This window comes from Coffea arabica, chromosome 6c, assembly GCF_036785885.1.
Source record: "Coffea arabica cultivar ET-39 chromosome 6c, Coffea Arabica ET-39 HiFi, whole genome shotgun sequence".
Taxonomy (NCBI): domain Eukaryota; kingdom Viridiplantae; phylum Streptophyta; class Magnoliopsida; order Gentianales; family Rubiaceae; genus Coffea; species Coffea arabica.
The window spans coordinates 21,363,165-21,435,253 of NC_092320.1; the positions used below are offsets into that span (position 1 = coordinate 21,363,165).

General features: G+C 35.0%; 2 protein-coding genes and 1 long non-coding RNA gene across 5 annotated transcripts; 2 read left to right on the top strand and 1 right to left on the bottom strand.

Moving 5' to 3' along the window:
* The first annotated feature begins 18,139 nt into the window (after positions 1–18,139).
* LOC113693789 (DNA gyrase subunit B, chloroplastic/mitochondrial) lies at positions 18,140–32,636 on the top strand. The gene is made up of 21 exons (XM_027212479.2): positions 18,140–18,475; positions 18,851–18,980; positions 19,360–19,440; positions 19,536–19,649; positions 20,143–20,199; positions 21,082–21,183; positions 23,167–23,317; positions 23,437–23,513; positions 24,564–24,674; positions 26,581–26,651; positions 26,811–26,952; positions 27,577–27,672; positions 27,831–27,959; positions 28,099–28,213; positions 29,474–29,541; positions 30,451–30,564; positions 30,644–30,760; positions 30,927–30,980; positions 31,061–31,166; positions 31,700–31,830; positions 32,144–32,636. Exons 1-21 carry the CDS (start codon positions 18,282–18,284, stop codon positions 32,210–32,212), a joined length of 2,229 nt encoding a protein of 742 aa, XP_027068280.1. The 5' UTR covers positions 18,140–18,281; the 3' UTR covers positions 32,213–32,636.
* A 1,577-nt stretch (positions 32,637–34,213) lies between these two features.
* On the top strand, positions 34,214–38,370 carry LOC113691860 (uncharacterized). Of its 2 annotated transcripts, none has more exons than XR_011815984.1 (4): positions 34,214–34,494; positions 34,706–34,765; positions 34,887–35,036; positions 37,047–38,370. It is a non-coding gene; the product is annotated as an uncharacterized lncRNA (long non-coding RNA). The 2 variants fall into 2 exon arrangements; XR_003448802.2 differs by having other exon boundaries at positions 34,219–34,494; positions 34,865–35,036.
* Positions 35,261–39,739, bottom strand: LOC113691859 (uncharacterized). Of its 2 annotated transcripts, none has more exons than XM_027210186.2 (8): positions 38,586–39,739; positions 38,375–38,507; positions 37,770–37,985; positions 37,433–37,588; positions 37,037–37,289; positions 36,122–36,528; positions 35,897–36,013; positions 35,261–35,812 (listed from the first exon to the last, which is right to left on the bottom strand). In XM_027210186.2, the coding sequence occupies exons 1-8, from the start codon at positions 39,596–39,598 to the stop codon at positions 35,480–35,482; spliced, it is 2,628 nt and encodes an 875-aa protein (XP_027065987.2). In that variant the 5' UTR covers positions 39,599–39,739; the 3' UTR covers positions 35,261–35,479. The 2 variants fall into 2 exon arrangements, with proteins under 2 accessions (XP_027065987.2, XP_071909382.1); XM_072053281.1 differs by having other exon boundaries at positions 38,375–38,510.
* Positions 39,740–72,089: the final 32,350 nt, after the last annotated feature.

Genomic DNA, 72,089 nt, shown 5'->3' on the forward strand with positions numbered 1-72,089 from the left:
CATCTATGGCTATAGGATCAGTATAACTTCTCTTTGTGTGTTTTTGCTTCTTTTTGTTCCTTTTCATTTTTTTGTTCTTTCTTTTGCATTTCTATGATCGACGATAAAATAAAGGGCATCACAAGAAGGAAACAACTGAGATCCCATTCAGCAACAACTACTGAGAATGGTAAAGTTCAAGACATTCCTCCCTTCTGGGTTTTAGCTTTCTCCCACCTGCATATTTTATGTGACCACTTGTTGTATTGACTGAGTTCCTAATATTCTAATGGGTTAAAGAATATCCCAATTTTCTATAAAAGTAGTTAAAATACGTCAAAAATAAATAACAAAACACACTTAAAACATTCAAAATACACACTTATCATTGACCTCAAATATTCTTCTTAATTCTTGGTCTAATACTCAAAAAAATCGACATCAAAACTGAGGTTTCATTGCCTTATCTCATCCCCAAAAGTTAGAAAAACTTGTGTGTTTTTCAATTGCACAAGATGGTTAATCATATTAGTAATGGTTCTCCAATTTCCATATTCTCCGGTGAGCATTATGACTACTGGTACGTGAAAATGAGAATAGTTTTCAGATAGATCACAAGAGTTGTGAGAATATGTAGAGAATGGCTCCAGAGAACCAAAAGTGAAGAAGGTCTCACCAATCACTAACTAAAGGCACTCAAGAAGCATAGGAAGAAGGATGCAAAAACTACGCGATTTGTGCAATCAGTCAAATTTGGAATTTTTGAAATGATCAAGTAGTCAAAGGAAGCAAGATCAAATAGAATGTATTTGATTTTAAAGAATTAAAAATACACGATTTTTGAACATTTTCATGCATGTAGGAAATAAACATTACAATAAAGGCGAATTTTCTGCAGTATTCCTATCTTCCATGTATTTATACTAGTTCAACAAAATTTAATTTTGGAGAAATTACAATTGTTCCAAATTAAATTCAACCATAATATAATTCAACCCTAAACCCTAAACATGTACGAAATGGATTTTAGCTTTTAAAAGGGAAGCTCTTAGTCATTTAGAGAGAGCAATTAAAGAGAAAGAGTAGATTTTAAGTGAAAGAGCTGCTTGCCAATTGAACAAGGCAGAAGCTAAATTCAGATTGCTACTCTAACAAGAGAATTAGACAAAAAGAAGGCAATTAATACAGCTTTAACAAGTCAAATAAAAGTAGATGTGGCAGATTACAATCAGCTCAAGGATGAAGGATCCAAGAGGAAGGAAGATATCAGAAAGGAAACTATGGCTGAAGCCATAATGATTTATAAGAATTCCAAACAATATGAGAGGATCAACTTGTTTGAACTCAAGAAATCAACTCCTGGAAGCTGCACACATCAAAGCACTTGATTTCGCAAAGGCCAACCACATGCCAAATTTGAAGGCTATAAACATGAAAAATTACAATCTTGATGATGAAAAAACTTTTGAAAAAATGGCCACGGCTTTGCTTGCTAAATTTGTTAGAATTAGGCCTTTTCTTCGCACCCTGTTTTTTTATGTTTATTTTGTAGTTTTATTTTAATCACAAAAACCATCATTGACAAAATTGGTAAACAATTCTCATATTTTTAAATCTATGAATTAATAGATAAAAAGAATAACAAAAACATTCTTCATCATAAATTGATATTGATAAAGAAGAGATGGCACCCGCACCTCGCACGCCTATGTATATAATATACTAGTGGGGCATTTTCCACAGCCATGAAGCTAAATTACTAGCTCTTAGCATTTGGGCTATTAATTCTCTCATGTGGACATTACCCCTTGAATGGGATTAGTGGAAATAGGGTTGAAAAGTTGGTCGTGGAAGCTAGGCCGTGGAAAATTTTGAGGTCTAGGGAAATAGTTTCAACTGGTAGTGTGAAGTATGCTCAGGGAGAAGGAAATACAAGAGATCACGAAGGTGAGTTAAATGTAAGATCAATCGGAAATTGCAATCACAAAGGTGGAAGCTAACATATGCCTAAGCTCCAGGTGGAGAAAAGCAGTCACCAGAATGAAGGCGTAGTGGGACGTAACATAGAAAAATAGTGGCTGAGAAATCGAATCATTAGCATTCTTAAGGAGGTAGGATGGACCGTTTAGTATCCACTATAGGCGACAAACAAATTTATTTAGCTAAATTTATTTATACCCCATTCATGAATAGATGGGTGTCGCGCCCCATTTTTTGATGAATAAATAAATGGTTCTAAAAAATGTATTTTTTAATTCAATTTGTGATTGGAAAATGAATTGTGATTTAAAAGAAAAGTGGGTCTAAATGGGGATTTGAGAATGCGACGATTTGACCCAAAATTATAGTTTAAAAAGGGTTTTTTGAAATAAAAAAATTGGAGTCGCCACTTGGTAATGAGTTAAGGTGTACCAAGTCACCTAAAAATGAATTTTTAAAGAAAAAATTGGAAAAAGTAGTAAGAAACCCCTTTTAAACGACTCCTAGTCCACGTAAACCAGCGAAAAAGGTTCGGGAGTCACATTTGACGAAGGGGAAGGCAACGATACAAATCCAAGGCACCCCTTCGACCTAGCCAAGGCTAGTTGCGTGATTTAATCAAAGATTTTCTTGTTTTAACCAAAAAATTTATTACATTTGGATGTGCTACATGAATGCAAACCCTAGACCTAGGGGGAGATGAGAGAAATTTCTCTTCAAAGGTTGAGTGGTGCCAATCACATTAATTGTGAAGCCCAATAATGATCCTTTGGAGAGGTCACACGTGATCCTAATGACGTAAAAAATGAGTGAAATGAATGCATGCCATGTGAAAATGTGAGTTTGTGTGAAGTGAAAAAATGATAAAAACAAGAGTGTGTAAGTGGAAGTGTGCAAATGTATTTACAAGGTAAGGTGAGTAAAGAATGATGATGTGAAAATAACGTAAAGTGCATGTGTGCGAGTGATATGGTATAAAATGTAAGTGGTTGAGTGAAAACGTGCAAAAGTAGTGTGAAATGAGAATGTGGAAAAAGGGTTAGAATATAAAGTAGAAGTGTATGTGATAGCGAATGAGTAAAATGCATGAATCCTATAGGAATGCATCAAGACGGGAACGGGGAGTCCTAACTTTGTAACTTTAATTTTCCCTTTGATTAGAAAGAATAACTAGCGTGCTAAGGCTATTTTGTAGCCACACTCGCTCATTTTCCTTATCGAAAGGGGACACTCAGGCAAATGTACCCTATAACTAGCATGAGATGCAAAAATCCTAAAATGAGGGGAAAAGGGGTTCGAGGAGCATGCCAAATAATAAAAACTAAGAAAAATGCATGAAATGAAGTGAAACATGCAAGCATGGACTCACGAGAGAAATCCCCAAGGGTCTAGCGTTGGACTAGCCCATTCTATGAATTCCTACTAGCGTTGGACTAGTGGAAACGTATATTCATTCATCACATTCATTCATGGCTATGGAAAGCGAGTAGACATGTCAATCACCTATAAACACATAGCACATAACACTTAGCATGCTTGACTAGATGCAAGAACCTAATTAAAGCAAGTAACACATAACACATAGGCATGCAAATTACGCAAGGCAAATGAAGTAAAGGAACCCCTAACTATTACACTTGGGGAGGCCCTATTACAATTTAAAAGGGAAATGAATTAAATAATAAATACCTAACTATTACAAATTTGGCATTCAAGTGCCCATCAAATAATCAGTTCGAACTAAAATAAATGTACAAAGCCCATAAAGTAAATAAAAAAATGAAATGAATAAAAACATTCAAGACGCATAAAATCAAACATGTAAAGTCACATAAGGCACGTAGAGTCAAATATAGTAAGAAATAAGGGATTAGGGTGTACCTCCCTTGAATTAGAGCCCTAATGGAGTGAAGTCGCTTATTTATCCTCCAAAATAAAAGAAAAGGTCAAGGTACCAATTTATTTGGCAAATAATCACAAAGGATAAAAATAAATATGAATTTGAATCAATTAAATCATGTCAACAAACCACATTTAAGAAGTCAAAAGAATAAGAGACTTGATTGCAAACATTAACAAAGTTTTGGGGTCAAAATTAAAGAAAAATAAAGTTTAGGGACCCATTTGCAATTAAACCTGGGACTTAATTGAAAGCATCGAAAGTTTGTAGAGCCATGGTGAAATTAAAGAAAAGTACAGGGACTGATCTGCAAATACAATTCCTGGTTTCTTAATGGACCAAACCATTCGGCCATTTCCTTTATTTGTTTGGGCCAAAGCTTCCCAACCCAATGGAAATTCAGAACAAAAGGGAATGGGCCATTTTATTTGTTCGTCTGGGCCGAACCCTTCCTAACCCAACCGAAAACCCAAGCAAAGACAGATGGGCTAGTTTAACTATTTTGGCCCAAAATTAGCCAACCAAACAGATGGGTCATGATTCTCTGGCCCAAACCAAAAACCCAAAAATAAATTGAACCCTCTTACACAAACCCAGCCAAATATCATTAGCCAAACATAAGTTTAGGCCCAACAAGATAACAAATCAACTAAAATTATTTAAGCCACAATTATGACCTAAAAACAAGAATTAATCTACCCCAAAAGACTGCTTAAAAAGATTAAAGATGAGTAATATCTAAAAGGATGAAATAAATTCAACTCTTCCATTTTTGGGGTTCAAAAAAAACAATTCATACGAGGACTTATCTGAAGGATTGATAAAAGCTTTGAGGTCGAATTGTGAAGTTTTAAAACTTTGGGGTTAGATTACCAAGAAGCAGAATGGAAGGGCCACAATTACGATTGCAGACCAACGGTCTTCTTCTCAAACATCAATTCGCCATTTTTGTTCTTATAACCAGAGCAAATCCGAAAAGAAACAGTTTTAATTCTGGCCCTTTATAATCAACACGAAAGTCACATAATCAACACGAAAGTCACACAAATTCAATTCGAGTTCATTCAATCCCGAAACGTGAGAAATAGAGAAATGGAAGACAACAATTCAGCAAAGTTTCTTAAGCGTAAGGACGCGAATCGGCCAACTCAAACGGTTTCTCCACACGAAAATGTAAACAAGGCATCCTCCAATAAGAATTTTCAGCTCAGGCATTTCGTCGAACAGATTAGGGGTATTAGAAAATTCATTGATTCTTTGATGCATTTAAACTATAATTGACCCAGAAATTTGTCAAAGACTCAGAAATTCCAGTCCAATCAACATACAAAGCACGTGTATTCGAACAACCAACATGAAATTGAGACAACATGCTCACGGCATACCCCGGCAAACATACTCTAAAAACTTTCTGTCCGTTTGAATGAAGACTGAACTGAAAAGGAGAAAACCAACTTACAATGGCCTCTCAATGAGCTTCGCTGGCGGTGACGGTGGGTTCTGGTGGTGGTGGCTCCGGTTCTTGAGCAGGCGGCTGGTGGCGATGGCGGACAGCAGCGGCAGCAGACGCGAACTGGTGGGTTCCGTTCGGCAATCTCTTTTTCCAGATTTCTTTCTTCCTCGCTCAAACCCCTTTTCTTCCCCTCTGTTTTTCAGCCTTTCTTTGGTTCTGTTTTTCTTTTTGCTCTGTTCCTCGAGCCCCCAAACCCCTCTCGGCCTTTCTGTTTCAGCCGTAGCTCCTTCCCTATTTCTTCCGCTGCCTTGCCCTGTTTTTGCCCTCTGTTTTTTCTTTTTCTGTTTTGCTCCGCCCCCAAACCCAGACGTTGTAATCCTCTTCCCTCTGTTTCCTCTTTCACCCCTTTTTTTCCCTTCGCAGCCGTCCGCCTCTGTTTTTCTGGTTTTCCCCCTTTTGTTTCTATGTCCGATAGTCTCTCTTTAGCTCTCTTCTAGCCGCCGCTCCCTTCTATTGCTGTTTCTTGCTCTCATTCTCTGTTTTTCTCTCAGAATTTCCCCTCCAATTTCCAAGTTTTTCCCTCTGTTCTCAACTCTCTCGGCCCTCAACCGAAGACCATTCCTCCTCTTCTCAGGCTCCCTCTAAACCGTCACTTTCTCTCCTTTTTCTTCCAGCCCTAAAACCCCAGTCTTTTCCTTTTTGTTTTTGCCGTCCCTCTGTCTCTCTGTATGCTCCCTCTCTTTCAGTCTTTCTTTCACTCCTTCTCAACCTCTCCAACACCCTAGCCGTTTCTTTTCTGGTTCTTTTCTATCTCTTAGGCAGCCGCCAACCTTCCCTCTTTCGCTGTTTTTCATTTCCTCTCAAAACCAGCCGTCATCTATTCTTCCCCCCTTCCTGCGTTTCCTTCTTTTCTATTTATACCAAACACTACAACTTCAAACCCTCACAGCAAGGGTATCCGCTGAAGTTGCATTTTCTCCTCTTTTTTTAGAGCCGTTTGATGACTTTTGCTAGAATCTCATATTGCCGCTGCATGTGCGGCTCTTTTCTTTTTTTTTTTCTTTTTTTTTAACTTAATAATTTAACAAAAATGATAGTAAAATTAAATAATAAAAAAAACAATTTTAAGTATAATTACATCAAAATAAACAAACTAAAAACAACAAAGTTACCATTTTCAATCTTTTTCTTTCATTTTTCATTTTTCACTTTTTTTCTTTTTTTTCATTTTCAAGAAAGCATTGAATTTAAATTACAAACGACTAAATCATATTTTTTGAATGCTTTTTCTTTTTCTTTTTTCTCTTTTCAAGAAATTCTATGATAAAAACTTAAAAATAAAAATAAACTAGAAACTAGAAACTAAAAACGAATAAAACTAACACTACAAATAAAAAACTAAAAATAAAAAGTACATGAAATTACACCAAAAATTTGGTGTCTACAATGGGTATGAGTATTTTAAATTTTTGCATATGGATATAAATGAGTTACCCAATAATAAATAGGTATTATTGGGTAACCCATCAAACTCAATTAACCTATTTAAAATTGTCTTCCCCCAAGTCTCCTCTCTCCCTCCATCCATTTTTTTTTAGATTTTTCATTTTGTGATGATGTTAACTACTTTTATTTCATTATTATTATTATTATTATTATTTATTGTTTTATCTAATTATTTTATTTTCTTTTAGTTTGTTAACTTGCTCATTTTTCAGCATTATCAATTTATGACAAGTTTTATGCTTTTTTCCTATCTTTCTAAAATGAAATTTTAAATTTATATACGAAAAAATGCTAGGGGTTCAAAATTTTTGGATTAAATTTTTTTGTTAACTTTTATAGTACTTAGCTCAAATTTTTATATTCTTATTATTTAATTATTAAATAGTATGTAACTTTGCGACATAAAGTACAGATGAAAAAAATTGATAATTAGGCTTATTGAGTATTATAAGTAAATATTTAAAACTAATGATGGGTACAAAGGGTGATATAAATTGATAACTTAGTTTACAAAAATGAATTTAAATGAATTTATAAAAAGTTAAAATAAATGAGTTATAAATGGGTAATTGAGCTATCCATTTTTTTTTTACTTACCCATTTATACTCATCTAATTAAATAGGTATAAATGAGTTGACTCACTTATACCCATTATCCATTTTAACCAACTCAAATACGCCCAAATCACCCATTTTGACACCTCTAGATACAAGACACCAAGTTTCCTCCTAACTTTCTCAACTTTCACTCGGCTAGAATAAGGAAGTAAAGCTGTCTGCATTTTTCAGCTTTCATTTGTGAGGAAAAGGGAGGTAAAATTGCTATAAAACATCTCATTCTTCTAATGCTCTTGGTTACTCATGTTGCATGTTGGATCTTATTTAAGAAAAATTGCGTTTTGCTGAAGAAAAACCCTGTTTAAGGACTGATTACTTGCTAGAAATTCTGTCAGGCTGGCCGAGTAAGGAAGGTGGAATTTTTCCAGTTTTCCTCCATGAATTTTGACTGCAAAATTTCATATTGTGGTTCACTTTATAACACATTAATCTTAACATGCATGTTCGATTTGAGTGCAAAATGAAGAGTTTTATTGGAGAAAATTCATTCTTCAAACTGTTTACTTGCTAGCATTTTCCAGCTTTAGCCAAAAGGAAAAGGGAATTTGGTTTCCAAATTTTTCATCCAAAATTTTGAGGAGTTTAGTTAGGAAATTCCTGTTATATGTTCTATCTTTTGTTTTGTATGATATATAGTGTGCTATACATTTGATTCTAGTGAAAAGTTGGAGATTTTGGGTGAAAAACTTAAGGAATCTTGCTGGAAATTTCTGTTGAGACCCGAGGGGGGAAGGAGCTAGGAATTTTTCCAATTTTATCTCGACAATTTAGGTTGTGAATGAATATATCTTTGCTTCATATACCTCTTAATACTTAAACCTTAGCATGCATGTGGTAAATTACTTGGATTAAACAAGGAAAGATCAACTTTTGGAAGAAACATCAAAGCTGGAATTTTCTGGACAAAGTGTTGCATGAACCCGAGAGGATACAGCTGCAATTTTTGGTTCTTTTCTTCACTATTTTGCTGGATTTCGAAACTACATGGTCTTATTGCAATGTTTATATCAATGCATGTCAAATTTGGTTGGTGCTTGATGCACTGAATGAAATTTTGGTGAAGAAGTTTGGAAATCCCAGTTTTGAACTCGAGAATGTTGTTATGTTTTCTCAAACTTGGATTTCATCTTGTGACCCGAAATTTATCCATATATTGATCAAAAAACATCCCTACTCATCTATTTTACTCTGTATATTGTGGTTGTCTTGATTTGGGAGGAAATAATTGAATCTTCGAGAAAGAAATGGGAGCTGGTTGAGCAGGTAGAACTGTTTTGACAGATTTGAGTTGATTGGATGATTTCGATTGTATTGCTGAGTTTTTCTGGAGATTTTAGCTAAGTTTTAACAAAAAACGATCTATAACAGAATGATAGTAAAATGTACATTGAATTTGAGGAAGTTTAAGAAAGGAAATAGCAAACTAAAAGAAGAAACTTGACTACCCATTGCTGGAAAACTGCTTCGAACCATTCTAAAACAAGTGCATATATTTTGAGTTTAACTATGAATTCTAAAATGGAACTTGAACCAAAACTGACCAAAATCTCTTCAAACTATCTTATAACAGTTTTACTTGTGAAAATTCATCCAAAATATAAGATAACATTAAGGAAGTTCATAGGAATACTAAGCTGCCAATCTCTAGGAAATTTATTAATTTTGAACTTTGATTTTTAAAATAACCCTTAGGATCTAGATTCCAACCTTTATAAGAAAGTGTAGGTTGTAGCTACCACACCTTAACTTATTATATTTCGATAAAACATAGAATTTTAAGACTTAAGGGGATTAAGTTACCCAAATTTTGGAACTAGGAGTTGCTAGAATAAGATAAGTACTAGGATTACCTCAAAACTCTATGTATACATTTAAACATCTTGGATCATATATATAAGTATATATATATATACACACTTTTAGCCCATTGTATCATATTAAGTTGAGTTTAGTTAAAAGAATCAAGTAAGCCTAAAAAGTTAGAATAATCATTTAAACCCTTAATTTCACCAAGTATTACACTTAAACATCACTTTAGAAAATTTAACAACTAATCTAATAAATTTACAAATACCTCGAGGGTCGAGGGTGAATTGGAGGAGGAACCTAACACTGAGAAGTGAACTCCAACTACTTTGGGTGAGTGTTCTATATTTGTTTATAATGATTGAATACATGATAAATGATAAATGTTATGTGCTTAGTTGACTAATACTTGTTGGATTATTGATGTTTGAATTATTTAGGGTGAAATTTGACAATTGCTACTGTTTTACTGAAAGGCGAGTGCATACTTTATTGTGCTCGACATAAGTGAAGTTTGAAAATATCGTTAATGATTCATTGTAAAGTGTATCTCAATTGTCCCTCGCTTTCTAAGTTGGGGTTGTACTTTATCGCACTCGGTTTAATTGAGTTTGAAGATTGATAATTGACCAATTGATACTGTAACTGTGCATGACCATCATTGGGCCCAAACCCCATCGACGGTTGGCCTATTTGAGCCAGCAACGGATTCGGTCGAGTAGGTCGATAGTTCTTGTATACCGTTTATTGGTATACTCAAGTATTACTCCCTTGATGAGATGCCTATTGGAGTGATGAAGTGACTAATGATTGAAGGGAATTGTTTACTGTTTTGGAGGATATAAGAAGGAGATTGGTGGAGTGTGAAGTGATTGCAAGAAGTTGTGAAATGAACTACTAAACGGAGTTAAATGCTAAGTTTGAAAATGGATGGGAGCTACCTCTAGAATCTATATCAGCACCGTATCCTTTGATATTGATTGTGCTATTTGTTAAGAATTGTTTCACAAATTATCCTGTTATTAATTGGTTTGTTATTCCTGTTATATTACTGAAAGTGTAAAATTGTATGTTTAACATTACCTCTTTTCTTAGAATCTCATTGAGTATAAACTCACCCCTTTAGTTTATTTTTCTTAACAGGAGTTGGAAACTTGGAACCGAAGAATATTGAGTTTGAGAGTTGAAATCTTTGCTTTAAATAAATTGTCATCCTATTTGTACTTAGTGAATTGATTGAGCAACTTATATTTTGATCCATTTAGTTGTACATATAAGTATGGATGATTTGAAATATTCGATGATTTGTAATGTTTAATTGTGGGTTTCAATACTTACTTTGGAGTTAATGGTATTGATTGAAAGATTTTGAATGAGTCATAACAAGAGTTAGGCAAGACAATCTGCTAAATCTTAGGATACGCCCTAAGGAAATGTGGTCATCAGACTCTGTATGGATTAGGTGATTTTGGGCCTTTTTTTAAAAAAATTTTACTGTAATGATGTATATGAAACAATTGTTACTGTAGTTATGTATTGAGATGTTTTTAGAATTTCAAATATTATTAGGGTATTTTAAAAAAATTTTAAAAATTCCAAACCCATCACCACCCACAACGCCTCCCCTTCTTCTCTCTTCCTTCCTCCTTAGGTTAATAGTTTTAGAATTGTCACCGGAGATGTACAGCGTTGCAGGCAAATTTTGCACCAGTTTTGAGGTTAAATTCCATCTTTTTGCCCACTTTTAGGTTTCTCTTTTGTTTATGTGTTAGTTTCCTTGTTCTTAATGACCTCATTAGTTTTTTGCTTATTTATATCTTGCTGTATTAGCTACTATACAGTAGAAGATTTTTACAATTTTATCCAATAGAATTTCATTCTTGAGTACGCTCGAATTTTGTCAATATTGTGAAATTTTACTAGAAAAAATCTTTTGTATCCTTCTTTTAATTGCCTCGGCGTCACTATGGTTAATGTCAATGTTGATTCAATGGGAAACCCTATAATTGTCAAGGTAGCATGAAATATTCATAAAGTATAATACTATATTGCACAAGTCATTAAATACTATGCTAGTATGTTAACAAAACGAGGAAAATATGCTCAATGTTTAAATTGTGTGGCTTAGGATTTGGAAGGAATATCTTCTTCGTTTAAAATACTGCTGGCTAGTGATGCTTCTTCTTGCCAAAGTAAAGAATTACAGTTATGAGCCCCCAAAAAAGAGAAAATTACTGCAAGATCCTTCAAAATTTTGCTGAACTCATTTTTCACTGTTATAGAGCCTGATATTATCATACTAGTATCAAATGGTTAACCTGTTATTCTTTATTTTTTTTGTCGTAACGATAGAATTTCTATAACCTAATCTAGCCTAATCTAGGGGGAGGGGCAGGGTTGAGTGGTTGACCTATTATACAAGCACCAATAATATGATGGAAGTTTGAAGGATAAATAGTTGACCTACTAACTAGGTCATTTGATTGGTTAAAATTGGTCGCATTCTTATAATTAAAATGAGGTACAAGTGGATATCCCAAGTTTTATGTGTTTAATTGATTTCCTTCCTATGTGGCTTTAATCTATTGTTAAAAACAGACTTCACACGCTATAAATCCTTTTGTATGGTGTAATATGAAATTTGAGGCTTGCAGAAGAAAGAGAGATTTCTTTGCCTCCCAAAGGGCCCTTGGCCGCTGCTCCTATTACTTCTTTATTAAGTGTGAATCTCCCATTACTTTTTGCTCCTAGTTTATCATGTAGCGTTTTTCAGGATTTCAGGTATCAGATATTTGAATATGATTGTAATATAAATATATACCATTCTTCAAAAATGCGACGAGAGACTAAGAGATGCATGAAAATCTTAATCAGCACATTGTGATTCACGTGCCTAACATAGCTGACTCCCTCTTCCTTTCCAAATTCTATATGGTGGCCATCAATAGAGAAAGCCACCCTAGTAATACAATGCTAGTAGTATTATAGATGGGAGAGAGGGGTAGTTTTTTACCATTGTAGTGGAACCTCCCATTAAAATGATTCTAATCTCAATAATAGACACTACACCTTACATATCACACTAAATGGATAATTGAGGTAGACCTAATTAAGTCCACCTGCAGTAGATCATATTGTGGTGGATTTTACTAGTTTTCATTTAACCTATTTTGATAAAAATGAATCGGTGGAAGCCCCAATTAGAAAATAATCCTAACATTCTCTAATTTGGGCAACACTGATTACTTCAAACTTGAGTTTGAAAGCATTTGAAATGAAAAATTTTAGATTAATTTTAGAAAATGGCTCTCAAGTTAAAGATAACTTTAATGGCATTATAAGAAAGCATCTCAGTCCAAAATTCCGTCCAATGAGAACACTTGTATCCATTTTTTTTTTTTGTCAACACAGGGGTAATCCCTTGCGACCCGGAAGAGGAAGCCCCAGGCCACACCGAGCACGTTAACAACGGGACTCGAACCCTGGATAAACCAGAAAGGTCGCCATACCCTAAGGAGGGGGAGCGGACCGCTCAAGCTATTCCGTGGGAGCAGAAGACCGACCACGTAAGGTGACAAGTTTTTTTGTGGGAGGTAGGGGTTGAACCCCTGACCTCCAGAGTGATGACCACCGGACCAAATGGCCAGTGGCTTTGTATCCAACTATAGATGTTTTTACATCATTTATTGATCTAGAACCTCTACAATTACAAATACTAGTACTTCATTGGCATAAATTCCACGATGTGATAAAGTGTAGTGTGATCTGATTCACATAATCTAAGAGTAATATAATCAAGTCAAAATTATATTCAGCCCAGTATATAATTTTTAACTGACTCTGCATAGGACTTGGGTCCCCTTTTGTGCTTCTAAACTGAAGTCACTTCACAAAGCGAGCATGTGTGGGAATTTCATCCACTTAACTGCTTCTAAACCAAAGCCACTTCATGAATGAAACAATTTATATGAGCTTATATATGCAGTATAATCCTTGAATGTGGGTATTTAGGAGCAATTATATTCACAATGGCATAAATCAGGGAGTGAAACTTTATCAACTTAAACAATTGTAAATTGTACAAGTGAGAGTTATGAGTTATTTATAATTCCCACTGGCCAAATACAACCGGATCTAGCATATCACATATTTAACCAGTTGGGATCCTCTATGCCACTACTCGGTGCCAAATCCAGTGCCAATCCCACTTATCACGTGATGGTAGAAGAAATTTAAATAAACAACACATGATAAATTAAATAAACAGGACACTTAGCATAAATATAGAAGTGGCATTGAATTGTCACTGAAAAGGTGGCACTGAGGATCCCATGTGGTCGAGAACATAGTAGTGAAACATCAAACTTGACCTAGAGAGGTAATAAAACAAACTTAAACCAACAAACTTGCTCAATGTGAGCTCTTTGAGTATTATAGTTAAGACAAACACAACTTTCATTCTAGAGAATTTTAAATAATTTAGTCGCTCATAAGACTGGTATATGTAGTATCTGTTGAAACTACACTTAAGATTTCAGAATGCTAAAAAAAAAACAAGTGTTCTTTAGTTTCTTAAAAACTTTATTATTTCATTAGCAAACATCCAAAACATTGATCTATGTTTGCCAAATATTATTTGCCATGCAATTCCTACATAGGCAATATTAGATTTTATATAAGAAACCAATATAAAAAATTACTCATTACAAGCTGTATCAAATTTCATATGAAAATTTTAAAGTTCACTTTCACTGTATTATCTTTAACTCCAATTTATCTTCAACCATTTGAGATAAATTGACATGTAGTTTCACATTTAACTTTAAGGGTATGATCAATGTAAAACATGGTCCCAATCATTCTTTATTTTACTATGTCAAAAGTATATTAGCTCTATAAAATTTTTCACACCAAAGTTCTTGGAATATATATTAATCATTAACTACACAAAATTTCAATTTTAGCTAGCTAATTGAATAAAAAATGAGCAAAATAAATTTGCTCCCGCAAGCCATGAGAATGATCTCAAATGCTTTATTGAAAATAATACCGTTACACCGTAATCGCCCTTCAAAAGCTTAATTACAAAAACACAATAAATATGACACAAGGTCCATGTTTCTCTTGAAAATATGATCTTTCTGAACTGAAAATTTCTAAACATAACAAATTTGAATATGATTCTTTCCCAAATCTAAATCTCATTAGAAAATTTTGAAACAAAGGTATTGGACATTCTTAAGATAGATATGACTATATATATCATGTTCTACTTTAAAATGATTTAGACAAAAAACTATTCACCATGCACTTGACCATCTATTTAAGTGTATTCTTTAGATCACTTGAATACACTACTCATTTAGAATGTCAAGAATTTTCATTGAGCAATTACACTTAGAATAGTAAATTGATTATCAAGCAAAACGTTCCCTGTAGCAATATTGGTATATGCTCAAATTATCACTATAACCAACAACTTAAAACTTGTCCAATTGTCTTCCACTATTTAAATTCTAGTTGACCCTAAAGTTATTACAGAGGTGGCAACGTTTTCACTATGTAAGGTGAAGAGGTGATTTTTGGGCGGATCGGGTCTTACCTCACCAGCTGGAGTGTCCTCAGGGGGGGAAATGAAACTCCTCAAAAGTCACTTGCTCAAACTGCAAGAAATATGGGGCTAGATCCCCTGATTCACCTTCGACGATCTAATTAGTTCCCCCTCAGAGAGGTTCAAGTTACTGAGTTATATTAGGAGACTCTTACTCTTTTCTCAGGAGTCCTAGGAGTATTTATATGAGAGAGAGAGAGATTGAGAGGATCCTGTTCCCTAGGGACTGTCACGCCCAGACTGTCAGCTTTACTTGACAGATTGGCGGCGACAGTAGGTCCTATAAATCGTTCTGAACTCTAGCAGTTGTCAGACTGTACCTGGACCTGTCCATCCTATCACCTGACAAGGAGACATGATCAGGGACACATCTCTGACCCCGGCCTTTGGTGGAGGTCATGCCGAGGTGAGCTCATCCGAGGTCCAACACCTCGGGGAGTAGGTCCCCTCCGCGGTCTTCAACAGTAGTGGAATCGAAGTGTGCGTACTTATAAGGTGATCCGAAATGACCCTCCTCACTAAGCCCCCTAAGCCTCGGGAAAGGCTAGATGAGCTGTATTTTCCGAGGCTTCTGTATGGGTACAGGAGGCTGCCACCGTGTCAGGATGGGCTCAGCGTGAGATGTGAAATGGTGACGGGGGGGTGTCAGCTTTAAGTGACAAAACAAAAGGACGAGTGAGAGAAGGCCATAGGAGCTGGTAGTCAGTAATGAGGAGAGAGATTGTCGGCTTGGGAAACCTAACCGCCTCATCTTTTCATCTACCCCCTTGATCTGTATAAATAGGGGGTTCCTGTCAATATTTACATTTTACCGCAAGCATCTCCAGCATACCATAAAAAAGCATTAGAGTAGATATCCGAAGTGAGTGTGAGTTCTCCGGATCGATAGTCTGCGAATCTCATCGTTTCTTAACCAGTAAATTCACTTCGTCCTTCCCTTTATCAATATGGCTAGGGTAGCTAGAACACATAAAGAGACAGTGAGGCCGGACTTCAACGTAGCAGAGAGGCCCGACCCAGTCGGAGAAGAGAGCTCAACCTCTAGCCTCAACGAGGCAGCCGAGGAAATCGGCGGGGATGCGCCATCCCAGGATCCGAGCGAAGTGGACTCTGAGATGGTGCATGACGACGCCCTCGGGGTCGAGGTACCGAGAGACGAGGGGTGCTGGAGCTGGCTGCACCTCTGGACCTATCAACAATGGACTTCGGCCAACTTCCATAGTACCACAACGTGGTTACTCTCCAAGAGGCTAACGAGGTGATTCGCCGGTACCCCTTCCGCCCTCGCTACAGCATTTACCCACCTTGGGGGCACCAAACAGCTGAGCGGCTCCCAAAAGAGAGAGTTGCTGTTTATGTTGACCAGTTGGAAGCCAGGCTAAGGATGCCCACGACGAGGTTCTTCCGGGATAGCCTAAGGTACTGGGGTGTCCGGGTCACTCAGTTAACCCCTAACGCGGTTCGGATCCTTATTGGATTCGAACTACTCTGTCGAGACCAGGGAATAGCCCCTACAATGACTCTCTTCCGCCGCTGTTATACGATCAAGAACAGCGATAAAAAAGGTTGGTTTTACTTCGGCAACCGAAACAAGCACGTGCCGAAGCTAATAGTAGACACGCCTTCTTCCATAAAAGAATGGAAGCACAATTTTATTTTTGTTCCCGCCGATGATTTCCTAAGGGGATTTTAGTGGAGGCCCACACTGCGATAACCATAATTCTATTCAGTTATCTTCTCCGGCAAGCGCAGTTGCACATAGATAGCTTGACCTGTCACATGAGAACCTTCTCGAACCTTGAGGTTCGAATGATCTAGACATGATAGAATTGTCTAGCATATAACATCAATTCGATTCTAATATGTGCTCCATGACAGAGGGAATGAAGAAGGTGAACTACCTTCGAAGTACAATTCTTGCATCATATACACAAATAAGCTTGGAATCTGGAAGATCTTGGTATTTCCATTGAATATTGCCCTTAAATCTTGGTTTTGATCAAGATGAGATAATTTGGAAGTAATGGGTTTTGTGTTTTTTGGTGAGAAATAACGGATTCAGTCGAAAGGAAGACGATGATAAACAATCTTCCTTGCGACAATGAAGTGGGTCCGTCCAATTATCCCTTGGGGAGTGACGTGGCCCCCCTATCCAAGCCAAGTGTTAAACTCAAGTTTACTTTTTCCATCTCAAAATAATATTGCCATACAAATCATCAAGAAAATAATAATTATTCACACAAACAAACTTTAGAATGATTGTATATGAAGACTATCACACAGCTTTTGCAATAAAGGCAATATCGTGTGGGAGTTAAATTATAGTTTTGAAAAGTGCACTTTGAACAGCATAAACCCTTCCATTCAAGTGAAACCATGAGATAATTTAAGAAGAATTGATATACTTCAAACAGACAGACCATTTGGAAGTCATATTTTTCCCTCACTATACACTCAACCCTTTTAGAATTGATATACATAATCATCACCTTTGGACAGGTGCTGTACAATACAATTATAAAAGACAAAACTTTAAGATTCTTATTAAATAAATTTATGAATTATGATTATGGCCACGCCAGTGTACCAATTATAATAATTCAATAAATATTTTAACTAAGATAAAAACTATATGACCGTAAAAGTGTCATGGTGATGATTAATCTTCTAAAATTAATATAAATAAATACTCCCTTCAGCTATGATAATTTTAATAATCTTTAACCCTTTCCTCCTCTGGTTTGACTGTGACCAGAAGGGGGAAGGGGAGGGGAACGGGGAAAGGAATGACAGGAGAGGAGAAGGAAATAGGGGAGGGGAAGGAAGGAAGGGGAGAGGGAGAGGATGGGCAGGAGCAAGGAGGAAAGAGCAAGGAGGGGGAGGAAAGAAGAGGGAGGGGAGTCTGAGGTGGTGGCGGTACTGCAGTAGTAGCTAATGCTAGGGGGTGATGTTTAATTTTTAAAAAATTTTAAATTTTAAAAATATCTCAAAATACATTCTGAAAAATATTTTCAAAAGCCTTCAAAATACATTCTAAAAAATGTTCATAGACAATGTTATAGTAAGATTTTCAAATTTTTTTTTATATAGATAGTTACAATAAAATTTAAAAAAAAACACTACTACTTAATCCTACTGCAGATGGAGTCCAAAAAAAAAACAAGTAATCCATGCGAGCCTTTTAATTGAACCGAAAAACCCAAAAAACACAGCCCCAAAGTCCGAAATCACTCCCATCTCTTCTCTGCCTCTATTTTATCTCCCGTTTTCTTTTTCAGAAAGCCATCGAAAGTCGAAACTTCCCCTTTTCCCTTCCCCGCAATTTCCAAACCCAAGTCCTTCTTCTTCTTCTTCTGCACGGGGCAGTGGGTCTTCGGAAAGCGTGAACAGAAAAGTCGGTGAAGCGCCGAGGAAGTTCGTAATGTGAAATGGGTCTTCTTGTGAAGCCAGCTTTTTTGTACTACAATACTAGGAGAATGGCCTCTGCTTCCCGCTTATTATCTTCCGCTTTTTCATCTGCTTTTCACTCCCAAAGCACCGCCAATACTGCTACCTTCTTCCCTCTTTCTCCCCACTCCTCTCCCCACTCCTCTCCCCACCTCTCCTTCCCACTTTACCTCAGGTACTGATTTTTCTGTTCAGTTCTGTTTTCCTTTTCCCTTTTCTATTAATATCGACTCAAGTAGTTCAATGAGGGTTGCCTGGAATACAGAAGTTTTTTTTAAGAACTTAAATGGTAAAAGAATATGTTTAATCTTCTTGTTTTTTTTTTTTTTTTGCTAAAAAATTCTATTCTTGGTTGTTTTTTCAGTTAATTTTTTCATTGGAGTTGAAATATGTAAAGGGCTTACTTTGATAGTTTAGAGGCAGTGTTCTGTTGGGTTGCTAAAGTTTATATGGAAGTTCCTAGAGGGTTTTTGCACTTGTGTTTAATCTGATTTAATTAGTTTTAGCTGTTTGTTGTTGTTATAACTTGAAACTGTTCCCTGTTGTTTAGGCGGAGAATTAGATTTAGTCTTTCAAACCAGAATTTGGCGCAAAATGTTGCGTGCCCGAGAGCATTTATGTCCACCGAAGCATTTCAAGGGACTAAAAGTTCCAGTGCTTATGGTCCTGAACAAATTCAGGTCAATTAAACTAATCCCTTATTTATTTATTTATTTTCTTTTGCGTGCTTACTCCTGTCTTCTCCTTTCACTTTTGAGTGTTGCCCCCTGCATTGTTATATAACAGTGGGGAGCTTTTGATTTTAAATACATAGAAGCCGTTTTAGTAGTTGGATACCGAATGAAATGATTAGGACCCTGTTATATTCATTTGGGGGAAAAGTTTTGGTTCTATTTTGAATATACTTTGGTGGAAATTTATATGGGGAAGAAACTGTGCAATGCAGTTGTGAATATTTTGTTTTTGATCGTTGAGCTTCAATAGGACCTTAAATGAGACATATATGATTTCATCAAAATTAATTCCATTAAGCAATTACTGAGTGCAATGGGTTTTCAGGTTTTGGAGGGTTTGGATCCTGTGAGGAAAAGACCAGGAATGTATATTGGGAGCACTGGCTTTCGTGGGCTTCACCAATTGGTACCTTCTTTTCCTCATTTGTTTGTGACGCGTAAATTTGTTGCTTTAGGTACATGCTAACTTGAAATGATTGCTGTCCATGTGTTCCTGTCTAGGTTTATGAGATCTTAGATAATGCCATTGATGAGGCACAGGCAGGTTTTGCTTCAAAAGTGGATGTCGTCCTGCTTGCTGACAATTCAGTGAGCATCACAGATAATGGGCGTGGGGTAAGCAATGTTGATAGTACCTTTTTCTCAAAAATGTGATTTAGGCTATGTTTATGTTTAGTTGTTATGATCATTCACTAGAACCTTGTTATTTGTGGTGTAGAGATTTATAATCGCTTCCATTCTGAAGCATTTAGCCCATGGAATTTAAGCAATTTGCTACTGTTCAATTATGCCGGACATGCTCGTACTTTGGTTGCATGTCACACTACACATAAGCGTTTTGTATCTATTCATAAACTCTGCATTTGTTTAATGGCTTCTATGATTCAATTTTGATGCGCATTTCCAAGAAATTGATGCTACTTATGGAAACACTTTCCACATTCCTTGCAGATGAGAGATGAAAAAGTTTTCTTTTTTAGGCTTTGAGGACCATTACTATATGATTAAATTTGGTTGTGATTTAGAATGTATCTCTTGATTAAAAGTGGCTTTTTCTTTTAGTTAGTAGAACACTTTTTTTTGCTCTAACATATCTTTTGCAGTGCAGATCCCAACTGACTTGCATCCGATGACGAAAAAATCTTCCCTGGAAACTGTGTTGACGGTAATTTTGCTAGAATTTTGTTGGTGTTTGTATCCAAGTTATTTCAGTGATAGAGTTGGTTGAACATAGTGGAAGTTCTAGGTTTTGTGATCTTGGAATGTAGCCCTTTGAAGAATTTTAATCATTTTTTGTTTTAGCTGAACAACAGACACCAAACATGTCATACAGACTCAAGATTTGATTAACGAATGTGGTTTTTTGGGAAAACGAAAATGGCTAGTTGTCTATTCTTTTGAAACCCAATTTATCAACAATTAAAAGAACACATCTATGATCTTTCGAAAAGAATGCCATAAGGAATTGGTGATAGAGTAATATGTGTGATGTTGATAAACTACTGATGAATAACAAGAAAGGACAATGGTGGGTCTTTTGGACTGAGAAAGAAGAGAAACTTTTTTTAGACTTTGGAGAGGCATCTCTCATTGACGAATTCTGTATCAACTTTTTCAAGGGTAAAGCAGTCATATTGGAAACTTAAATTTTGTACCCTCCTCTTTCCTGTGCTTTTCTTCCCAGTTTTGGGCAGCAAGTTTCTAGGCATTGGAAGGAGTTTGTCATCCCTCCAATTTTATGGAAAGGAACTATCAAATGAAAGAAACAGGCCATTTCACCTCCAGAACATTTCTTTTCTCTTCTTCTCCTGTTAAACAAATGAAGCATTATAGAACTCAATATTTTCTACATTAGACATGGATTTTAATCACGTCATCTGCTGCATGATGTTTGTAAATGCTGCATATTCTTATCTATGTCCATGTACAAGCATTCCTGTGTAGACTTCTTTCTAATATTGCATTTAACTAATGCATCTTGATCTGAGTGGAAGAACTATTTTTGCAGAATTTGCTGGATAGCTTTTAAAATCATTACATGGTGCAGGTTCTGCATGCAGGTGGCAAGTTTGGTGGTTCCAGTAGTGGATATACTGTCTCAGGAGGATTACATGGTGTGGGCTTGTCTGTAGTTAATGCTTTGTCTGAGGTATTCATCTCTGATACTATGCTTCATTCTAGTCCTGGTCCTTCATGTAATTGACATATATATCTTTTGTTGTGTATATTGTACTCATTGTTTTGGGGGCCTTTAGTTTCTAGTGGCATATGTTAAAGTTGTAATTTGCATTTGTTTGCTTCCACTTTCACTGATATATTATCATTGTTTAGCAATCACGAGCTTGAAGCTTGTAATTATGCAATATATTAGTGCGAATCTACGAAAGCAATTAGTGGGCTCCTGCTGGACTGATTGATTCCTTTTAATTCAATATATTTCTAAGAGAGAATGCTTTTTAATTCAATGTAATTCAATATATATTCCTTTTGATTCCTCGATTGTAAAATGCTGTATACTGATCAGGAAGAATGTACTTTCTGTCTAGGTTTTGCCATGCTTCTTTCTTGCTGTTGCCGAGAAGTTTTGTGTTCTGCAGAGTCAACTTTCTAGTGTTTTTCTTATTTCTCACGTAGACTATGACTGTAGATTGTTTGGGATTTGGTATGGTATTTGTGGAAGCTAATAGAGAGAATGACTTTATTTAGGGATAATATGAGAACTCCCTTGAGGTTTCTGTTAATATCACTTGGCACCCTTGAGGTTTTTGAAATATCACTTACCTCTCCTAGTAATTGTAAAAAGACTATATTAACTCTCACTTGACACATAATTCACATATCAAATAAATGGAGCTCAAAAAAAAAAAAAAAAAATGAAAGTCACTTCTTTTTCCTTTTTCGCCATCATTCTCTATTACTCATTTTTTGGATGACTATGCAATATTTTATTTGTAAATTATAATAAATTAAATTTTGTTTATCTTTTATTTTTTGTGATTGTGATAAAGTGGGGTATGATTTATTTGCTTATTTTGAGTTAATTTTTATAATGATTGGTATTATTTGATAGTTTGGGCAAGGGTTGAAAAGAAGTTGAAAAAGAATGTTGGATTTTATAAGAAATCGGTTTTAAGCATATAGAGTTAAATTGGTGCAAGTGTATTTCTTTTCAAATATCTTTTTTATTTGTAAAACTTATTTTTGATGGGGTATAGATGTGGTAGTACTATAAGAGATTGTTTTTTAGGTGATAGTTTTCTTGAAGTGAACAAATTAGTTTAGGAATATTATTATTTAGCAAGTGAAGGGGTAGTTTAGGGCTTTTAAAAATTTTGTTATACAAATAACAAAAGTAAGGGAGGTAAGTGAATTTTTAAAACCTTAGGGGTGCCAAGTGATATTAAGATAAACCTCAGGGGAGGTTTCTAATATTATCTCCTTTATTTAACTGAGATACTGAATTGCAAGTCAAAGTTGCAGTTTATTGCTTGGATAATTGTTTTTGACTGTGCTTTAAAGCAAAGAACAAAGTTGTATAGTGCTTTTGTCTTCTCCTTCTGTTGAGGTTTTTTAAGCAATCTTAACTAGCTATGTAAATCATGAAATTCGACGAATTTACAATTCTCCTACCTTTTGTATTTTACTGGAAGATTGCACTATATATCATGCAGTTGGATGGTGTTACGGTTATCTTACCTTTTTGTGTTGATGATTGCACAACCCTTATTTTGTGGATGCGTTCTTCTTCCTTTTTTTTCTTTTTCTTTTGCCTACAATTAGTATCTCATAACTATCTGGAAACATATTAACCTTTTTGATTTTTAAGGTTATTTGAAAAATTCAAAGTTGACAATATCCCTCATAGTTTGTGGCAGGCCTTGGGATAGCCATGCAAGCAAACCTGGGTTTTCTTTTCCTAGAGAGAAAGATGCCACTGGATGGGGTAGGGAGGTTGTGGGAGAAAGGAATCTGACTCCTAGGATAATTATACTTTGTAAACGCTTGCTTTTTCTCCTTTTGAAACATAGATGGACATACAGAAACCGCTTTGTATTAAGTATGGATAGTTGCTCACCAGTTTCAATTGAAGAAACTGACCTGATTTCCTTTCACCATTATTATCTATTGACAGGCTCTAGAAGTGACTGTTTGGCGTGACGGGAAAGAATTCAGTCAGAAATATTCACGTGGGAAGCCTGTGACACCGTTAATTTATCATGAGCTTCCCACGGAACCAAGAGATCATAGAGGGACTCGAATTCAGTTTTGGCCAGATCAGGAAGGTTAGAATTTTGTGCAAGAATTTTCTGGCTTGTGGCTACTATCTGTTCAGGATAATCTCTATCTCCTGTACTGGGCCTTAAATTCTTGGTTTATTGTTGATTCTTAAACATTTTTGCAGTGTTCACATCTGAGATACAATTTGATTATAAGACTATTGCTGCACGATTGAGGGAGCTTGCTTTTCTAAATCCTGAGGTATAACTATAATTTGTAGCTTTTGATTATTCTTTCCCCAACTTTGGAAGTTGTAGACATTGCTAATTATTAGAAATATAAACCCATGAGAACATTTTGCATTTTGTAGTCTCTGGAGTAGGAATTTTGCTATTTTAGTTGTTGGATGCATTTTCTAGTTGCTATTTTGGCAATAGAAAAATAGTCTTATGCAGTGATGCCAAAAAAATTGATGTGAATTCATACTTATACTCCACAAGGAGACACATGAACACTGATGCTGACACTTAACAGCACAGGGATAGAGAGAGGGAGAGGATGGATCTCTCTGATCTCTCTTTCGTTCAAAAGCATTGGACACATAACGGCTAAATGAGATTTTTTTGGGTTTTAGCCCTCATCGTGACTCTCTGATCTCGCTTTTGTTCAAAATTACCTGGACATAACTGATAAATCAAAGTTTTTGGTCCTTTGCCCTCTCCTCCTCCCAAAAGTATGTGGTATCAACCAACTTTAGTAGAGAGAGAAAGAGAGAGAGAGAGAGAGAGAGAGAGAGAGAGAGAGAGAGAGAGATCATGGATTCCATTCTTGTTCAAAAGTACCTGGACACAACAGGTAAATGAAAGCATTTCCCTTTGAACTTGGTACGCGATGGCTTCCTCTTAATAGTTTGTGGCTTAACCAACTTTAGTTTTTCGTTTTTGTCGGTAATTCTTTCCTTGTGCATCATGCACATTTACTGTTGAGGGTTATCCCTAATATGTCAGATTAACCCAGTTTTAAGCTTCCCCTTTTTTAGTGTGTCCTCTTCCTAATATGGTGGGATTTGCTGCAGTATGCCTAATTTGGTTGAAATATATGCTTGTACGGAAATATGGGATACAGGGTTTTTATTTTTTTTATTTTTTTTTATTTTTTAAATCCTTTTCAGTTATTCCTCTATAGGACTAATTTCACTCTACTTTCTCTAATATACTTTTGTCAAGTTTTATTAACTTTACCTTGTGTGTACTTTTTTTTTTTGTGTTATGGAATTTGGCTTTTCTATTAAAGATTATCTCAACCCTGCAGCTTACAATTACGCTAAAAAAAGAGGATATAGAGCCAGAAAAGATCCAATACAATGAATACTTTTATGCTGGTGGGCTAGCTGAGTATGTGAAATGGTTAAATACCGACAAGGTATGATTCCTGAATTTTTGTGGGTACTATGCTGTTAATGCTTTTCAATTCACTTTTTTGACTTTTTTTTTTGCTGTTTGAATATTAGATGGAGTAACAATTGTTGAGGTTCCCTATGCGCATTTCATCTTAACTTTGAATTAGTGATTTAGGTTTTGAAGAGGTGATTGCACTCAATTTTAGTAATTTAACTTCTTGTCATGTGCACATATATTCTTTTAAGCTCCTTTTCCTACTTGAATATATTTGTTTTAGAAATCCAAATTTTGCATTGTTGCTGAATATTCGAAGCCTATACCTGGCTGTGACCCATAAAGATAGTCATGCATTTGACTTCCCAGTTATCGAATAGGAACCCTAATGAGGGCGTTAGAGATGGAAGGGATTGTTTTTTCCACTTTAAACAAATAAATCCTGGTGATTTTTTTTCCATCTGAAAGTTCTGCAGGAATTTCATTCATGCCATATGGCAGTGTTTAGAATGTCTCTAGGCTGAATACATATCACCAGCTGGCTTTTTATATATACACCAGCTGTTACATATTAGCTGCATGGCTGCAAATGTTGTATGCTTCATAACAAGAAGAACCATCTGTCTTTTTTTGGTTCTTATTTTTTCAAAAGAAGTATCTTCTTATTCTTGGTGGATTTTTGGCTTTGAATCTTGAGGATGCTATGACTCTGTTATTTCTGTATTCCATCATGTTCTGAATCGCTTTTTTGATTTGTAATCTTTTATTCCTAAAGCAGTTCTCTATCCGACTTATCTGTATCTAGATACTTTTACAGGATTAGTATATATTAGTCAATTTCTTGGAATGAGAGTTTTTTTTGGAAAGTATGCAACTTAAATTCTTCCGAAGAATAATGTAATATGGCCACTAAGGTAAACTTAAAATGGTGTTTCAATGTGCAATAGGGATACCGTAGTGTAAATGTAGACGATTCAAAAATTGTAACATTTTTCTGTTTTATTTAGCATGGTGATTTGTTGCTAAGCAATGACCATTTGAGAATAATTGTATGTTCTTCTAATTTGTTAAATCAAAGATTTGGACCGTTGGGCATTTGTGATCTGATTTTTTTTTCCTTGAATCATGTGTTGCTGCTATGTGTCATTATTATGATGTAATTGCTTTAAATAGAAATGAGAAACTAGGCCTCCATTTCAGAGCTAATAGCTTATTACAATCTGATAAATCCACCATATTGATGCCATTTGTGATCTGATTTTCTGTCATATACATGTTTATCTGATTTTTATTGTATTATTTAGAGGTAATTGCTTTAAATAAAAATGCAAACCCAGGCCTCCATTTAAGAGCTAATAGCATTTAGAAGCTGTTAAATCTAGCATAGTGATGCTGTTTATCTGATTTTTATCATATATATGTTTTCATTATACTACCACGAATAAATATCCAAGTTGGCCAATGAAAATATTATTTTTGAAATTAATAGGAGTTACTGACAAAGTTTTCCTATCTCAGTTTTCATCGCTATAGGTTCCCTGTCTGTTGTCCAGAAGTAATATTTTAACTAAAATATTCAGAGACTAATACCAAATTGCATATGATATCATTCATGAGATTGCAATAAGTCTTGAGGACTTTTGGTCCCAAGAAATTGACTGAAGAGCAAGCTTGCTGTATGTTCCTAGGAGGCACTATTTCAGCACAAACAAGATTTTGTTTTTTTTTTGGCTACTATTATATGTGCACTAAACCACTCCTATAGGTTATGTGCTCGGTCAAATTGGCCAACAATAAGGATTTTTTTTTCTTTTTGCTTTTTTGTTTGGGGGTCGGGTTGCAATGTTAATTGTTTCAGTTATTTAGAACATAATTCTAATTTGTCTCTTGTATGTCTGTTTTGATGTAGTTTGACTAAAGAATTCATTTTTCAGAAACCTATCCATGATGTATTTGGCTTCAGAAAAGAAGCAGATGGAATCACAATTGATGCAGCTCTCCAGTGGTAAAATTGTTTTTTTTTGTTTTTTTTTTGTTTGTATATGGGACTAAAGAATCTGAAAAAACCTAAGAGATCTCATGTATTTATAGTTAAACTTAGTTGCAGAAAATTGCCAACCATTGAAGTGGACTATTAAATTGATTTCCTCTAATATTTACTCAGGTGCTCAGATGGATATCACGAAGGACTTTATGGGTTTGCCAACAGCATCCGGACAAATGATGGTGGGACTCACATAGATGGCATCAAGGCTGCCCTGACTAGGACATTGAACAACATGGGAAAGAAGTCGAAGATTATGAAGGTGATGTTGCCAAAAAATTCTAGGTTTCTTATCAGCCATTTTTTACTTTCAAGCAACATGTGTTCTCCTTCTCACTCCTTTTCATCACCTCTTTTTTCTTTCATGATTTTTATTTGGGTTGTCTACATTGGACTAACCTGTGATTGTGTGACAGCACATTTTTTTGCTGGGGATCTTTCACCTGGTTGCACATGCATGTTGACCAATGTCATTGTTGTCCAAATATATGTTTGTTTATATGATATTTGATGAGTTTTTAAGTTGTTGGATTAATGACTTAGTTTGAATTCCAGCATAACCCATATATGGATGGTCGACCTGTTCAGCACTTGAACGGTACCTTTTGGATGTGGAACCTTTTAACATTTATAAACGGATAGCATGTTAAAAGAGCACATATCCTCTTTAGTACTATGGCTCAATCTGTCTATCAAATACCAATTAAGGACACGATTTTTGCATTACTTAATTCAAGATGATTATGACAAGTCAAACATTTTGCAGTCTTGATGTCTGCACTTCTTGTGCGTTTGAAAGTGTATTCATAGATACATCTAACTGCAGTATCTAGTACACTGGATATAATTGAAGGTTATTGCTAATGCATCATTTGCTCCTTTCCAGGAGGATATCAGTTTAAGTGGTGAACATGTAAGGGAAGGATTAACTTGTGTAATATCAGTTAAAGTTCCGAATCCAGAGTTTGAAGGGCAAACAAAGGTACTCTATTTTATTCAACTTCTTGGTTTCAGATTGTCGAACAGGGAAGAAAATGGCCAGAGATGTTTTTCACCTCCTATGCAACTTGACACAATTGTCTACATTTTAGTTTAACCACTGGAGCTTCATTTCCAATTTCGGTTCATTGTTTTTTGAAGACAAGGTTGGGAAACCCAGAGGTGCGGAGGGTTGTTGATCAATCTGTTCAAGAGTATCTTACTGAATACTTGGAGTTGCATCCAGATGTTCTTGATTCAATCCTTTTGAAGGCTCTTAATTCTTATAAGGTGTGCTTTAATATGCATGTTGAAGGTTTAGCTGGCTATCTAACTGGAGGTTCTTAAATCTCTTTCCTGTTCATATCCAATTCAGAATTTGTTTTATTACCATTTCTAACTATAGTCTTGTCTCTTGTTACATGTATAGGCTTCACTTGCAGCGAAGAGGGCTAGGGAATTGGTGAGACAAAAAAGTGTATTGAAATCATCTTCTCTACCTGGAAAGCTTGCTGATTGTTCATCCTCAGAGCCCGAAGAATCTGGTATGTTAAATTTCATGTGACTTAGTTCTAAAGTTTGAAGTGGTGCTTATTACTTCCCTCTTCTATAATATCAGAAGTTGTGGATGAAGCAGTTGGTCAATGCTATGCGTACTTCTTTGAAATGTCATTAAAATCAAGTTTTGATATTGGCTATAGTTTTTGGCATGTCTTTGTGGTTGGGAAAATAGACTGAGTAGTCATTCTGGACTCACTAGGATATACCTGCTGTATGGTTGTTCTATATCCATCTTTATATTCTCCTCATGAAAATTTAGGAACTTCAACAAAGTTATCACTGTTTCTGAGGTCTGGAGAACAGTTGCTTATATTTGACGTTCCTTTTTTTTTTGGGGGGAACGTTCTAACATTTAGTATTGCTATCCATAGAAGCATTTTGTTAACGAGTGTTGAGACCGCAAACATGCAAACATATTCATACAAATCACTTGCCACCTCTTTTTGACCAAAAAAGGAGGAGGAAGAAGAAGAAACATGGAAAAAAAAAAAAAGAATTTTGCCACCTCTAAAAATTTGAAGTTGTTTCAGAGTTCAGTAATTTATTTTCTACAACCTGCATTTTAACATGCCGCCAAAGTGCAAAGTGTTTTCTGGTTATTGGCATGTCTTTTTGGCTGGGAAAATAGACTGAGTAGTCATTCTGGATTCACTTGAATATACCTTATATCGATCTTTATGGCTGGTTATTGGCTTGTCTATATTCATCTTTATATTCTTCTTGTGAAAATGTAGGCACTTCAACAACGTTATTACTGTTTTTAGGTCTGGAGAACAGTCGCTTATGTTTTGACGTTCTATGTGTAGTGTTACTATCTATAGAACCATTCTATTGATGAGTGTTGAGACTGTAAACATATTGATACTGATCACTTGAAGAAAAAGGAAGACGATGAAGACGAAAAAAAGGAAAAAAAAAAAGGAAATTTGCCACCTTTAAAACTTCCTACTAGTTTCAGGGTTTAGTAATTTATTTTCTACAACCTGCATTTTAACAGGCCACCCAAGTGCAAAGTGTTTTCTTAACCACTATATCCAATATCTGTGGCAGCTTATAGCAAAATTTGATGTCCTATTCTGATAATGAAGTAGCAATGGGTGTAAAGTCATCTTTGATTTCTATGTACTTTTCATATCTCGGGATTCCATTTCTAGGGGTTTTAAAAAAAATTAAAGTTGCATGTCACCTTGATATACATGTCCATGTTTTATGAGAAAAATATTGGCATTTCTTGTTTGTTTCAGAGATTTTTATTGTTGAGGGAGATTCAGCCGGTGGAAGTGCAAAACAAGGTCGTGATCGGCGCTTTCAGGTGAAAATTTCAGCTTTTTAATCTGGAATATACCTTTTTGAATAAATAGTATAGAGAGCAGAGAAGAAATATATCATTTTAGAGCTGAACTTCCTCTATTTTTTAGGAATAAATTTTCTAAGGTTGGTTGGTTTGTTTGTTTGTTTGTTCGTCTGTTTGTTTGGTCGTGTATGCACATATTCCACAAACTTGATGAGGAAGAAGCACGTTAGCCATGGTGGATTGGCTCAGGAGCGTTATGTTCAGATGCTCAAAAGAACTTGAGCGTTTTCTCATTCCTCTTGAACTGATGAAATTAAGTGGAATTAAGTAATGATAGCTGCAGTTCTTTGCTCCGCCCAGAATCTGACCTACTTTGTCTTTTTGCCACCCTTATTATAACAAAACCTGGTTCCCCACAGGACCTCTCTTTCTGAGGACTAAGTAAAGCTCTTGTATTACACCTCTAATCCAGGATATAGATTATTAGATTGTTCTGTATGTCCCAATTTGGAGGACAATGCTGCGGAGGTTTTATTTGTTGAATTACTTTACTTCACACTGGAGCAATGATGAATGCTCAAACTTGCTCTCTGCTAATATAAATACAAAATGTTGGAAGTTAGGAAATTCCAGATATAAGGACGATTTGGACTTGTGATCTCAAAGAATATTTGGATGGGAGAATGTCATGAATGTAATTATCTAATTCTTATGAAGAACTAATAGAGATTTCTACAGTGCTATGGTAAACTTGGTTGAAAAAATGGAACCCTCATATTTTTGTGATTTGTAGAAAAGATTACAGCATTCTCTCCCTGTTGTTATGTTTGGTTTCATGTTGATTCTGGTGTTTCTTTTTAAAGACCCAGCTTTGATGTTGGATAGAGACCACGTTGGGTGTTAAATGTAGTTTGTAATGAAATGCAGGCCATTCTGCCTTTGAGAGGTAAAATATTGAACATTGAAAGGAAAGATGAAGCAGCAATGTACAAAAATGAAGAAATTCAGAATCTTATTCTTGGCCTAGGACTTGGTGTGAAGGTGATAATATGACATTTAATCTCTTTTCTGCATGACCACCTAAATTTGGTGTTTTCTGAATCAACAGTTTATCTTTCAGGGAGAGGATTTCAAAAAGGAGGCTCTTCGATATCATAAAATCATAATTCTAACAGATGCTGATGTCGATGGTGCTCACATTCGAACATTATTGCTGACTTTTTTCTTTAGATACGAGGTAGGTTAGGTGATATGAACTGTATTGCAATCATGACTGTCCAGGCTATTGTCATGGTGTAGTGGATTCAAAAGATCAAGCATCACAATGAGCATTGAGTTTGATGGTAAAAAGTTTATCTTTATCAAATTCTTGGGCATCGTAATAAATCTTTGACTGCTTGCAGAAAGCATTGTTTGATGAAGGCTGCATATATGTTGGTGTCCCTCCTCTATACAAGGTTTCTCACTGACGATTCTTTTGATGAGCTTATTTTCAGTAAATAGAGGTTTCATTTTCACCTTCCTTTAAAATGTTCAGGTTGAGAGGGGAAAGCAAATATACTACTGCTATGATGATTCAGAATTGAAAAAACTTCAGAGTTCATTTCCTGCCAACGCATCATACAACATTCAGAGATTCAAAGGTACAAGCTGAATCTAATTTTGGAAGTGTATGGTGAGCCCAGGAAGATTACATGAGAATATCTTAATAATGCATAGCTTTGCTGTCAATGGGATAAGTGTAAAGATTTGTTGCTCTAATGTCAAGAAATGGGTTGCACTATAGAGGGAAAGATTTAGTTGATTTAGAATATAGACGAACTAAAACATACTGTAGGCCGCAATAAGAGCAGCATCTTCAGCAAACCTATTGAAACTTGTTGTACATGTGTCTTTGATATTAACTGCTGAAGAAACAAGTAGATAATTGTAATTCATTGTGCCAGATCAAACAAGGACACTAATTGTTTTAAAACACTGGATTTCCACATTTGTCTAGTCCTCTGGAAAATGATAGTGATATTTGTTTGCTGCACCCGAAAAAAAAATGATTCTGCGTACGAAAAGAACATTCAAATGTTTCATTTTTGTGAGCAGACATTCTACTATTTTGTTCTTGTAATTGTGTCCCAAATCCAACTGTTTATTGTTGCCATAATCCCGGGAAAAACTGCAGGCTTGGGAGAGATGATGCCAATGCAACTGTGGGAAACAACTATGAATCCAGAGACAAGGCTGCTAAAACAGTTGAAGGTAGAGGATGCAGCAGAAGCAAATGTAGTTTTCTCGTCCCTCATGGGTAGTCAGGTAAGCAGATTAATGTCAAAAAAATTTTTTTTTTTTTGTGTTTCAATAATAAGCTACTGGCAAGACAATTAATATCCATTTGATCTGTTGCATTTTGCGTGGATTTTTGTCCTAGTTTGCATTCAGTATCTAACATGAAAATGCAGGGCTAGTCCTAACGGCACTTAAAAAAGTTGCTTTTGCATTATAGTGCTGACATTTTCTTGTACAATCCTGAATTTGCTTCAGGGCTGGAATTGTTAATTAGTTTGGACCTTCGTTAATTTTTTTCCCTAGTTTTCGTCTTGACACATTCCTCTGCCTACTCTTCTAGGTGGACATGAGGAAAGAGCTTATAAAGAACTCCATGAGCATGGTCAACCTTGATCAACTGGACATATGATATTAGAATCAGATCTGGAAAATGTTTAACTGATTCTATATATGTTGTGTGGTGTGAAGCTTGGGAGAACTTTTTCTGCAGAAGTCTGCAGGCCCTTCCGGCAAAGCTTGTCAGGTGACATTTTCGTTTTGCATGGTGAGTTGTTTTAGGTTGGCAATTGTTACTTGTCCGATCCAGCAAGGAGTCTATGCTGAAGTGCTGCTTTTGCAGAGAAAAATAGATGAATCAAGACTGATACTCCTCACCCACTAATGCTTCCTAGTGTCTAATTATTTTCTGTCTCTGAAATTTATCTAGTCTTTACCCCCTGTAACCAAGCTATGTCCTACTCCAAAGAATTGATACTTGATTTGTTAGAAAAGATGATGTTAATTTTCCTACCCATTAGACTTTGGATAATATTCAAGAAATAGGTGCTTTTCTCCTTGGCTTTTGTAGGGTTTTTCTCTGAAATTTATTTATTGATTTGAAATTGTGGGATCATAATTTATGTTGAAGTTAACTTATCATATGTGAGGCCCAACTACTTTGGTACCCTGAATGAGTTTATTGAGGATACAATAATGTTCTTTAGCATTGTTTCTATCCAATACAATTCCATCAAGTGGAGTGGCTCTAAACCTATTTAGATGGGTGTCAAATGTCAATAATGGCTTAATGCAAATCCTTGTTTGGGAAAGGTACATAAGTGCTGCCAAATGTTAACTAATAAAACACCAAATTCTATGAATCTACAAGGTTATGGATATTTGCCTCCTATCTGGATTTGTTATTTTTAGGAGTTTTTATAGAAAAATGCACTGTAATGATTTGATATAAGTGAGGTGAAAAAAAATGAAGAAAATGTGTTAATGAAAAATGTATAAAATTTTTCTGCAGAAACTAATAGTTTAAACGAAGAGGAATCATTTATCTAAACCTTTCCTCGATCAATCCAAGTTTTCAAATATGCTCAAATCCATGTGCAATACCCAAATCCAATTATTACATTGGATTCGGGTAGCCATTGAAAACAGGGTCTAATTGAGTGATCCAATTGCACTAATGTTATCAGTCGATGGGTGTCGGTCATCTAACAACTCAATTGAATCCAAATTCAAGTACACATATTTGTCGCACATCTTTATGTTTAGTCATAACCTTTAACATTTTCATATATTTTTCTACAACTCGTTTTATTGGTGCACGTATGATATTGAAAGAGAACAGGTGAGCGATAAATTTACAAAATGAATAATGATTTAAAATTTACTTTTACATATATAAGTGACATGTGTATACATTATAAAAGAAACAATTACAACTTTGGTATCAAATGTTTGGGGCATGGGGGTTTTAGTCTTTAAAGTATGGACAAAAGCAAATCTAGATCTAAATATTTTAATTTCTAATCACATTTAGTCCAATTAATTAGTTTTCACAATATATTACTGGAATTCAGTTACGTCAGTAGTAAGTGTCCACAGCTAAATTTTCAAAAATTAGAAAAAAATGTTGATGGCCATAATTTGTAATTAAAGGGCACTAATTACTTGCATGCACAATAGTCAAGATCAGCAATTAGTCTTTACTATTTAGCTACATGACTAGTAAATATATGCTTAGAAATTGAAACGTTTAGAACTAGATTTGCTTTCGTCCAAACTTTTAAGGACTAAAACTACCGATACCTCAAACATTTGATACCAAAACTGTAATTTTCTCGATAACAAAATCTTGTTCAAAATAACTGATCATACTAGTTATGGATTCTAATAAAAATTGTGATTTCATAAGCAAAAGATAGTCTAAATGTGGATGGTTTGAGTTGTAATTTTCATTTTGGCAAACTAAGGGCCTAAAAGAATTGCAGAAGAATTATTAGAAAGAATGTGCTAAATGGCAAACTAATAAAAACATCGTAATGTAAATCTTTTTTTTCTATGCAAGGCGTGAATAATGAACATATATATATTCATCTACAATACGTAGCACCTTGAACTAAAAGACCTGCACCAGAATAGGCCCCAACAAATAAAAAATAAAACACGTCTGGTCACCTGTCAAAATTGCTCTTGACAGAGAGAATATCCAATCCATGTATTCGAATCAGTTGGTTTGAGACTTAACAGTCTCAACTGAAGTCTTATAAGGAAAATCCTTGACCGCCAGATGATCAAAAGCAAACACATCAAACAAAAGAAAAGTAGAATTGCACCAAGTAATGCAACATTCCTACTCCAAAAATGATGATCCTCCTCAAAGCTGCAGAAATGGCACTTCTTCATCAAGCCTTCTTGAAGGTCAGTACATTTTCATTTGTACCCATAACTGCAAATTTCATGATTAATTTGATGTGCAATTTGAATTGTATATTTTTTAAACCTCTGATTAATATGTATTGCTTCCTTTATTTGTGGTTGCTCTTCTCCTATATTAAGTGATAAATATTCTCCTGCTAATGTTCCTCTTGGGATGCTTCTGCAAATTCACCATTATTTGTAAATTCTGCAGAATTTAGAGAATCGTAAGGAGTTCTACTTCCTTATTACATGGATTTTCTGTCCGAAATCAGTAAGTGCCTGCTGTTTAGCTTGTTAAATACTTTTGACTTGTGTCCTATCCCGTGATTCTTACCTTGGGAAACCTCAATGAATAGTCTTCCTCTATCAGTGTCATGCATTAAAATTCGCAGATTCTACTGAAGTACATTCACTTGATTCTTGCGTTGCGAGCGCTCGTATTTCGAGTCCCGCTGCCAGCTAAAGCAGTTTAGTTGTTGATCTATAAGAGCCACTGTTAGCCGCCTTGGTGCACCTCTAGCATGCCTTGGCCTTAAAATGAGGTGACCTTCCTCTCCTGCTAAAATTTTTCTTGTCAAAATAACAGAAGTACGTGTTATTGATACAAGGGAAACTGATGATTGAGGATGCATTAAGTTAGAATTTCTCACACCATCCCTCACCCATAAGAAAAATGCAAATAAAAAAGAAGAAGAAGAAGAAAAGAGACAGCTCAAAACAGTGACACTAGCCAAGGAGATATTGTTTCATTGGAAGGAGAGTTCGATGACTTGTAACTGTTCATGGTATTGAAATTTGACATTCATATTTAAACTCAAAATGCTTTAATTACATTGAATTGCAAATATACATGTAATCTACATGAAGAATCAACTACCTAAGGTAGTGAAAGTTGAAATGGAGAGATATTATGCTACAAGTTTCCTTGTTGAGGAGGCAATTGGTTATTTGAACATCTTCCGTTTCTGGGCCTAATGGTTAGTCTTTATAGTAAACTATATTCCTGAAGGTTTTTCAGGAAGGTCTCTCCAACAAGGGAACCATCTTTGACAAAAACAGCAGGATTCCCTATTGGAGCTTCTATCCAAGCTTCAGTACCCTGTGAATATAGGTTTCCTGTCCAAATGTGCTTCCACAAGCAGCTTTCTCCTGCTGGGAAATAGGCCTTCACAGTTTCCTTCCCCTTGTCAAGAACAGGCACAACTAGGATCTCGGTACCAACTAGAAATTGCTCATAGGTGAAGCTGAGAACACGTTCATCATCTGGATAGTGGAGGAATAGATGGCGACATACAGGTAGACCTTTTAGGGAGGCTTCCTGTATATACAGAAGAAAAGATTAACATTTGGGTGTTTTGGCTAAATGAAATTTTAAGGCAAGTTTAAAATATCTGAGAATCACCTTTATTAGTTGAACCCTGTAAAACTTCCAGGCTTGATATACTTTTGCTAAGCATGCGAAATGTGACAATGTTTTGTGGTTTGTGTAGAACTGGCTGTTGCAGGATGGCTTGTTTCCCTGATTGCATATATGCGAACAACCAAAATTATTTTGTTAGAAGATGCAATAGTCAAACAAAGTACTAATGTGTATTTTGGTAGCTTTAGGTGGAAGTGTTTTACTTACTTCGTGTGTTCGGAACACAGTGGTGAATGCATTTAGCTCCATCCACCGCAAGAGCAGTTCTTCACTTCTTCGGTATTTGAAAAATGGTAAATTTACTGAACAGTAGCCTCCGATGTCACTATGGTTCAAGGCATAGCCAGAAATTCCACCACTCAGCAAGCCAACCACTGAGCTTTTTATGCCATCGTTTGTTTGCCAGCTTACCATTTGATCCCCTTCCCAGAACAGCATTGCCCATCTAGGGCTGTCCCTGAACCCAGCCCTCATAAAGAAAATCAACCCATCATCTTGGCCTTTTTGTTCCTTTGTACCATGACTATGAGAATTTTGCCATTCGTCCACAAACTCCCTGTTGAGTTTGGCCCAAAGCTCTGGATACCTGTTATGGGCAGCCACTGGATCTTCACCTGGAGAAAAAGTGAATCACCATCATCAAATTAGCAAGCTATTATTCATTTACATGAATAAAAAGTTGCTTGATAAAGTACCTTGTGCTGAGTTTCGCCTACCATTATTTGGTTGATAAGAATCACACAGGCCAATTTTCCTTTCTGACAAATAACTCTCCAGTATTTTATATATATTATTTTCTGACTACTTAACACATTGACCAGCAGATTTTGTTATGCCTTAGCAAATTCTCAAATAAAAGTTTGACCACTTTTTGCTGTCTTGGTATATCTTGTTCTTCTGAAGATTATTCTTGTAGACATATGCCTGTTTTCCTATGTGCATTATTACTCTACTTTCATCAGTCTTTCAAGTCAAAGGATGTCAAGGAAAAGAGAGCCATTATGATCTTAGTGTTTTCAGTCCAGATGGCATGATATCTCTTTGTTTCTTACACTATATCTGAATTTAATTAAACTATCAAGTGGCCCTAACATCTCTTGTAATGAGAATTTTGTGTTCAACCTGAATATAGGTGAGCATCTACCGGAAGGCCTTCACCAAAATCTGCCATCCACCCCCTGACTCCATCATCCACCATGCCTCGCAAAATCTGCTTAAACCAGCTTGCTGTTGATGGATGTGTCAAATCCAACATTCCCACATCAAAAGCTGTATTTGGAACCATATAAGGTTCTCCATGATTGTCTTTTATTAGTATGTCCAACTTCTTTGCCTCCTCATAGAGATTTCTCCTGACATTAGGTTTGTTATCCATCTGCATCAGTGAAAAGAGTTCAGTTTTAAAATGCCATAATAGAATCTCAATCCAACTGGAGGACTGGTACAAAATCACATAATATTGTACCATTTACCAGAATCTGTAAAGAGTAGTATAATAATGAAAGGATATTTAGTTACCGGAGCTAGACAAGGATTGCAGTACGTCATCACGTTGATGTGTTGAGTCCTAAGATCTTTGATTAGTTTCTGCCATCCCATATACCTTGCAGAATCTACCTCCCAGTTCCACCATAGCTGTGAGCCTATCACTGTCTCCCTCTGCCCTACCCAATCCTGCAGGAGGATAACATGTAAGAGTACTAATACAGCATTTCCGTGTGTCAATTTCCATATTACTCTGTCCAGCCTGCAGACTGCAAGCTATGAAGATTCCCAACTCGAAATCTGATCATAAGCTGTAGAAGACATTACGAAGTCATCATCATAATAATTGTTGTTTCAGGTGATTCTTTACCTGTAGCCAGAATGCAGATATCGGTACATTGTAGGTCTGTAGCTGATTCCAAACATTGCGCACAGCATCTGTTCCACCTTGCATTCCCACAACAGCACCAGATATTATCCACTCAGGAAGTTCTGGAGGTCTTCCAATAGTTTCTGTGAAGTTTTCGATCAGCTCAGTTGGTGAATTTCCATGCAATATCCTACCTTGAACAGAGTCTCCATTGATCTAAGAATTACCAAAAAGTTTAGGCTGTTAACTCTTCTAAAATTGGGATGTGAATATTTAATTGGCCCGAGATGCACTGAGAGTATCATGGCAGCCTGCAACTGTTGAACAGATTCTGATATTGCACTATCTATCGAAATCTATGCTGCTATTATGTGCTTTTGTACAACCTATACTACAAATTCAGAAAGTTGACCACTTAATGGTCATAAATTGGAACACATCAGAGCATTTGATGCTAACTCCTCAGACTGAGTTTGATTTGACAAGGTGAAATCACTTTCTAGAATTAAGGTTAAGTTGAATTGGTGTTTCAAGGCGTATGTCGATTTTCAAGAATATGAACTGGATAAATGACATGATCACTTTGCAAAGTATTTAAACATTACCTGTATTTGAACTCTATCATGCTTTGTTAGGTCAAAGACTGAATAATTGTATCCTTCAAGGTAAAGGGACCTCATCTTTGATGTCATATAAAATGGAGAAGGAGCATAAGTTGTACTCCAATCACCTCCTGCCCTGCTTTTATTTCAAATTATCTCAATCAGACATAGCTAGCCTTTTGGTATTTAAAAAGAAATTGCATTTAACTCTTACCTGTAGCTAACCAAGTTGGCTGCAAATGTGATTGGTTGATCTCCTCTCCCAATTCCCTGTTCTTGAACGAAAATTGGCACTCTTTTTCCTTTCAAATTCATATGAGAAAACTGCTCTCCAAAACCATAAAATCTCTCACTTCTTTCGCTTTCATATGTCAGCCAAATTCTGTTGAAATCTGTCAATCTTGCAGCTTTCATTACTACATTTTCCTCGTCTGATGATGATGATGAAACAGCTAGACACACTCTCCTCTTCGAGCAGAATCTACTCCATCCAATTCTGCGTCTCCGAATTCCAGTTAACTTCCTGGCAAAGCCCTTGTAGATTTTAGAAGAAACTCTTTGGTGAAGTTCCACATTTGGTTTCCCCAGCCTCACTTGAAATCCAACTTGATTACCGTTCTTCTGATCAAACAAAATGCAGTATTTTGCAAAAATAGAACAGTCCTCCGAATTACCTGCGGTGGAACTGGTTTTAGGATCTTGAACTTTCTTATTCCATTTCTTTGAACCGATAATCTTTCCTGTCAGCATCAAAGCAGGAGACTGACGACCATTTTCTGCCATTTTTGTGGCATTTCCATCACAAAACGATGGAAGATTTTGATCTGTCACATCAACACTGACATCAGAATCGTCCACTACTGCCCTAATACAATCAATTGTTTGATGATTACATACCACATGAACCTCATTATCTTTGACAAGAAATGATCCTCTGCTCTCTTCCACCTCAGTTTCTGCAACTGCTGCAGACACAAAAGCCTGTCCTGGAACACTAGACCATATGTGTCTTGCAGGCTGAGACTTATGAGATATTGAAAGAGAGCCTCCATCCGTTGATGACCAAATCACCTGAAAATCTTTACCAATGTCAAAGATCTGGTGTGAAGGAAGTGTCTGCGAATTAAAGAACAGTTTCCCTTCAACAAAAGGGCCAGACTGTGGGGGAGAATTGAAGGGATTGTTTAGGTGTTTGTGATGTTTCTTTGTGATTTTGAGTGTGGCCATTTTGGAATTTGAAGAATGGATATACTATTCATTCATTGGACCATGAATATTTTATAGACTGAAGATTTGATACGTGGAAACATTGGATTGTCGCAGTTAACAGTAAAACTTCTAGATTCTGCAGGCTTTTTTTTGGATTGAAGAATAGTAGTATTCATAGACTATTATATATTGGGAATAGTAGGAAAACACTGAAAGGTCAATATGCACTTTGGAATTGGAAGTGGGGAAAAAGTGGCATTTGAAAGTCATAATTGGGTCCCCCGAAGAATGAAAATCTCATATTTACGCGGTCAACTTGCGCAGCCAAACAATAATTTGTTTAGATCGGATTTTTCTGAACTTTTTATAGAAAAAGTAGTGTAACGATTGGATTGGATATATGTGAAATAAAAAAATGATTGATAATATGTCCACAAAATATGTTGTAATTTTTCAAAGAAAAATTGTACTCCAAACATACCCGAATGTCATAATCCAAAGTCATAATTGGATCCCTCGAAGGATGAAAATGTCATAATTAGGGAGGTTGGTCAACTTGCATAACAAAACGATAAGGTTTTGTTTCGCTTGCATTTTTCTGAACTTTGTATAGAAAAATTACCGTACCTATTTGATATATGTGAGATAAAAATGTGATTGAAAAATTTTTCAAGTTTTTTATACATTGTCAATGGATACATTTTTATACATTAGTTGGGTTTGACTGTTGCTATATAATATAAGTTCAAATTTAAAATTTAAATCATGCATATATGTTATACGTTCATAACTGCTTCTGTGAAAAAATTAATATATTGTTAATGCATAAAAAGTTAATCCATAATGAAACTAGTTAAATTTGGTCCCTTGTGGGCAAATTGGTCTTTCTATAATGCTGCACAAGTTGAGAAATTCTATTTTGAGTTTTGTGTGAGAGTGGATATATTTTTTTCCAATTTTACTTAATTTATTTTCTTTACTAAATCATGGAAATTTGTTATGAAATTATTCGGTTCTCCTCTTTACTTAATCGAGAAGTATTAAACTTTTAATCTTGAAAGGTACCGAAATAGCTTATTTAGTGAACAATTTTAGAATGCCTATAGCAAATGCAATCTATTAAGGGGATAAGAGTTAAGTTCATTGAAATTGCGTAGGCCAAGATGTAAATAGATTAATTCTGCATTTATTAAAGAAGATAAGCCTTGGAATCGTCCAAGTAATATTATACCCAAAGCTTAAATTCAATGTTGGTTGAAATAAACGTCTTTGGATCTTGATTTTTAACATTTTTTTATTTTTAAAATATTTCTCTAAAGGAAGCATAATATTTTTCATAATAGTATGAATATGATTATTAGTGCATAAACCTTAAAAAAAATTAATTGGATTCCTTATTCTGTTGGTTGGTGCACTCAATATACATCTAAATTAAATGTATATTCCACAATTTTCAAAAATCCAATTTAACTTTATCTTTTTCAAAAAACTCCCTTCAATTGGTACATATTATGCATCAATTTTGTGAGGGAGATTTAGAAGCAGATTTTGCATAAAAACACTCCAAAAATGGGTGGAAAACTGGCAAAAAAAAAACCAAAACAAGTTAACGTCATAAATGAAAATTTCTTCTTTTTTCGTTTGTTTCTTCATTGCGCGTGAGTGATTTAGTTTAAAAGAAAGTGAGCAGCATCAAGTGGAAGGCCCTTTCTTCCGAATGTGAGTGTTTCTTCCGTGTATATACATACACACGCATATATATATGTGTGTGTATATGTATATATAAATATATATATATATATGTATATATGTGTGTACACACACGCATGCATAGATTCGACTAGGGGTGTCAACCGGTCGGATTTGGACTCGAATCGACTCGATCTGATGAATTTTTCCGGATTTGGGTTGAAAAATAATTCCGATACCCAGACCTAGATTCGGACGTGTTTACTCTAATAAAAAATGGGTCAGATATGGAATATAAGATTCTGACCCGGACCTGAACAATATATTAATAATTATAAAATATAAATATTTCTAAATATATTTTTTTACTAAATTAATACTTTAGCAATAACTTTGTAGATTGATTTGTAGTTAGACTTGGATTAATTATTGCGAGTTATTTGTGATTCAGTTTTTCTAATTTGATTTGTTTAAGTTTGAAGATTGAATTTGTGATTGATTTTGGACTTAATTTTGAACTGTTTAAATTTGGACATTTTCTTTCTGGGTAGACCCGAATCTGACCCGGGACCCGTTGGACCCGATTTCGAAACTCTAGGATCAAAACTCGTTAAGTATATCGGTCGGGTCCGGGTCTACTACATAAAAATGGGTTTGAGTCAAAAATTTTCAATTTCGACCCGAACCGATCTGTTGACACCCCTAGATCCTACCATCCGGCTAGAAATTATACCACTCGACGAAATCCCCGGATTTGGACGTGAATATATATCTCTCTGCACACACACCAAAACAGCAGACAAAAATGAAGGCCATTAACGCGCAAGCCCAACCTTTACTTGACAACTATGAATCTAGACGGGTTTTGAAGGAATATTCACTTGCATATATGATGATGCATGCAGACGTGATCCGGTCTTGAACAATTCCGTGCAAGCAAGCTTTAATTATTGCTATATCTTCCAATACTTGGAAAACAGATATAAAAGCAAGAAAGACTTGGAAAATTGGTTTTGAGTAAAGATGGACGTACAAGTAACTATATTAGAAAATTTTGTATACTCTTTTATTTTATATTTTGTTCTTTCGCAGTTCAATATTCGATCTTTTATTTTCTTGATTTTCATGCAAACCAAGTTATCGATCCAAATATATGTCCTTCGCATATATTTCTCATATATATACACAGTGTTATATTGTTATTTCAAGGATTAGTGACTAATTATACGCGCGCGCGCACAGTAAAATTTATCTGCAATTCATTGATTTTGCTCAAACTATTATTGCTAAGAAATTACTTGTTTAGGATTTAATAAGACTCTATTTAGAAGGTAGAAAATGATAATATTAGTTTTGTTCGGATTGAAGATTATTTGAAAAAAATATTTATATCATTCACTATAACCCTTTTTATGATGTAGTTAGTGTTTTTTGATAAAAAAAAGGTGGTTGGAGTTGCCTTTGTGGAAATAATTGGAAAACTTAAAGAGAAAAGTCATGCTGTTCATTTTCAATTATTATTGGCGAATGATTGAATTGGATGATAAGGTGGAAATGTTTGTAAATAGGAGATTTTGAATTGAGTTGCTTCTTCTATTCAGATCTGGCCTTAATTCAATATATATCGTGCGCAACTATGTTTGATTAGAGTTTTGGACCTATTATATGGTTGAATCTGGCATGAATATAGGTCATGTTCATGCATGCTTATTTTCTACTCAAATTTTGTTCTATAATTCTTCTTTGCACACAACATTTCTGAGGTCAAATACTCAGCATTATTTGCATACAGTAGGATCCAACTATTAAAACTGAAGCAACATTGTCCTTAAAATATATTTAAAAGGTCTATTTCTAATTGATTGCTAGTTTTTATAAAAAGTTGGTTTTTTTTTTAAAAAAAAAATGCCAAAATGAGAATCCAAAAAGTAGGTATCTTGTAACTTCTGATTTCTTTTATGGGTCTAAATTTACCCTTTTATACAATTTCATTTTGCAGCATTGTATTGCCATTCAAATTTACTATACAAAATATGGTGAAATGCAATTAAAGTTTTTTTTTTCATATATTGAAAATCACAACGGAAAATGCACAACCTCTTAAATGCTCAGTTAATTTACTAAAGCAGTACTTTTTTCCTCGTTGTTTCGTGCGGGGCGGGGGCGGGGGGGGGGGGGGGTGTTAGAAATTGAGTTCTTTTCATGCACGTGCACGGTATACAATTTGGCTAATTCTTCTGTGAGCCTAATACAATTTTGTGAATGTTCCCATGATTTGGGTGCTGTTCCATTGTCCTGGAGGCTGCTTTAATGAATCTGGTCGTACCCATGTTTAAGATTCCATCTTCCAGATACGTACACGACAGTGCTTCTTCGTATCCATTTTCTTTTTTCAGACTTTTGAAATTAGTTAATTAAATTTAATCTCAAATTTAATCCCAAAAGCCGGCAACTCCTGAGACAAATTTGGGGACTTAACTACCCAACCTCCAAACCCCTTAGAATCGATGTGGGATCTTCGTATCCATTTTGAGTTTAAACAAGTACAGTATTATTTGTTTTCTTTTTTTTTTTTAATAAGAAAAAAGTTATCGAGGAGGGGGAAGTTATCCCTTTCAGAGCCACACTAGGTTACCATATGTTAAAAACAAATTACAATAATAGTTCATACAAATTACCTATCAATAAGAGCTTGTAGCAATCCGACTCGAATATTACTTCTGATAATATATGCATGCATATATTTCTACAGAGATAATTTTACAAACTTCTTCTGAGATTTATGGAAATATCATCTAACTTTTAAAATCTTTTTTTATCTCTCTTCAACTAACGATGGGATTGGATGTTACTATCGAAGAGGATGAATTGTCAAAAATAACCTCACTCGTCTAACAATTATCTAGGAAAACTATTTCTCCTGACAAGGTGTACTAATACTTGAAAAATTATTATTTTTATTATTATTATTTTGTAGAATTGTTCTCTTCTTCTCTCTTTTTCAAAGCACTAGGGAAGCTTCCAATGAAAGAAGACAAAATTTTTCATCTAGTGATAGGCTGATCTTGGTAAAGTTGGAGTCGAAGTTTGATTTGCTTACTTTACTACAGAGGAGAAAAAAAACTTGAGCATGTTATTTCTATAAATTTTTGTTTCACAAGTAATAGGAGACCTTAATGAATCCTAGTATGTTTGTTGATTCATATAGTATGAAACACGATTATACTCAACTTTATATAGTACTTTATTTTTCATCATGAAAAGTAGATAGTAAAACAAATGAAAGGTGTAATTTTTAGGTCCATATCTTATGTTGATTTAGAGAAATACCAGGGATCATGCCATCATAGTAAATACTAGATGATTTAGGACGTGATTTTTATTTTCAATAGTGATGGAGTTGTACATGATTGCTTAGCAATTTTGTTTTTAACCTTCTCGCTCACAAGGGTTAGGTACAGGATTCGAACCCTAAATTTGAAATTCTAAACTTGAGTGTAGAATAGGGCTGTGTTCGAGTTGAGTCGAGGTAAAATAACTAAGCTTGACTACTCGAGTTCGATTCGAAGTAAAATAACTAAGCTCGAGGTAAAGTATACATGAATTTATGGCCTTCCAAGCATACATGAATTTAGCTGGTAAAGTACATAGTTGCATCTATTGAGTAGCCCTTTGGGAGCTGAGGTTACTCGAGCTCGTCGAACTTTTAGAATTCGAGCTCGAGCTTGTGCTCGACATCAATTTATGTTACTCGAGCTCGAACTCAAGCTCGAGTTTAATTAAGTGTAATCAATTCAAATCAAGCTCAATCGAGCTTAATCAAGTCTAATCAAGCTCACATAATAAAAATTAACATTTTATATATAATTTTAAATAAAGGATATTATTGACATTTCACAATACTAAAAATTAAACTATATTATAAAAAACTCGATTAGACTCGTCGAGCTTTTGAGTGCAAAATATTGAAGCTCGAGCTCGACTCGTTGCTTCTATCAAGCAGCTCGAGCTTGAGCTTATTCACAACGAGCTCGAGCTCGAGCCGAGCTGTTGATCGAGTAGCTTGCGAGCTTGAGTCAAGCTACTCGGTTCAGTAGCAGCCCTGGTATAGAAGACTCTAAGAGCCCTCTTCTATCCACTGGACCGACCCAAGTGGTTTGAAAATAACAGTCAACTAATTGCTGATTGTAGCAACTTTCCTTTTTATTACACTTACACCCTCTCAATTTTATTCATATCACTTGTACCCTTACTCTCTCCATTTTTTTGTTGATAAAATGTTCTTAATGTTACAAATAAAGGGTAATTAGGGTAACAAAATATTATCTCACCTCTAACATGCATTTTTTAGAATTACTTCTATTAAGGAGGGCTAACACTGTTATCAAGATATCATTTAAAGAAAGGTAAAAGAAATTCTCAAAATTTCAAGGGATTTAGGTGATATCTCCACAAACCTCAGTAGAAGTTTGTGAAATTATCCCATTTCTAGTAGTTTCTACTTAAAGTTTAGTAAATCTTTTTATTTGCCTTTCATAAGATCAATTACAATACTGTTAATGCTAAAAAATGGTTAAAGTGTTTCAATAACCATAAAATACCCTCCCAAGAAGCTGATCAGTGGATAAAAATAACAACTAGACCTAGTTGGAACATTTCTTCAAAATCATCATTGAACTTGAGGTAATTTCCGAGCTTTAATATATCTAGGTACCTACTAATATAATAACTATTTAAGAGGAATTCAGGTGTTAAGTTTTTGTTTAAAAAAATAGAACTAATTTGAGAAAGTGACTAAATGTAAGGGATACATTGAAAATAAGTGTCTACGTTTATAATATGTACTAACAAGTAGATGTGGCAAAATGGATATATGGTTGATAAATGGTTTTAGTTAAATAGACAGTGGATCAAATTGATCCAATTCAATTAAAACTATTTAATAAATGGATCTAAATGGATGCCATTTAAATGGATAGTGCAAAACCGTGATCCATCCATTTATCCATTTACTCTCCCAACTCCTAAATTTAAGATCCAAATGTTTTTTTTTTCAAAAAAATACGGATCCTCAAAGTTCTATTCTTAATCACCTAAAAACCTTTTGATAATAACAAATGCTTGTACTACTATTCTATTTCAATTCTTCACAAAAGCAACTTCAAATTAGTTTAGTTCTAAGAAAATCTAACTGCTGTGGTCAATTTAACCTTTCATCATTACTTTAAGTATCATTTTGTAAAGTAATGAATAATTAAAAATTTGGTTACATTATTATAACTTTTGGGTGAATTGAATACGGCTTTACAGTGGAAAGAAATTTATGTTTCCAATTTTTTGCTGTCCTATTCAAGAGGGATGGCTTGAATAAAAGTGGAGTTCTAATAAGAGATTTTATGTTATTGGACAAGTAAAATATTTTCATCACATGAGCACGTAGTATCTAAAAATGTATGAAACTCCTTATTATACCATTGATATACAAACTACCTTATATTTACTTAGTAAATTAGGTGCCTTTTTTTTTAGGGTTGAATTGGATGATAAGGGGAAAGGGATTGTAAGTATGAGTTTTTGGATTCAAAACCTTCCACTTATTAAAAAAAAAAAGAATGTGTCATTTATGTATCTTAACCAGTGTTGCAGGGATACTTGTTAGAAAAATCCTTTTTATAAATAAAAGAATAAAAAAATAAAAAATTACTTTGGATTAGTCTTAGTAGTTTAGGTTTTAGCTATAAATATGTTTTTTCTATTCCATTGTAAGAACTTTTTGAGAGATGAATTAATAAAAAGTGAGTTATTCTCTTTTTTTTTTTTTTTATAGAGTTGCTTGATGGAACTTGAGTTCCTTTTAAACTGTATCAAGTATTTAACTTGGATACTTATGGTATTCAAGATAAGATGATAGCAAATAAAATGCAATTAATATTATTGACAACTTGGAGGAAGTTATGAAGGAAAGAATAAGCAGTCCCACAAAATTAATTTGACATAAAAGGAAGTTATGAAGAAAAGAATAGATGATCTCATAAGGTTTTATCCCACTTTTTTTTAATAAATATTTACAATCACTATGTATATTTTCTGTTTTTTTAAATTAAGTGGATGTATATGGATGACATGGATAAGGAAGCTATGATTTTGCTGATTTCTTTTCGTTTTTTTTTTGGGTGCTTAACTCTCTCCTTAAGTTACTCTCTGCATTTTTGGTTTATCCTTTTTCTTTCCTACCCATGATGACTTCAACTTTAAATTTGTTTGCCCAATTTTTTAAAAATTAATCAATGAAGAGATTAATTCTGTTTAAATTCAAGGAAAGATTTCTTTGATTAAGTGTTCCTCCTTTTTTTTGGCTGCCTCATTATTTTATCTTTTTTGCAACTTCAATCTTCTTTAAAATCACTCTCAGTTTGTTACTTTTCTTCACATTAGTAACATTTTCCTCTTTAAATCCTAAGGGAAGACAATTTGTAGACACCAAAAATTTTAAACTATATATTTTTATTTTTATTTATATGTTTATTCATTTTTTATTTTATTTCTTGCTTTTTCTGAAGAAAATCGTTTCACTTCCTTTTTAGAAAATTAGATAAAAAAAAAAGATAGAACAGAAAAAGAAAAGAAAAATCAGATTTTTGTAAAAAAAAAAAAAACTGCTCATGCAGCACGCGCGCGTTACCTTCATCTTTTTCGTACAAAACCTAGCAGCGGGAGTACAAGCTAGTAGCCGGGTCTGAAGGGTCCAAATCCGTTTTTGGCTTTGGATTTTTCTTGTTTTCCAAGCTTGATTCGTACAAGCCATATCACCATCCGATTCTTGTCAAAACCAGCTATAAAAAAAAAATCAAAGGAGCTCACAAACAGCCACATACCCTCCTTCCTAGGGATGGCAACGCCCCCTGCCCCGTTGCCCATTAATTCCCCCCGACCCCCGCCCTGCCCCGCCCCGCTTGCCCCGCGGGGGTTAATAAAATTTTTCTCGCGGAGTTAATAAAATTTTATTATAGTTAAATTTTAATAAGTAATCAAGTACTAAAATATCAACACATCATCAAGTTATTATTTATTGTAATTTTACAATTGAAACTCATAAAAACAATCAAACAAAAATTATTTGAATATAATCCAACATGATGAAATAAATACAACTAAAATAGTTAAGTTTTCACTTTTGGTACAAATACAATCACTAATTCATTATTGTGTTTGTGCTTTTTTTTGAGAAAAAAAGTGTTATTCTATTAAGTATAATGAGAAATTTAGTATAAATGTATTAGTAAATTTAGTATAACTAATTAATAAATTCTATTAGTAGACATGTCTAATTATTCGTATAATTGATAATATCAATTATATTACATACACTAATAAAGATTATATAATACATCTAACTAATAATATCATTATCATAAGTTTATAACTAATTAAATTACATATTATATATAATTATATATATTTATATATATTTTTGGTGGGTGGCCGGGCGGGGGATGGGGCGAGGCCCCCCCCCCCCGTTTCTAAACTGCGGGAAAAAATTTCCCCCCGTCCCCGCCCCACTCCCCGCCCCAACCCCCGTCCCGAAAGCCCCCCGCGGGGCGGTTGCCCGCGGGCACCTGCCCCCATTGCCATCCGTACTCCTTCCCCTTTCAATCTAGACCCTTCTTCTTAGGTTTAGTGTTTCAGTTCCATTTAAATAGTAAAAAAAGGCAGCCATTAGGAAGAGGCAAGAGAGGAGAGCGACGGGTAGGGGTGTGGAACGAATTCGAATTCGGTAATTCGGAAGTTTGAATTCGAAATTTTTCAAAATTTTGGAATAGAAATTACCGACCAATTTGGATTTCAAATTCACTAGTTCCGATTTCTATTTCAATTCCAAATTCACCAAATTCGAAAACCTTTTTTCCCTTTTTTTTCTTTTTTGTTAGATGTATTGTTGTATAATATAAATTTTATATTTGATATATTATAAGAATATTATTATTATATATATAAATAAATGTATATTAATATATATTATAAAACGAAATTGACATCGAAAATTCTGATTTCGTTTTTCGATTTCGAATTATTTCCGATTTCAGTGCCGAATTCCGAATTATCGATTTCAAAAATTCTGAATTCAATTTGAATTCGATCGGTAAATCAGAATTTTTCGATTTTGCACGCTCCTAGTGACGGGGAAATGAAAAGGGAAAGAAAGGAAGGAAAGAAAAGAAGAAGAAACAGAGAATTTTTTTTTCCAGAATTTAAAAAAAAACAGGCTGGTCATCCAGCTATTTTTAAGAGTGATTTTCTCTCTTGTTATGGGTCTCTTTGAGGATCCTTTGATTTCTGCACTTCCCCTAGTTGTAGAGGAATAATTTTCGTCCTTAAAACTTTTGGAAAAAACATCATATTAGCCTGCGAATTCAAGCCTAAAATCCCCATCTTCATAGCCCTTCACCAAAAATTTGCAACTCACTTTCTCTCCGGTGAAGCTTGTTCATTTGCGCATCTCTGTTGTGATTCGGCTACATATAGTGATGGAGGAGGTTAGAAATGATTTCGACTTGGGTTGTTCTCCTAAATTAGTTTCTTTCTCCTTCTTTTGTTTATGGACATTGCTACTTCTCTGTTGTCTTCCTCGTTCTTCTGTTTCTGTTCCCTTTCCTGTTTTCCTTGTGTTATCTTCTCTTCTGTTTGTGTTTCTTTTAGTGTTGGGTTATGAAAATAAAGTACATGAGTTATATGATATGATCTTGCTGGTTTGGAAATTGTTTCATATAATTCTTGCGTTTGATAAACCCAGAATGGCATGGGAATTTTAAAATTTTCATTCTCGCCCCCAAATTTTGCATAATTACACTAAGGCCCAAAATTTTGTGAAAATGAAGCAAATCTGCCCTTTTCAAGTTTTGATCCTCTTTTATATATTTTATATACATGTTTTTGAGCCAATTATTTTCGAATATTAGGGCATAATTAAGGTTTAATAATTTTGGTAGATTTATCTTCGTATATGGACTTGTTTTTTTTTTTGTTGGGTTTAGGAAAATAAGTTTAGATTTGGGTTTAGGATTATTTGGTTGGATTTAGCAAATGGGTGGTTGGTTTATTTTCTTTGGATTAGGGCATGGGTTTTGAGGCTAAACCCTAAACCTTTTTGGTTGGGTTTGTTTGGTCAAAGACTGGACTGACCCGTCACTTCTCCTTTGGACCTTTCACTGGGCCAAAGGATCTTTGGCCCGTGAAAACAATAAAAAGAGCCCTGAGGCTTTGGCTTACAAAATCTGATACGAAAATTGCAGTTTAGCCTCTAATCTTTTAAGTAATTTCATTATGACCCTAAAATTTTAGATTTATTTCAATTAGGTTCCTAATTTAATTATAATTTGATCTCTAAACTTTATCTTTTATTCAATTTTGGACACTAATCTTTATAATAATTATAATTTGACCTAAAAACTTTCTTAATTTTTGTAATTAGGTCTCTTATAGTTTTGATTTCTTAAGTATAATTTGTCTATCTTCTTTAATTGTTAATTATGATTCATTTAAATGCTTTTAATTGGTAGATTTCATGGTTATTCCATTTCTTTATAATAATAAAGTGAATTTACCATATATTTACATTTTATTCTCTTTATTTGTTAATTAAATTGGTATCTTGACCATTTTATTGATTTTGGAGTATAAATAAGGTAAATCCAATCTCATTTAATCACTATTTCAAGGGAGATACCTTCTATTATTATTTTAAATTCTCTTATGTACTTTTATGTGCTTTTTATGTGTGATTGCATGTTTTTGAGTGTTTTTCTTGTATTTACTCATTTTATTCTTTTTAAGTTTTTATCTATTATATTTAATTTTTTATGATTATTTGGAGGGCATTTAAATGCTAATTTGTGATAGATAGATGTTCAAGAAATATATTTAGTTAGGTTATGTAATAGATAGATTTTATTTTTGTCAAAAATGTAATTAGTTAGATGAATGTAATAGTTCGGTTATTATTTTTTCAAATTCCCCCTTAGATTGTAGTTAGGGCCTCAAATGTAATAGTTAGGTGTTTATGTGTGTTTATTTGCTTGTGTGCTTGCATGCTTGTAGGTTTATCTGTTTATTCACTTTTTTTGGAATCTTTATATCTAAATATTATGCTTGTGTGTTACCCGCTCTACGTGTTTATTTGCTTTAATTATGTTTATATGATTTATTCATTTATAATAAATGCATGACGTCACCACACTAGTCCAATACTAGTTGTGACATTTTTTTCCATTTTCTCACTAGTCCAATGCTAGTGAGAACTTATAGATATGGACTAGTTCAATGCTAGACTCTTAGGGTCGCCTATGCGCTAGAATTACATGTTTGTATGACATTTATTGCATTTCATACATATTTTTATTTTTAGGATTTTTTCTCACCTTGCATGATCTTTCTTCTATATATTATTTCCCTTATCCCTATGTGCACGAAACATGACATTTAAAGCTACATTCCATTTAGAAAATTAGAAGTAGATTAGTCCATTTGCTTGACTAGGTTAAGAGAGTCATCCTTCAAATATAGGAAATGAATGAGTATGGCTTCTTGACTTTAGCATGCTCTTTCTCCACCTCTATAAGAAGGAAAATTATGTCATGAATTTTAGTCCTCCGTACTCGTTATGTTGTATTCCTCTCTTTTAGGTCATATATATTTATATACTATAATTTTTCTTTTCTTCAAGTCTTATCTGTTGCATATTCGTGGCCTCTTCAAAAAATCACTCTTGGACATCATAATTAATGTTCTTTACACCAATTAAATTTTGAAGAGACATTCCGACCCTCCCGATACCCCTTAGGTCTAGAATCACATTCATATAGAAACACCCTATTGTGATAAGTTTATAGGTTAGACTAAGAAAATTTTCGATTAAATCTTGCAACTCGTCTTGATTAGGTTAAAATGGTAACTTAGGTTTGATCCTATCAAATCTTTGCCTTCCATTTCTTAAACCGTGACTCTGAACTCTTTTTTCTTGTTTTCAAAAATCTGAAACCGTCTAAAAAGGGTTTTATGTAAATTTTCATTTATTTAAAAATATATTTCTAGTGACTTGGTACACCTAAACTCAATACCAAGTGGCAACTCCTACTTTTCCTTAAAAACCTTTTTAGACTATTATTTTAGGGCTAAATCGTCGCATATTTTAAGTCCTATTTTTAGGCCCTTTTTCTTTATTTATTTTCTAAAATCAAAATCTTATTTTTTCATACCATAAATTTATTTTTCAAAAAATGGGGTGCGACACCATCCTTAATTAAGGTCTACTCTTTTTTTTCTCTCATTATTTTACCATTTTTGTACTTCAATTTTTTGCTTAAAATCTCTCTAGATTAGTTTGTTTTCTACTTTCTTCTTATGGATTATAAACCTTAAATTGCTTTGTTCACACTCTATAATGCAGAACTTCCATAAAGTTTTCCTTTATTTTTCAACTCTTCTTTCTTTCTTAATTCTTCCTTAATCTCTACAGTATTGGATAAGATTAAAAGGGTGTATATATATATGTATATACGAGATTAATCTTCTATATACTGATAGTGCATACATTATCACTATTACATGCATGATAATTAATTTGAATTTGAATTTAAAATTTAAATTTTACATATGTGTCTTGTATACAACTGTGATAGTACACACACATATACACATAACCAAATAGAAATTATTCAACAATTACTTTAATTTTTTTGTAAAAAAAGTATTATGTTTTTAGCAATAGTCCCTTATCACAAAAAATAGAAACTAAATATTTGTAAAAGGTATTTCACTTTCATTTTCCTTTCTTTGTCCCTATACATATTTCCTTCTTATGTTTAAATATCTATTGATATTTTCGATCATAAATATTTTATAGAATAAATTATCTTAAGTAACTAAATATTTCATTTAATAAAAATAACTTAAATAATTTTATAATTGACAGACGTCGAATCTGTGCAATAATAAGTACTTGCTCGAAAAATATATAGATTTTGTATACAGTGATAAGTAAAGTCGAATCCACAGGGATTGAGGAAATTCGTTTCCTCTTGAGTTCAAAGTTTGGAGGGAATTTTTATAAAAATGGAGACTACTAAATAGCTCTAATAAAAATAAAAATAAATAAACAAATAAAAATAAACGATAATTTATTAGAATTTGAATTTATGATAGATAAGTTTTAGCCAAGGAATAACTTCGGAAATGGTTCATTTAATTGATCATTGATACAAGGATAATTTTGATTATCAACTACCAAACAAGTGATGACAGTCAACCTCTTCTTATAGTATCGGTAATTAAGGTACAATCGTTAATCACTCCCATAATCGAAAAATAATCCTAGGTACGACCTTAAAATTCAATATCCCAATTGCCTTACAAACTAGAGAAATCTTGTTCTAATCAAATAACACGCTACTAGAGTTATTTAGGTTAGCCCGTATATTCCCCTGACACAAATCCAATCATGTCAGATACCACTATTTTAAAACAATTAAACAATTATGGATTTAACGCTTTAATTGACTATATGTTATTAAATTAATCCAAATTCTGGGTCCTGGATATTCAATTAAGATAACAACCATAAGAATTAAAATCAGAGAGTATGCGAATACCAATAAATAAAAGAAATAAATAAAATTAATTCGATCTCACACTTTCAGTTGAACCAAATCTTCCGTTGTTCATTAACTAAAAATAAAGATTTAGTGCATCTCCATTGTAGAAAATCCATGCAAAATTGTAGAAGCAATTGTTGAAAGCATTCTTCTAAAATTGAGATGAAAATTTGTGATGGAAAGGAAAAAGGAATAAGATGCTAATGCCTTCTGTCTATTACGGCTGCCTAAAATCAAAAGATAAGAAAACCTATTCTAAGTTGACTTGTCTTATGACTAGTCATCCTCCGCCAAAAAGAAAGGAAAGCTACCTAATTGATTAGTTTCCTATTCTTACTAAACTACTATTACTAATTCAAATCAATTTAGAAAGTCTATAACAATCATCTAATAAAATATCTGTGACCCCACTTCAAGACTTCAATGTACGACCAAATAAGATGCATCCACTCTTGAGCCTCCTTAGGGTGTGCAGAGTTTAATTTTGACGTAACCACGCTGATCAGCAAATTTAGTGAAAACTCATGTCTTTTTTTCCTTTTTATCCAAATCTCTGCAACCAGCACTAATTACCAAAAGTAAATAAAATCTGCCAAGTAACGCACTATTTGGTAATATAAAAGAGGGAAATAATTATAAAATTAATGACAAAAAATGCAACATATCAATAATTATCTATATATGTAGTTATATTACCATTTCCTGAATTCCTGGACACTACAATGCTCTTTAATAAAAAAAAGCATAATAAAATTGTTTCATGAAAATGAAATGTCAAAGCATTGTGGGTTGAGGATATGATTGTGTTTTCACACCTCTCATACTGTAAGGCTCAAAAACAATTTAAGAGGGGGTTTGAATTAGGTTGTTTAAAAACAAATCAAATTATAGCAAACTTTCACCCAATTTTACTAACCAAATTAACCTATGTCAACACACTTTTAAGCCAAGAGAAAGAAAGTAAAGATGTAGCAATTAAACCACACAAAATAATTAAATGAAGAAAAAAGCAAATAAAGTAAACGATAGACAAACCAATTTATAGTGGTTCGGTCACTGTTTTTGGTGCCTACACCCACTCCTAAAATTCTTCAAACTTGGAATTTAATCTATTACAAGTTTCTTCCAATATTTGTGAAACAAACCAACTTATACAAAGAAGAGCTAACCCTTTGCTCACACTAAATTTCCCTACCCTAGTTGAGACAAAGGGTTTTATAATTTTCCCTAATTAACTCTCTCTAAACTACAATTGAATGCCCACATAACCAATGAAGAACTCTTAACACTTTCCAACCTCACAAAGATTACAAGTATACTCACACTCAAAGAGTATTTTCCATTAAAATCACTCTTACAAAGTTTGTAGTCCTCTAGGCAAATGATCCTAAATGTTTCAGACTTTAAGGTACTTATAGGAGCCCAAAAACTGGCCCAAAATGCCCTCTGACGACTCTGCATTAAATGCCAAAAAAAAAACCGTTAGATAGTTCTGCTAGCCTAAGTCCCTGGGAGGTGGCTGAAATCACAATTTTCAATGAGAATCAAATCACTTAGAACAGCTGAAGCTCCTGAGAGGTGGGTGAAGGGTGACTGAAGTCACAATCTTCAAATGAGTTAGATCACTTAGGACAGTTGAATTTTATTGCAATGGCCGAAGTAGTGGCAAAAAATTTTTCCAAAATGCTGGCCAATTCTACTCTTTGACTTCGGATGGCTGAGAGCATGGCTGAAGAGGTGGCCATTAAGGCTGATTTCATGTGAACTTAGTTCCTTCTAATGGTCGAAGAAGGCTAAAGATGCTGAAAGTTGTGGCCGAAGATGTTCAGCCAACCGATGATTGTCTTGGGCATTTGAATAGGTTAATTCCTTTGCATTCTTCCTATTTTTGCGACAGCTACACTTTAATGATTTGCAAACATATTCGACACCCATTGACATCTGCAAAACACGTCATGAACACCATTAGATCATCATTATTTATTTGTTATCATCAAAACTAGGAAGTTCAAAAAAGATTAGTTAACACATACATAGGAAATCTATCCCATATGTTTGATGGTTTATCTGCAGGGGGTAATTTGTATATTTTCTAATTATAGGAGATGATTTGCTACTCAACTCATATTAGAGCGGGGGCAACTTGTGATTGAGTCTAATGTAGTTGATACACTTTTAGAGAGAAAAACATCAAGTTTTGCAAGTATATGAAAAGTAAGAAGTCTCCAAAATCCAACTTAATTGATAACGATATTAGTCAGCTGATCTTGAGATCCTTCTTTTGACTCAAAGTCTTGCTTTCTTCTCGCAAGGTTTGGAGTCTCATCTTGCACTAAAAAAAAAATCACTTCTCAACTGACTTTAAAAAATTTTAAAAAACTAAAAGATGTTTCTCAGCTGGCTTGAGTGGGGCTTAACAAGTTATTTAATTTGCTTTTGGGCTTGTGTGGCTTTGGTATTTAAAAGGGTTGGCCCATGACTAAGACTTTTTAAACCCAATAAGAAGGACCAAGAGGAGCCAATATTCATCTGTTGTGCACTTCTCTTTATTATTTAATTTTTGACAAATTTTCATCTCTTTAACCATATAGACTAAGGGTGAACACCCGGGATCCACGTAGGACATCGTCGTCCTCCGCGTGGCGACTTGGGATTGGCTTGATGGTGACGTAGTGCAAAATGGTTGGTTGCGAAGTGTGCTTGTTTTACCTCATCCTTTCTTCCACCACGGTGCTGCTTCTGTCTCTTTCGTTTGCACTGTTTACCTCTACTCTGCAGGCGGTTTGTTGAGGTCGTCAGTGAGCTATCTGCCAGCTCGTCAGCCTCCTCTCTACCGGCTCCAGTAAATTTGTGTCCTTTCCACTCCAAGTTTTAGCTCCTTCTGCATTGATTTTGGCTCTCCTCTCTGCTACTGATTTTTGCCCTTACACGTCTTCCCACTTGGAAACCCCGTCTTTCCCTAGTCCTGTTTGATTATGCTGTAGTTTTTTGCAGCCGCTAGGTTGAGCTCTACCGGCTCCAACCTGCTTCTCTCCTTCTTTCCCTTCATTCCTCCGCCACAAATTTATGTTCTTTCCACTCCAAAATTTATCTCCTCCACATCTCATTTCCCTTCTCACCCGTTCTTCCTCCGGCTTTTCTTCGCTTTCTTTTTGCTATTGTTTTGCTTTCTCTACGCTTCTTTTCCCCTCTTTCTCTCCACCCTGCAGCTATTTTCCCTTGGACCTTACTGTGCCTTTCTATCCCTTACACGTCTTCTCCACCTACTATCTCCTCTTGCCCGCTGAGCGATTAAGTAGCTGCCATCATGAATCGTGCTGTTTCTTCTCCTTGCTTCTCCCCATAATCGGCTATTTGCTCTTTCGTTCCTGTTTTGCTATTGCTTCTACTTCTCATCCTTGTCCATTGCACTGCACCAGGTGATCTCTCCAGCTCTTTTATTTATCTATTTTTACCTCCTTTTGCATTTCCCGCCCCTTTCCTCCTCTGAACCGCTGTCTGCTCGGCAGTTTCTGGTTTGCATTTTCTTTTCCGACCGACTGTTGCCCATTACAGCTCCCAGCAATTGAACCCTCTTGTTTAGAATTAGCTCACCCTAGCTTTTCTCTACACAGACACCCACCCTCTGAATTTTTCCTAAATCTGTTTGTATTTCCCTTTTGTTCCTCTATTTTATATGCTGCTGTTAGATTCTTTTTTGCCTTTCTTTTGCCATAGCCTATTTATTGTTGCTTGTGCTTTTGTGCAGCTACTTCTAATTTTATCATACGATTTCTTTTATACACCTTTTTTACTTTCGGCGCGTTTTAGTTATGCAGACGTATTCCAGCTGGTTCCTCCAGCTTGTTCTTTTTCTTTCCTCTGTCTATTCTTATAGGTATTTTCCTTTCTTCTTACTTTCGCATCAGTCTGTTATGTTTTTTTCTATTGTTGTTGTAATGATGTTTCTGTGCCAAATAAAGCAAAAAAAACTTTTGTATTAAACTCTAGCAGAGTTCTCGCCATTGGTGAAAAGAACACATGCTTTATTAGGTTACGTTACCTTTTTGTTCCCAAACGCTATACTTGCTTTATTAAGAACACATGCTTTAATATTACTTGCAGCATTTTATTGAAATCTTGATTATTCTCCTCTCCTTTTACTGCTTGCATTGTGCCGTTAGATTACATGCTATGCTTTCTTCCTTTTTACATGCTTACTTTGCACTGTGTATTCTTGCGATCCCTTGTGTGCGCCTTTTTACTGTCTTTTGCCTGTTTTCGTGCAAACAAATACCTTCGCTCTTTCTATTTTGATACCTTTCCAATGTACATTATCCAAGGATGGATAAAAATGCTAAGAGACGAAAAAAGTATGTGGAAATGCTATATAGCCAGAAAGCTGACTTGCTTCGTTGCCGTCGAGAACGCAGCGCTGCAAAAAGGAGAGGCATTGCTGTGCCTTCTTCTGCTGAAGTAGTTCACTTTCAAAGGCCTAGCCAAAATAGTCGAGATTATTTTTCTAGGACTCCATTAGGTTATACTCAAACTGGTGTTCTTTTGGTTACTGATGTGGATAGTTCCCTGCCAAGTTCCACCTCTTTAGATGATAATAGGAGTACTTTGTTGATTAATCAGTCAGAATATCTTGATTTGGATTTTTCTCTTACATCAGCCTGCGTTCCGTCACTACTTCCTCAAGGTACAGTTATACTTTGCTTGTCTCTCAATTTCATATTCACGAGCATTTCTCATGTCTTTTTCTATCTCACCCATTTATATTTACTTTGTGGTATTTTCCTATTGAGAACTCGTTCATTATATCTCCTGTTTTGGCCTATCAGACTTCTCTTGTATGGAATACAAATGCATGTGCATTTGTACTCCATACCAGCTGCCTATTTGTACTCCGTATCAGTCTTAAACTTGACTATTCTCTTAATGTCTTTTGAAAATTTCCCTGTTTTCCACTTTCAGCAGAATCTTTTGTATTCTCAACTGTCAAAATAATGGATTTGGCATTTGTCTGAGTGCCGCCTATGCTTTATTCTGTATCGCGCTGCACCCTTCAACCTTGTCAATTTTTAGAAAAAATCCTAACTGTTCAGTGTTCCAAAGAAGCCACGTGCCTCCTCCTGCTTATAATCATGCCCATTAGTCATATCTGTATACTTCTGTCATAATGTTTAGATCTTTCTAGGAAGAAATCTTCAACATCCACATTCCAGATTAGCTCGCCTGAAAAATATTTTGACTCAGTCTGTTATTCTTCCTGCTGCTCCAAATTGTGAACACTGTGGTGCTAAAAGCTTCCCTTCAGAACCTCCTTATTTTTGTTACTTTGAGGATGAAATCTCTATTGTTGCTTCTGCTATGCCTTACGTTCTTAAATGCCTAATCATTGGTAATGATGAGGAATATGAGCACTTTAGGAAGAACTCCCGTACATATAATAATAATGTGGCATTCACATCTTATGGTGCTAAATATGATCGTGAATTGACAAAAAATACAAAAGAGGTTTATACATTTCGAGTCCAAGGACAGGTGTATCACTTCTTGGATGGTCTAATCCCTCCGTCTGATAAATCGTTGGGAGTTCAGTTATATTTTTTTGACACTGATGACGAGCTCGCAAACAGAGTTCAGAATTCTGACATGCTTTGGCCGCCCACTCTCAAGCTGCTAATGACAATCCTACAAGAAAATTCTTATACCAGATTTTTGTAAAGATCTTAGGGATGTTTCAGCCTTGAGAGCCATACTATAGTTCTTAAATGTTATCCTGGCCTAAATCAACGTGTTTTTAATCTTCCTACTGCCTCTCAAGTAGCCGCTATATGGACCGAGGCAAATGATGAGTTAGCTGAGGAGAGCCCCTATATTCAGGTTTATAGCCATTCGAACGCAAGTTATAGGGTCTAATCATGTTATGCATGTTACAATCTGCTTCAGTATCCTCTTTTGTTCCCTAGAGGTGAATCTGGTTGGTATCGTGGGATCAAGAGGGTATACTCAAAAAGGAAAAATCCAAATACTTGTGACCCGAAAGTTCATGTTGATTTCTCTTCTGCTCAGAATCCTTCAGACTTATTCAGCATTGAAGATATAGGCATGCCTATTTCTTATATTTATACATTATTTCTGCTGTAATTCTCTATATATTCGCTCATCATATACCTTTCTCTTTCCCCTTTTAGCTGCTTGGCAAAAAAACTCTCAGGATTATACTGTGTCTGCTAGGGAGTACAATTGTTATCGGCTGCAGATGATTCTATGTTGCTTCATAGTTTGAAATTATTTCAACAGTTTGTTGTCGGTACATATATAAAAATTGAAATATCTAGACGAGATTTTCATAGGAAGCAGCAAACTAAAATTAGAATAGAGATCCTTCAGGAGGTTATAGATAGTGTTGCAACAGGCTAAATGCAAGGGTCTAGAGTCAGTGGTCGAATAGTATTGCCAACTTCATTTATCGGCGGCCCGAGAGATATCAGGAGGAAATATCTTAATGCAATGATCTTAGTTCAGAAGTATGGCAAACCTGACATATTTCTTACCATGACATGCAATCCGATGTGAAAAGAAATTCAGCAGAATCTTCAGTACCATGAAAATCGCAGGATAGGCCTGATTTGCTGGTTAGAGTTTTTAGAGTTAAGTTTGAAATGTTAAAGGTCGACCTTCTCAAGAAACAAATTTTCGGAGAGGTTGCAGCCTGTGTCTATGTTATTGAATTCTAAAAATGAGGCTTTCCACATGCTTATTTGCTGCTTATTCTTAAATCAGGCTCCAAATTATTGAATCCCAAATCATACGACAGAATTGTTTCTGCCGAAATACCAGATACTGAGAAGAATAGGCATTTATATTCCCTTGTCATTAAGCATATGATTCATGGACTGTGTGGTGGCAAGAATAAGCAAAGCCCCTGCACGTGAGGTGATAGATGCAGAAATCATTATCCTAAGAATTTTGCACCTTATACAGTTCATGGTGAGGACAGCTATGCATGTTATAGAAGAAGAAATGATGGCCAAAAAATAAAGATGCGTAAGCATGAGCTCGACAACATATGGGTAATACCTTACAGTTCATACTTATTAGTTTTATTTGATTGCCACATGAATGTTGAAATCTGCTCCACTGTTAAGCTTGTTAAGTACCTTTATAAATATATTTTTAAAGGTCATGATCTTATCAGCTTTAATCTTCTTGATCAAGAATCTATTGGTAACATTGATGAAATTAATCGCTTCCAACAAGGACGTTGGGTTTCACTTCCGGAAGTTTTGTGGCGCATATATGAATTTCGCCTAACAGAAATGAATCTAGCAGTTTATACCCTGCAAGTTCATCTTTCCGACCATCAATTTGTCTTTTTTGATAAAAGTTCAGATTTGTGGTATCTTTTGAGAAAGATTGATTTTTCAAAGACTATGCTGACTGAGTTTTTCAAAATGAACAAAATAAATACTACAGCTCATAATTTGAAGTGTTTATATAGAGATTTTCTTCAGCATTTTGTATGGACGCCAAAAACAAAGACATGGTCAGAGAGGAGTCGTAGAAAGGTCATAAGGAGACTGGTAACTGTTGAGTCTAAGGAAGGAGAAAGATACTACTTAAGACTTTTACTCACACATATTCCAGGACCAACGTCGTTTGATAACTTACTTATGGTCAGAGGTCACAAAACAGCCTCTTTTAGAGAAGTCTGTCTGCAATTAGGATTGCTTGAATCTGATTCCTATATAGAACAAGCATTGCAGGAAGCTGCTCATTTTCAGATGCCTTATTTGTTAGGGTCTTTATTCGCAATGCTTCTATTTTATTGCTCTCTAAAAAATCTCAAACATCTTTGGCAATCATTTGAAGAGCATCTATCTTCTGATTATAAACACAGTTCGGTGCATTGCCACTGCACACCGATAGAGATTAAAAGAAAAGTTCTTCACGATATTAATGCAACATTGGAGCATATGGGAGAAAACCTTGATGATTATCACTTCCTTGAAGATTCATTTACATCCTGTTATGGTGAACGGCTGACCAAAGAATTCAAAGCGAAACAACGATACCGATTGATCCAGAAGATCTCCTTCTTCCTTAGAGATTGAATTTTGGCCAGAGGCATGCATTTGATTTAATTCTGGATTCAATATCCAGCTCAAAAGGTCAAGCTTTCGTTATAGATGGTCCAGGTGGAACATGTAAAACTTTTTTATATCGCGTGCTTCTCGTTTTTCTTCATTCACAAGGATATGTGGCAATTGCAGTTGCCACATCTGGTGTCGCAGCATCTCTCCTCCCTAGTGGTAGAATTGCACACTCAAGGTTTAAGATTCATTTGGATTTTTCAAAACAAAAAACTTGCCAATTAAGTAAGCAGAGCAGTGTCGCAAGGTTGATTGTTGATGCTAAATTAATCTTATGGGATGAGGCTTTAATGGCAAAAAGAGAAACAATAGAGGCGTTTCATTGTCTTCTTATGGATATAATGGAATCTGATCTACCCTTTGAAGGAAAGACAATTGTTTTTGGCGGCGATTGTCGTCAAATCCTGCCGGTTATTGAACATCTACTTGCAGCAGATTTGATTGAATCAACTTTTTTATATTCACATTTATGGCCTCATATGTGTAAGCTACAACTAGGAACAAATATGAGAGCTGCCTTAGATCCAGCGTTTTCATCTTTCTTGCTTAGAATAGGAGAAGGTGTTGAACCTGTTGATAAACATGGTCAGATATCTCTACCACCTCATATGGTTATTCCTTATCATAACAAAGAAAAATCGCTTGACAGGTTATAATCATATAGTGCATTATTAGTACTTCATTCTGTCCATGTATTTTGACTGGTTGCTCTAATTACATGTAAAATCTTCCAGGTTACTTGTAACCGTATTTCCTAATCTAAATCTGTACTCATGTGATCTTTATCGAATGATAAATAGATGTGTACTCTGTCTAAAAAATAGTTCAATTGTTGAAGTTAATGAGGCCATGCTTGCAAAATTCCCTGGAAATCTTCACAGATATATAAGTTGTGATGGAACTATTGATAGGAGATACCAAGCAGACTATGAGGACTTTCTAAATTCTTTGAGCCCAAAAGTTCTCCCTTCTCATGAACTATTGCTCAAAGAAAACTGTCCTATAATGCTTTTGAGAAATGTTAATCCAACGGATGGTCTTTACAATGGGACACGGTTAATCTGTAGAGAATTGGCTGAGCACACAATTTCTGCCCGAATTGTCTCTGGTCCTCATGAAGGAAAAAAGGTCTTCATTCCAAAAATTTCTTTGCAGACTTCTGATAGCGAAAATAATGGTATTCCATTTATACGGACACAGTTTTCTGTCCGCTTCGCAATGACAATCAATAAATCTCAGGGTTAGACTCTTGACTATGTTGGAATTTACCTCCGTGAACCGGTATTTTCTCACGACCAGCTTTATGTTGCTCTCTCTAGGCTAGAAATTCTCCCACAGTTAAAGTTTTAATTGCTTCGGGTACTTCTGATGATGTCAAAGTTGATTGTAAAACAACAAATGTTGTCTTTCATGATATCTTTCGATTCACTAACATATGATATATGAAGTCTGATCAGTCATACCATTGATTTTTTATTAGTTTATCGTTTATAGAATCAAATGTTCTTGCTAATTTCCCATTGTATTTCTATTTTTTTTTAAAAAATTGCAGAATGCAAGATGTTATCTTAGTCAAAAACATCCAGCTTGGGTCTCAAGGTTGGACCTGTAAAGTCACTATGCAAGAGAAGCAACAGATAACTGGATCAGCAACGACGCCAACAAAAAAACAATAGTTTATTTTGTTGGATTCAGAGGCCTTTTATCTACTGTCATTGATATATACTTCTTGATGCAGTTGAGCACGAGCCCCATGGTGCTCAGAAAGACCCTGTGAAGGTGCCCCAAAATCCAGTGACACGAGCACGAGTTAAGAGATTCAAGGAGTCGCTTCAAAGCTTAGTTCATGCCATCCAAACCCAAGAGAAACCACCCATTAAAGGGATTGAGTTGGAAGATCCTTGCAAGACTATTAAAGTGTTGCTGACAATTGAAGATGCAAGTGTTCAAGTTCCAAACGGCGGATTGGACTGCTGAGCTGTCGGGGGTCTCGCTGCCCGGTCAGCGAGTCGGAGGTCTAAGGCTGGCCGAATTTCCTTAATTTTTTCTAGCTTTATTAGGATTTAGTCAAGGCTATAAATAGCCTTAAGTAATGTTTTACATTCAGTTTTTGCAATATTATTAATAAAATTTCAGAATTTCGTCTTCCATTAAGACAAATTCCTTTAGCTTGTGAAAGTTAAGTTGAACATCCTAGCGTAGTTCCTAGGTTGTTTATTGAATTATCAATCAAGCACACACACTTGATTGTGGCGTCCTCTACCGTTGAATCCATCCTTGAGTGGTCCAAGTTTGGGTTCAATTCTATCCATTACTCAACGTGTCCTCTATGGTCTAATTGTTGCTTCCGCTCTCACATCACTTCTTCATACTACATGGTTAAACATTTCATTGCTAAAAGAGGACATTAATCCGCTCCTTATATTTCTTTTATGATTAAGGCATCTTGTGTTTTTATCAACAGTTCAATGCATGCATGACTGCTTACTTCGTGAATATTTTCTATCTGCCTAGGGATTACTTCGTGAATATTTTCTATCTGCCTAGGGATCGCAGGTAGAGGGGATTATGTTCAATAATGACATTCCAAAGATCAACCCTCGCTTTCAGATTTATAAAAAGTATCTTATTTCAAATGCCATAGTAAGGCTAATTCCAGAAAAATATCAAACTTCTGAGCTGAAATCCAGTGGGTTATCACCAGCCAAATAGTCATCGAACCAGCCAATGACGATGACGATATTCTGCCTGTACAGAATTCAGTGATCTTGTCAATTTCATGGATGACAAAGAAAAATCAGTTGGTTAGCTTCAACATTGTAATCTTTTCATTTACTCACCAGTTATGTTCATTTTTTGCTGCTTGATATTGTATTATTCTGCACCAGATGTTCTTGCTATAGTTGTTAAAGCAGTGGATGTGAAACATATCAACAGAAATGGAAAAGATTCAATCGTTCATAAATTCATCATAGTTAACAAAGAGTAGGTTTTTCCTTACACATTTCGTGTTTATTATATTATAATTTTCATTTTCTACTTTTTCCAAATTTGATCTTTTTCCTGTATTAGTGCGCAAACTGTTGTCTTGTCATTGTGGGATGATTTTGTAACTAACGAAGGTTATCAGATGACACACATAACATCCAGAATCAGCTTGTTCTTGTTTGTCGCAGGTTAAAAGTTAGATTTTACAATGGTATGCTGTTTAATATTTGTATAATATGTCTCTTACATTAAAACACTCAGTGTTCATATTTTTCCTTTGATCTCCATACATCTTCTGCTTTCTAATTTTCCCCTGTCAACTGACCATCTTTTCGCCAAGGAGTCGCGCTATCTACCTGAATTGACTTTGTAATTCTTATTGATTCCCTTATAAAAGAAACTGGAAACCTAAAGAAATAGTTACTAATTACTCCTTTTACTTTGTCCCTGTCTTAAACATCCTCATTGTACACACTTGTAATTTGTAATAAATTTTTCTCCTTTTACACAGGGCTAGGAAAAATGCTCAGCTCCTTAATGACCTTGTTACTGATGGAGCTTACATGAAGTACAATCCTGATATGGCTCTTAAACCAGATCAGAAGATAACTAAAATTATGCTTTTCAAACCTACACAAAAGGTTGGACTTTTCTGCATTACTGCCACTTTGACATGCATTGTACCAAAACTATCTCTTTTCTCTCTTCCATTTCTATTTTTATGCTAGAGCTCCTGGGTCAAAGTGTCCTTCTCGTTTGAACACATCTTTCAAAAATTCTGGTATATGGGATGCAAAAAATGCTTCCGCTCTACAGCAGCTCCACATGGAGTGGTCTTTACGTGCAATTCCTACAAAGAAAGGCATCCAGCTGAACCAAGATCTTTGGTTATACACTCCATCAGTTTTTTTCCCGTTTTTTTATCTCCTCCGCTTTTTCATATTAAGATTTCTTCTTACTCGTTCTTCTTCTAGTTCCTATATTTCTTCTGTTGTGCTTTTGTTAATATATACAGATGTTGCTTCGACATTGATTTGATTGATACAACAGGCCTTGCTAAAAGATTTAAAGAGTCAGACAGTGATTGGACCAATGCTTCTTCTTCGAGAGTTAAATCATGCCTTGTTAAAAGATTTGAAGAGTCAGACAGTGACTGTTCATCTGCATCGCCACTTGAAGATGCCAATTCACCTAAAAGAGCCAAATTATCTTAGAGCTACATGGTCACTGCCCCATTAATCCTGCCGGTCTGTTATTTTGTTCACCGTTCCAGATGAACGACGCTGCTTGTTTTGTGTTACCCTGGAGATAACCTGTTTCATGTTAAACTTGTCTTGTCCTTCTGCTTTTGTTACAACTATATTCAACTACGTCTGTTTACATGTTATCTCATTCCAGATGAATGATCCTGCTTTTTTTGTCTTAGACTGAACATAACCCATTGCGTATTGAACCTCTCTTAGCATTCTGCTTTTGTTACAACTGCTTTTCCCTGCCTTTGATTAAATGTTATCTTCTTATATTTTAAGCATTGATACTTAGGCGATACTTTCATGCCATTTCTATTCATTATCATGCCTATTGCTGTGCCCTGTTATATTGCTTTCAAAAAACATCCTATGCTTCTTGTCTCCTAGATAGCCTTAATTTCCATGTTCAATAGTTATTGTGATTTCACTTACCTTGAAATATATCATCTTCGTTTAATTAAATACTCATGTATATAAATCAAATATCCTCACATTAAATGTAACAAGTCATTCTTTATTCAATCTGCAGTATACATGAAATAAAAAATCAAAATTCTGGCCCCCTTTAACTTTAGCATACACACCTTTTTTTGGCCTTCGAACTCAAAAAAAATTTGTCTCTCCTAGTAGCATAGTCCGACTACCAAAATCTTGTCCCTTTCCTCAAGCCTTTATCCACGACTAGATTGGTTATAACGAGCTCTGATTGTTTCTTTTCTCTCTTTTTTTGTCCCTTTGCTTATAAAAACTCAAAAATAATTCAATGTGACAAGTTATTACTGTCACTCTGGACAAACTTCAATTCAGTTGTCTTTCATAAGTAAGTCAGCAAACTACTATTACTGTTAGGCTGCACAAACTTCAATTCTATTGTTTTTCAAGAAACCTGTATTCCACACATTATTCTATGTTCCTTTTTCATAGCTTTCCTACACTGCATGTTGACCAGATGAATTTCTTAATATATATCACTAACAAGTTCATTCACTTTCAAACGCATTGAAATCAACACACCCCATATAAGTAGTAAATTTGCTCTTTCATATATTCATTGACTCATAAAATCATTTTAACCGGTTCTTCCTTTCTTTTGCTTTCTGTCAACTAAACTTTTTCCTATTTATAACACTAATCCTACAATCTTTTTGTTTAGGCTGGATCAAAATCGATGACAATAAACATTCACAGCGGGAATTCCTCCAACCAGTCACCTAATATTTGCAATGTTACTGAAGGTTGTTTTCAACATAATATACAACACACCAAAGAGTTTCGTCGTCGTCATGTGCCGTGCATGTGAGCTGTGTAATGTTCCGCTTCTCCAGCTGCTCTGTTTTAATGGATCAGGTAATTGGGTCGCCTATGGGTTTTTTTGCTTTGAAATTAATTGCCCTGCCAGTTCCCTTCCATTTCCGGCTCTCACAGCTGCATTGTTCGGAGCTGACAGGCGAGCTTTCTCAAGAATGGCAATTGGTGTGATTCATCATGACTATGTCTTCCGATGTCGTCCGAATTCCAACACGGGTTGGTTGTGCCCTTTTTTCCTAGGATTTTCTCATCTGGTTTCTCATTTCCATTTTCTCAGATTCGTTGTGCCCTTGAACCTGTTCCCCTTTTTGAGCTCCTTCCTCTCGCCGCCTTCTCTGGTTAGCTTGATTGCGAGCTTCTTTTACTGGTGCGTTTTAATCGGAATCGTGGTTCCTCTGCGTATTTGCTTCTTATGGTTTTTTCCCCTATTTTACACTGTAATTTGTTCTTGGCCATGGTGTTTGCTTTAATCCTTGTCCTGCTTTTGATGGTATTTCAATGCTGTATTTAGCCCTTATTCTTGTTGCTCAGTGTTCTTTGCTTATATATGTCAGCAATTTTTTTTTGTTTGAAAATAAGTTGTAAGGGAGTAATCCTGCCGTTAATTATAAAGATCTCTATGGAGTTGTAGCTCTGAGCTTATTTTCCCTTGATATGATCTTTTTTTTTCTGTGGATTTCGTTGCTGTTTTCCTTGGGTTTTTATTTCATTTTTCCAGTAGCCTTTTTGTTCTGTACACGTCTTAGTAGAATAGAAATGTTAATGTTATTATTTCCTCATGGCTATAACAGATCCTGAAATTGTCTTGCAATGGAAGGTCATTGGTTTTGTTAATGATTGCTTTGATCATTCACCAATATCTGCTGTAAAAATTGAAATAAATCAGCTATTTCTTCTTTATCAGAGAAGGATTCTATAGTTGAATTTCCTACTTTTCTTGTTTTTATTTTTAAAGACTATAAAGGACTTAAAATGAGCGGTTGGTTGAGTTTCTCGATGCTTTGATTTTCAGGAAAGAAAATAGGAAGAAGATGAGCATATTACTAGGAGAATCAATAGGAGGAGCAGTGGTTCTCCTCTTGCACACGAAGAAACTAGAGTATTGGGATGGTGTAATACTGGTGGCTCCAATGTGTTTGTTTATCCATATTGGCAGCAAAGAAGTTTTCTTGCTGCAATATCCTTGGAGTTGATATTAATCGTGGTGAGATTTACCAGTTTAATCTTTGTGCCCCTCTATTGACTTTTGCATGCATTTTTTCTACTGAATGTGAATGGGAAAGAGTTTACCATAATGCATGAAAGTAGCGTTCCCCATGTAGTGGCTTATCATGATATATTTGGCATTTCCTTATTTGATTAAACTTTTCTTTTTGTAGAATCTTCCAGCAATTTAGTAAGAAATATAATTGCGGTTGTTCTTTTAGTTTTTTTGAGGGAAAGACTTCTGAAGTATCTTTTATGTGTTGATCCAAAATGTGTCATTTAATTTCTTTAGCTGATTGGTGAAGTCTAAATTCCGATTGGAAAATTTCTGGGTTGATTTATGTTATTTTTCTTGCCTCCATGACTTCTGGCCTATGACTAGATTCTTTTCTCATGGCTATGGTGAAGTCTGCCATTTTACCCATACTTGATTTATGTTATGGGTTGATTTAGAGCAGAATGATTGAGTATCACAATAGAATTCCTAAGGCAAACTGGGATGCAATCTGGTTTCTCTATTTATTTGAACCATTTATCTTTGAAACTCTAATTCTACATTATTATTGATATTAGTTTTGGGGATAACGATCTTGATTTCAGACTATCTAATCCCCTACATCTCCACAACATTCTTGAAGACAAATGATTCAGCAAGTCTCGGCTCATGCTTTTACATGCATCTTATCATTTTACAAAGGAAGCATCATATCTAGCTCTAGCTCTGTGTATCCTCAGGTAAGACCTGTTCTGGCTTGTTTCTTTGCTTTGTGAATCCTTTAACGGAAGGGAATTTGCAATTACAGGTTTGTCTTGATTTTGGATTGGCAATTCCATAACTTAGTTTCCATGGGATGATATCTTTAGTAAAAGAACTCTTGGATCTTGCTCCAACATGGAAGGTAAATATTCTGGGTCTTTCAAGATGTATTTAGAGGTCAGATTTTTGGTTTTTCCTAGGATTAAAAAATTTTTTTGAAAAGAGGGTTCTGTTTAAATCATTGGAAAATCTGCATATATGATCACAATATACTGTGCTTCAATGACTCATTATAACCAAAATTTTCCTTCTGCAAGTGAGAGTGAACTATTATGCTATAACTGATGTTTTAATGCTTTCTTCCTCAAATGTAGATAAATCAGCAACAGCACAATAAACAAATGAGCACTCCTACCATGGCTTAGTTGCCGTTGAACACCCTTTACTACAAGCGCTTCTTTGCTTACTATGCTTTTATGTTCTGGGGGAGCTTGATGGTCAGGGTATGCTTTCATTGATAGATGTATATTTTATTCACTTTAGTCATCTCCAATTTTCATCTAACCCTTTTTGCATTGTTAAACAACACTAGGGAGAGGGTGTGTCTTCACATATGATGCCGTTGGATCCTATGGAAGGGTTGGATATAGTTAACAAGCTTTTAGTTCTACCTTGATCATGCCTTTCTTGGACAACCAGCTAAAGTTTCCTAACCCTCGCTTATTACTTGCAAAGGTCTAGCTTCTCTCTAAATTTTAACAGTATAGTTTGATAATTATTTTGTTTATTCTGACAAAGTTGCAAATCATGAGTTGTCAGTATGCTGTTACGACCTGGCAAAGACATGTTTTACTTCTGCAATAGAAAGAGATGTCTACACTGTAAGTTGATTCTACCTATTCCCTTTCCCATGTTATTCTTAATTGAAAACGTTCAATAAACCTCAGAACAATTTCTATAAGTTTCCAGTGTAAATCCCATATGTCCGCAGGGCAAAAAGAGTGTGAAACTTCTAATTTAATTTAGCGCAATGAAGTTAATTGCAAACTCTGTAAGATGGTTCTTTAACCGGATAAATGATACCTTGTGGTGGGATCTGCTTATTGGTGTTTACTTAATGAATTTTGTAAGTAAACCATATCTATTGGATATGTGTAAAACGCTCATGTTTTGTCATCTAGAACTATGTATGCACTGAAAAAAGCCTATTCTCTGCTTGCTCCCTTTTTCTTTTCCTGGTTTGTTAGGTCGTGAACTGGGGTGTTACTTGGGTTGGTAGCCAGATAAAAAACTTTTGGTCTTAAGATGCATTTGCAGACTTCACTTAGGCTATGTAGTGGTGTTTGATGTCTCAGTTGTAAGTGACATTGTGCTGAAATTTTCTGTTGCAACATCAACTCTTAGATGGCTTGGTTTACTTGAAAGTTGTTTTTGAATGGTGGTGCAGAGTTTCTTATAAATTGTCAGACCACTTGATCGAGGCATTTGTGTGGACTATGGTTAACTTGTTTCTTCCCTTCATGTTGTATAGTCTTGCCTATTATTTTGTTTTACCATATTTATGGTGCTTGTAGGGTGACAAGCTGGAAATTTTTGTCTTGAATGTTGAGGGAACTCGACGTGAATATATGGAACTGAGGAAGGATTGATGTGTTGTCGTAGTATGTTGGATCTATGGGTTGCCCCAAGTGTGGAATGCTCCTGGCATAATTCGAGAGCTTTAATTTGGACGTTGGCTTGGGCTGTGTTCCATGGTTCTTAGTTATCAACATAATTCGAGAGCTTTAATTTGGATGTTGGATTCTATGAAGATAGACGCGAGGCATGAAGCTGAAATTTTGTTACCCATTTCCTAGTTTTATTATCTTTGTTAAATTTGTATACATCTATGTTTGTCTTTTCACTATGGCCTACCGCATACCCACTTTGCTATTCAGTTGCAAAAAACACATGGCTGATGATAACTTTTTAAGCCATTTTGAATTATGATTATATATGAATTAGACCCCTCTTGACATTTATACATTTAAAGCACTGATACACTGTCCAAACTCGTGAAATTCCTATGCTACAAGTGTACTTTTTCTGAATAAATTATTATTTTTTATTGTTTCAAAATTGGGCAGGGCAATTTACATTTCCAGCGCGCAAAGCGCGTTTATGCCTCCTAGTTTGTTCAAATGCAACGAGCATAGAAAGGTAAAAAATTGTTTCCCATATGTAAATATATGAACCAGCAAAAAAACTTCTATTCTTTACCTTCATCGTTTACACTTTCAACTTGCAGATTCTGGCCTCCAGCTTTCACTATATGCTGAAACTGCATAACAAAAGTAGCATAACTATCATTCAAGGAAATTAGAGTTGGCTGTTCAAGTTACAGGCCAAAACTTTGGAGCTGGATGGACAGAGTTCCAAACAAATAATTTACTTAACAAAGACAGCTATATATTACTGCGTCACGTCGGAAACCTAAAATTTGATGTTATTCAGTTCACAGAACATAAAATGCACACTTATCTT

Coding starts and splice junctions, on each gene's coding strand:
- LOC113693789 (XM_027212479.2), top strand. CDS start 18,282: ATGGGTCTTCTTGTGAAGCCAGCTTTTTTGTACTACAATACTAGGAGA. Junction 19,441..19,535: donor TTCGTGGGCTTCACCAATTG/GTACCTTCTTTT, acceptor GTTCCTGTCTAG/GTTTATGAGATCTTAGATAA. Junction 21,184..23,166: donor TAGTTAATGCTTTGTCTGAG/GTATTCATCTCT, acceptor ATCTATTGACAG/GCTCTAGAAGTGACTGTTTG.
- LOC113691859 (XM_072053281.1), bottom strand. CDS start 39,598: ATGGCCACACTCAAAATCACAAAGAAACATCACAAACACCTAAACAAT. Junction 36,529..37,036: donor AGATGCTCACCTATATTCAG/GTTGAACACAAA, acceptor CTTTTTCTCCAG/GTGAAGATCCAGTGGCTGCC. Junction 36,014..36,121: donor CTGTGTTCCGAACACACGAA/GTAAGTAAAACA, acceptor ATATGCAATCAG/GGAAACAAGCCATCCTGCAA.